General features: G+C 41.5%; 1 protein-coding gene and 1 non-coding gene across 3 annotated transcripts; both read left to right on the top strand.

The window, feature by feature from the left end:
- The first annotated feature begins 7,137 nt into the window (after positions 1 to 7,137).
- Positions 7,138 to 43,826, top strand: VGLL1 (vestigial like family member 1). 2 transcript variants are annotated; one of them, XM_010389104.1, is made up of 6 exons: positions 7,201 to 7,282; positions 10,984 to 11,222; positions 23,869 to 24,288; positions 26,049 to 26,102; positions 41,991 to 42,118; positions 43,720 to 43,826. In XM_010389104.1, exons 2-5 carry the CDS (start codon positions 11,009 to 11,011, stop codon positions 42,110 to 42,112), a joined length of 810 nt encoding a protein of 269 aa, XP_010387406.1. In that variant the 5' UTR covers positions 7,201 to 7,282; positions 10,984 to 11,008; the 3' UTR covers positions 42,113 to 42,118; positions 43,720 to 43,826. The 2 variants fall into 2 exon arrangements, with proteins under 2 accessions (XP_010387407.1, XP_010387406.1); XM_010389105.2 differs by lacking the exons at positions 41,991 to 42,118; positions 43,720 to 43,826 and adding an exon at positions 32,949 to 33,302 and having other exon boundaries at positions 7,138 to 7,282.
- Positions 43,827 to 58,269: 14,443 nt separating this feature from the next.
- Positions 58,270 to 58,375, top strand: LOC115898858. The gene has a single exon (XR_004058517.1). It is a non-coding gene; the product is annotated as a U6 spliceosomal RNA (small nuclear RNA).
- Positions 58,376 to 64,078: the final 5,703 nt, after the last annotated feature.

Below are 64,078 nucleotides of genomic sequence, written 5' to 3'. Positions count from 1 at the left end.
CTACATATTATTTTAGCAGTTTAATAGTTTAATTTTTAATGTTTACATCTTTAACCTTATGGTATTTCCTTTCATGTGAAGTATGAGAAACAAATTTGGGTGCGGAGAATTAACAGCTCAGTTTTAGACATATTAAGTTTGAGATGCCTGGGCCAGGCGCAGTGGCTCACGCCTGTAATCCCAGCATTTTGGGAGGCTGAGGCGGGCGGATCACCTGAGGTTGGGAGTTCGAGACCAGCCTGACCAACATGGAGAAACTCTGTCTCTACTAAAAATACAAAATTAGCTGGGTGTGGTGGTGCATGCCTGTAATCCCAGCTACTCGGGAGGCTGAGGCAGGAGAATCGCTTGAACCTGGGAGGCAGAGGCTATGGTGAGCTGTGATCGTGCCATTGCACTCCAGCCTGGGCAAAAAGAGCGAAACTCCGTCTCAAAGTGAAAAAAAGTTTGAGATGCCTATTAGAGGAGACGTCTGGGCTGGAGATGTAAATTTGTGAGCCATAGTTACATAGAAGACACTTAAAACTTTGGGCTGGGATTGTCAAAAGAGAGATTACAGAATCAGAGGAGAGATCCCAGAACCAAACAACCCCTGAGTTAATCTGAGATTTAGGGTTTGAGCAAAGGAGACTGAGAAGAAAGAGCTAGTGAGGTCAGAGAAAAACAGTACAAGGTGGTGCCATAATGTGAATAAGAGGATGTTTGAAGAAGAAAGGAAAGTGATCAACTCTGTTGAGTGCCTCTAAGAGACTGAGTAGGAAGACAAAGAAGTAGGAATGGATTTAATAACAGTGAGATGATTGGTGACTTTGACAAAAGTAGGTACACTGGAAAATGGAAGTTTAATGGAGTGGGATTAGGCATGAACAGAAGTGAGAAGTAGAGATAGTGACCAACCATGGACAAGTTCAAGAAGTTTTACTGCAAAGGAGATCAGACAAATAAAAATAGAGGTGTGGGAGGGGTGTAAGAAGTGGGAGATACATGGGCATATTTGAATGAAGATGGGAATGATCCAGTACAGATGGAAAAATTAAGGCAGGAGAGAAAGGGGATAATCGAGTTTTAAGATAGGCCTTAAAACTGATGTTTTTCCCCAATGAATAGCCAGCTGTCTCGATATCATCAGTTGATCAATCCATCCGTTCCTTGGTAATTTGAAACCTCTAAAAATATGAAATTCCCATATACATTTGTACTCTATAGTCTGTTCCACTGATCTTCCACGACTTGGTCTTCCAAACTGCTAAGACAGTTTTCAAATTATTTCCATTGCTATTTATCTATTTTTCTGACTTATTTTATTTCAGCAATTATGTTTTCAATTTGTAAGAACTCTTGTCTTATTCTCTGATTACTTCTTTTTCATAGCACACCAATTTTGTCCTATGAATGCAATGTTATCTTTGACATCTCTCAAGATGCTAATTAGAATTTTTCAAACATATTTGCTTCTGTGTTCCACATTCACTTTTCCCTCAGAAGTCCACTGTTTTGCCTTGTCATTTTAGTGTTTCTGTATCATGCTGTAGGTTTTTCTTAAATGTCTGGTGACTGGCCATTGATACAGAGGTCTAGATTGCTATATTTTGGTAACTGGTTTGGGGTCCTCAGCAGTTATGGAGGTTACCATTCACCTGACAGGCCTCCTCTCTGAATGTGACAGAATTGTGCAGGTGAATGGTTGGAGGTGAGCCAACAGCAGGGCTCCTATTTATGAAATGTGGATAGACACATTTGGGTTGCAGTTTGGGTAGCTAGTAGCTTAGAGGTTGGGAAAGCATCTTATTGGATATATACTGCTTTAGAGGACTTAACTGCGAGACCTAGATGGTTTTTGTCTCCATTTCCTTATGATGGCCTCTAAATTACCTGGGCAGTCCCACTTCACTCTCCAACCACAAAGTCCATGCTCGGCTCCCTCTCTATGCAAAAGAAGAGCTTTATTTAGAAAGCTATTCTCACTGGCTATAGTCAGGGGTGAATACTACAGCAAGATACTGTGCACAGAGTTGGAACATGGCCCAGGAGCTTTGGCAGACCTTCGACTCACTTCTCTGCTTTCTGCTTCATGACTCACTCTAGCTTCTAGCCCCTGCTAACTCTGAGCTTTTTCTGGTGCTTCATTTGGAAGATATATGATCATTTCTCCGATGCGCTTCTCCTATTTCTATGTTAGCAGGGCATGGGTTCCACATTATAATTTTTAAACATTTCCTACTGTTTCAGTGAGGTCACATAACATAGCGCAGACCCTAGAGGCCAGACTGCCTGGCTTGGACAAGCTATGTAACTTCTCTGTGGCTCTGTTTACTCAATTTTTAAAAAGGGGATAATAATAGTACCTGCCTTATAGAACGATTAAAATGCTTTAATACATGTCAATTGCGTAGTGTAGTACCTAGCCCACTGTGCTTTTCTGGTCTGCTGGTGATACCTTTTCTGGCTTTCTAGCACTGCTCTAGATTGTTTTCTTCTTATTCTTATATTTATTTTGGCATTTTAGTGAGATTTTGGAACGAAGATGAGACTAAATACAGTGGCTTCATTTATCTCCTTGAACTGGAAGCAAGCACTTGTATCTGAAAAAATAATGAAATGAACATTTTAAGTTAGTTTTCTAATATTTTGGACTTTACTCTCTCTTGATTTACTTAGAGTAGCTCTAAGAAACCTTAGAGATCATCTAACAGAGCACCTTCACTTAAAAAAACGGGCAAAGGAATGAGAAATAACTTCCCCAAGGTTGAAAATCTAGGAAAAGATCCCAGACTAGAGTCAAGATCTCTTGCCTCACTAAAAATTAGTAAATATTTTTATATTTACTTATAAATAAGTAAATACATAAATAAGTAAATAAATAATGATTAACATGTGTACCAAGATTAGAAACTCCATTATATCTGTGTGCATCCTATGTCTTTTCTCCTCTTAGAACAGTGCCTCCTACTATGGAAGGAGGGTAAAGCCAATCCTTCCACCTGAACTTTGATCCCATCCTCTCCACCTGCTTTCTCCAGAATTTTATATTATTAATAACACCTTATTTCGGTGGTATATTCAACCTCTTGCTCTCAACTGGATCCTTTCCATTGGCCTTTAATGATGTCAATACCTATCCCTTTAAGAAAAAGAAACAAAAACCTCATTTAGCACCTCCTAATCCCATCCCCAGATTCTCTTCTGTCTCTCCACTCTTCCACCTCCAAACTCCTGCAAAGTACTCTCCATATTGTCAGTATCAGCTCTTCCTCTCCACTTCTCTCATCCCACTTGAATCTGCCTTTGGCCTCAACACTCCAGCAAAGACTTCTCACTAACATCACTTATGACCTCCATGCTGCTAAATCCAACAGACATTTTTAGTAGACTGTTCTACTTCTCAGCAGCACTTGGTACAGGTGATCAGTTCCTCTATCTTCAAATACATTCTTCTTTGGGCTTTAGGATTCTAGCATCCCTCTGGTTTTCTTCCTACCTCCTTGCCCATTCTTTATCAGTAATGTTTGCTGGCTCATCACTTCCATGTGGCCAGTAATGTTGTCAGCCTACTCACATTCACTGACTCCTTCAATCCTTTCTCTCCACTGCAGCCAGACTGGTGTTTTTCAAAATGCACATCTGATTATGTCATTCCCATTCCCACCGCTTCCCCACACTCCTCAGTACATATATCCTTAAACGCCTTTAATAGCTTCATATTGTTATTAGGAATAAGACAAAATTCTTCAACATGGCCTGCAAAGCCCTGCTTGCTCTGGCTCCTGCCTGCCTTCCCAGCTCTTCTCCCACTGGTTCCCTCTCATTGCCTCCACTCCAATCACATAGCTTCCTCTGCTCCTGTCACTCAGGTTTGCCACGCCCCTCCCATTACACTCCTCCCTCCCCTCTTTGCTTGGCTAACTCCTCGTCTTATCAGATCTGAGTTCAAGCATTACTTCCACAGAGAGGGTACCCTGTCTTCCCTGATGAAGTCAGGGATCCTTATCACAGGCTCTTCTTTTACCAGGCATTGAGTCCTCACCGTTGCAGTTGTACATTTACTTGTGTGAATACTGGAATAATTTTTCTCCCCCTGCCACTTCTCATGTGTCCATTCGACAAATATTTACTGAGTCCTCACTACTTACCAGGCATTATTTTGGAAGGGGTGACAAACTGAAAACAAATAAATGTGCAATATGATACCAAGAGTTGAAAAGTGCTGCGAAGAAACACAAAATGGAGCAACAGGCCAGAGACTTTGAAAGGCTGCTACTTTGGATAGGATAGAGAAGGGGAGCTAAACACTGAGTACACATGGACACAAAGAAAGGGACAACAGGCCGGGTGTGGTGGCTCACGCCTGTAATCCTAGCACTTTGGGACGCCGAGCTGGGCAGATCACGAGGTCAGGAGTTCGAGACCAGCCTAGCCAATATGGTGGAACCTTGTCTCTACTAAAAATACAAAAATTAGCTGGGCGTGGTGGCACATGCCTGTAGTCCCAGCTACTCGGGAGGCTGAGGCAGAGGACTCACTTGAACCCAGGAGGCAGATGTTGCATTGAGCCGAGATCACACCACTGCACTCCAGCCTGGGTGACAGAGCAAACTCTGTCTCAAAAAACAAAACAAAACAAAAAAAAAAAAAAAAAAAGAAGGGGACAGCAGACACCGGGACCTACTTGAGGGTGGAAGGAGGGAGATGATAGAAAAACTACCTATCAGGTACTCTGCTGATTTCCTGAGTGGTGAAATAATCTGTACACCAAACCCCCATGACACACAGTTTACCTATATAACAAACCTGCACATGTACCTAAAGTAAAAGTTTTAAAAGAAAGGATAATTAAAGAAGGAAGACATGACTGAGCAGAGATTTGAATGGAGTGAGAGAACTCATCACAGGGATGCCTGGGGGGCGGGCATTCTGGGAAGAGCAAATAGTGAGGGTAAAGACTAGAGGGTGTTTGGCCTGTTCAAGGAGGAGCCAGGAAGTCAGGGAAGGGGAGTGGAGTGAAGGGGAGAGTGGTAAGAGATAAGAACAGAGATGGAGGCAGGGACGGGTCAGGGAGGGCCTTGTAGGTCATGCTGTGGGAAGAGAAGCCACTAGAAGCTTTTTCTAATTGATACATAATATTTGTATGTATTTATGGTGTATATGTGATATTTTGCTACATGTATAGACTATGTAATGATCAAGTCAGGATATTTGGGATGTCAGTCACCTTGAGTATTTTTGTTTGTTTGGTTTTGGGTGTGTGTGTGTGTGTGTGTGTTTAAGACAGGATCTTGCTCTGTCACTCAGGCTGGAGTGCAGTGGCATGATCTAGGCTCACTGCAGCCTTGACCACCTGAACTCAAAACAATCCTCGCCAGTAGCTGGGACCACAGGCGTGTGCCACCACATCCAGCTAATTTTTTTTGTTATTTGTAGAGACAAGGTTTTGCTGTATTGCCCAGGCTTGTCTCAAACTCCTGGGCTCATGCGATCCTCCCACCTCAGCCTCCCAAAGTGCTGGAATTATAGGTGGGAACCACTGCACCCAGCCTCCACCTTGAGTATTTAGGTGTTGGGAACATTTCAAGTCTTCTCTTCTAGCTATTTTGAAATACATAATACATTGTTGCTAACTATAGACACTCTATTCTGCTATCAAACAGTTGAAGGTTTGTTTGAATACAGAAGAATATCTTCTATTTAACTGTAGTTTAGAGCCTCTGTTCTTCCCCCTGCTCCCACCCACACAAACTTCCCAGCATTTGGTGTCTATTCTCTACCCCCATGAGGTCAACTTTTTTCATTATAATCTTTTAAACAAGGAGTGACTGCATTCCGTGTTCTAAAATGGTCACTATGACTGTCTTGGGATGAATGGTTTAGAAAGGCGTAAAGGTGGAAGTCAGGAGTCCAGTTAGGAGGCTGTGGTGGTGGTGGTCCTGGGGAAAAATGACGAAGGCTTGGACTACAGTGAATGTTGGAGAGGTAGTGAGAAAGGAGAGATTGGAAAGCATCTGGAAGATAGAACTCTCAGGATTTGTGGATGTGTTTCTCCAACCCCTCCAGTGGGTTTCCTTCTCACTTACAGGAAAAGCCAAAAGCTGTAGCGTGGCCAATGAGGTCCCATGTGCCCTGGTCCTCATCTTCTTTTCCCCTCACTCCCTCTCCTCTAGTCACACTGGCCTGCCTTTCTGTGAACAGATTAAGCACGATCTCACCTTTTGAATTTGATGTTCCCTCAGGTATCAGGAAAGCAGGTATCCATGTGGTTTTTTCCCCCCTCAGGGTTCTGCTGAAGTGTCACCTTATCAGAAAATCCTTTTTTTGGCCACCCTCTATAAATTAGCACCTAGCCTACTACTCCCTGTTCTTCTACCCTGCTTAATATCTCTTTATAGTACTTATCACCATCTGGCATTGTACACATAATGTACATATGTGTATATATACACGAACATATAACATGTGTATGTATTTATTCCATGAGGACAGGGATTTGGTGTGTTTTGTTCACTATAAAACACAACCCCCAGAATAGTGCCTGGCACACAGTTGGCATTCAATAAATGTTTGTTGAATTAATATTGATGAAATAGACAAAGAGAGGAGCAAAGAATGGCTCCAGGATTTGGGGCCTAAATAATGGTGCCACTTACTTAGGTAATATTGAGGGGTTTTTTAAATGAGGATTGGGATCCCCTCCTCCAAACCTCCTACCCAGAATTGCTTTGTGTATTGCAGATTGAGAGAAGTCCTTTCTCCCTCTTTGGCCAATGGAAGCCTGTGACAAGTCCAGACTCCTAGGGATCTGAGCTCTTCTTTTCTTCCCATGGAGAGAGAGGGAAAAACTAGAGATAAACCAAACTGACTCTCAGTTCCTGAGACTGATGTGACATCGGTTTGATCTAAACCCCAAAACTGATGTTATATTTGTTGTTGACTCTCTGTATGGTTTTGGACAAACAACTGGCCTCCCAGTTTAAGAGACAATCTCACAAAATGCTTTTTTAGTGCAAAAAGAAAGAAATGAAAAAAAAAAAAAAAAGAGCTACCATTTTCCTCATTCCTGCAGGTGCCCAACCAGGTTGACTTGTTGGAGTACATTTTCTGCATTCTTAATAGATAGCTAGCAGGAAACGCCTTGTACAGTCCCAGCTAGAGGGGCGGAAAGTAACAAGGAGGTGGGGGTACAAATCCTCAGCTCCTGCTTCCGCAAGCACTAAGCTGCTCTGAAGTGAGCCAGGCAACTCTGGCCATCTTTTCCCAGCCATAGAATCAGGTGATGGTCCAGAATTAAGAGGTAAGAAAATCTGGGGATTTTTTTCTGGGGAGGAGGAAAGAAACTTAACTGGGAAGAAATGGGGTAGTCATCAAATACTTTGCTCAATGAGATATAATCCGGTCCCCTTGGGGATTTTGTTCCAAGTTATTGATTTGGCAAACCAACCCCTCTGACTTCCCACCCCACCCCAGAGTGCTAGGTACCATTTTGGAGAAGTGCGGTAAGTCCGTCCATGCAGGCAGATTATGGTAGAGTTCTGGCCAAAATGCTTGATTGGGATTCTGTGCTCAAATATCTTTTTTTTCTTTCTCTTTCTTTCTTTCTTTCTTTCTTTCTTTCTTTCTTTCTTTCTTTCTTTCTTTCTTTCTTTCTTTCTTTCTTTCTTTCTTTCTTTCTTTCTTTCTTTCTTTCTTTCTTTCTTTCGTTCTTTTTTTTTCCAGAAATGTGGGCAATATTTGAGGGAGCACTTTCTGTCTTTGTATCTTGTGAGATGGGAAAGTTGCAAACTGCCTGTTGTTTAGTAATTATGCTGTTCTGGCAGTACCACTGGTAAAACTTGACCTTGGGGTTTTCTCTACTACGAGAGGCTTTTGCTATAAGCCAGGCACTGATATGGGAACATCTTCTCTGGGAGACAGCCACCCTTTCTTTAGCCTCACTGACATCCCCTTCAATCCAGCTTTGCAGCATCTCTTTCTCCTAAGCGAGACACACCCCAGCAATTAATTCATGAATGAAGAGACCTCTTATGGAGGGCTCATTTGAGGATGAAGCTTCTCATGTTTCTCCAGAGGTAGAGTGAGATGCAGTTCTTCATAGGACTATGCCAATGACAGTTCTCAGAATTTTAATATTCCTCAAATACAGTTTCTCTCCACTGTGGTCCAAGCGCAGCCCAGGGAGTTGCTTGTGAGTTGATCCAGAGAAGTAGCCTATGGCTTTCCTTTTGATTGTGTGAGGTATGGTTGGGGAGGAAAAGAAGGACATAGGTAGTACTTATTCAGTGAATACTGAATTTATTATTCAGGATGCCCAATTGCCCACGGACTGAGCTCTCCAAGGCGAAGGGGCTGAAACACCAGCTCTGACTTTCTCCATCTCTAATATTTCCTGACTGTAGCCAGTTGGCCCGGGTCATCTGTGGATTCTACCCAAGGAGATTAAGCACATGCTTCAGGGCCCTAATGTCCTTAGGGTCCTACCAGCTCCTTCCCATGTGGCTTCAAGGGGAGTTAGCAAGGAGAGATTGCAAGCTGTGTCAAGCCTGAACCTTGAGCAGTGGCCACTGGAAATTCTGAGAATGAGAGGGTGAATCCTCCAAAGGTGCTCACTGGCCCCTCTAGCAGCAGGCAGAGGCTTCAAGGAGAAGCCCCGAGGGAACAGACGGAGTTGGGAGTTGCTGCCTGCGTTATCTGAAGGAAACCAGATGACTGGTTTAGGGTTCTGGCATGAGGCCCCCTAGGGATTAGGAGATAGATGGAAAGACTGAGGCCCATAGAGGAGAAGGTATTATTAGACCCAATGGATAGTCAATAAGGGATGGTGAAGGTAGGACAGACGTTAACGCCAGAAAGACCTGGGTTGAAATCCCAGCTCTGCCACTCCCTAGTTGTGTAGCCTAGGCAGTCTATTTCACCTTCTTTAAGCCCCAGATTGCTCATCTGTAAAATGGGGATAACAATACCTAATTTGAGGATTATGAAGATTGGAGAAGATAGATGTGTAGTTTCTGGCACAGAGTAGGTGTTCTCTAAACTGTAGCTTTAAAAAAGTACTGCCTCCATGCTTCTCATTGCTTTATAATTCATAACACTTTGGTTTTTATTTCTATCCCTTCAAGTATCGGAATAGATCATGTACTTTTTTTTAAATAAAGGAATAATTTGCCTACAGTGAAATGCATATGTCTTACGTGTAAAATTTGATGAGTTTTAACAAATTTATCCATTCATGTAGTAACCATCTCCTTCATCGAGATGCAGAACCTTTCCAACACCCCTGAGGGCTCCCTCATGCCCTTTCCTAGTCAATCTCTCAATCTCTACCCCACAGGCAACCACAGTTCTGAATTTCATCACCGCAGATTATTTGTGCTTATTTCATGTATGTGAAATTGTACAATATGTGGCCTTTAGTGTCTGGATTCTTTCACTCAACGTGTTTTTGAGATTCATACATGCTGTTGTGTAGATTGGTAGTTTGTTTGTTCTTTTGCTGAGTAACATTCCATTGTATAAATATGTCACAGTTAGTTTATATATTCTCCTGGTGATAAACATGTGGGTATTTTCCATTTTTGGTTACTATGAAGAAAGCTGCTGTGAACATTCATGTACATGTCTTTGTGTGGACATAGTTTTTATTTCTCTTGGCTATGCGTACCTAGAAGTGAGATTGCTGGGTCACATGATAAGAATATGTTTAACTTTATAAGAATCTACCAGTTTTTCAAAGCGTTTGTTTGCATGTTTTTGGAAAGTAAGGGTGCAATGGATTCGTTTTTGAGCTAGTACCTGGTTATGCTTAGCATGACTGTCAACCAGGGGAAACACTGGTTACTTAACACCTGCATTATGCTAGGTGCTAGGAATAAAGAAATGAATATGAAATTTTGTTCTCAAAGTCTCATAAACTAGAGAGAGAAAGAGACAGTCTATTAAACTCTAGTCATTTTTATTAATTTTACAGGAATGAATAGATCAAATCCATCTTTAGCCAGAGCACATGGCAAGTCAGATTCGGTGGTCAAAGGTAAAGAAGCATCCTGACAGGCTACTTCCCTAGTAAAGGAAGGCCACAGCATGTCTTGAAGGCCCACTGCATGCCAGGACCTGACCTGGATGCAAATAGACAGCCTCTGCCCACAAGGAACTCTCAGGGTAGGATATGATGATACCAATGATGGAACCCAAGTTTAGGACAGTTCAATATACAGCTATTGAGCATCTACTCTATTCCATGCCCTGTGCTAGATACAAAAGATGTGCTGGGGAACAGAGCTGACAACCTTACAACCTTTCAGGAGGTTTCCACCAATGGTGACAACATTGGTGTAAAAATGTTTTTTTTGTACCTCTGCATTTTGTTCAGAATGTATCTGTTGGAGGCCTTATAGATGGTATTGTTTGTAATTGCTAGTTTCTAAGATGGGATGCGGGTAGGTGCAGGACACAGGCTTACATAGATTAAGGCATCAGGGGAGTAGGAGAATTTGATGTGTTTACTTTGTGTGCAAGTGGTCAAGATGGAAAGCAATGCCTACTATTGAAATTGTCAAGCACCCACTGGATTGCCTGGCCAAGCTTTCCATGGGAGCCCATGCCTACAGGCAGTTCTGGGCCAACCTTGGCTCATTCGTTTAGGAGAAAGGCGCTTCCCCAGGAGGCAAGTTACTCTGCTATTTGGCCTCAGTGTCCTCCCACTTCCCCATTTCCTGATGCTCTCTTTAGTCAGGTTGTCTGATCATTCTCATTTGTAAGAGAAGGCTCCTTCTCAGCACTTCATGGAGATTTGTTGTGTTGCCCCTTGAAGACTGATTAGAAAAGGCTTCTCAACAGCATTGTCATTGACCTTTAGAAGCCATGTGGCTCCCTGAGGCCCCAGTGAGCATGTGTACCTGGTGGGAGCAAATCGCTTGCCCCCAAGGATACTGCTCACCCAAACCACAGCCAAGCCACTTGGTAAAATAGTGCCAGTGACATTTTGCCTTTGGTCCACAGCTATCACCTGTGTCACTCACTCACAATGGAAGAAATGAAGAAGACTGACAACCGGATGCCCAAAGGCAAGCAGAAGCCTATAAAGACAGAATGGAATTCCCGGTGTGTCCTTTTCACCTACTTCCAAGGGGACATCAGCAGTGTAGTGGATGAGCACTTCTCCAGAGCTCTGAGCAATATCAAGAGCCCCCAGGAACTGACCCCCTCGAGTCAGAGTGAAGGTGTGATGCTGAAGAACGGTGAGCATGTCGGGAGGGAGGAAGTTGGGATTCCCTATCAAGGCTGCCACGGACACACCAGTTCTTTGATGTACTTGACACACTTGAACACATATATGTTTGCTAAAGGCAAGTTGCTCTGACTAGTGAGAAGCCACACCCCTTCCTAGAAGTTTAACGTCAAAATGGGGCTGCCATCTACTGCTCCAACCTCACCTCCCCAGCACTGTCCTCCAGAAACTGGTTTCCTTCTGTCCTTCATGTTTGCTTTGATTTCTTTCTGGCCTTTGCACAAACTGTTCCTTTTCTGCAAAACTCTTCCTTCCCTTCTCCTAATTAACCCACATTCATCCTAAGATCACTTCTTTAGGGTAGCTTTCCCTGACCACCCACACCCCCAAGCATTCAAATATCCTATTACAGATTCTCCTGCCATTCTTTAAGCACTTGTCACAGTTGCAGTTTTTACACTTGTATAATTATTTGACTATTGCATACTCCTCCATTAAATGAAAGTTCTGTGAGGGCAAGGACCATTGCTGATTTTGCTCAATATCGTGTTTCCAGCATCTAGAAACAGTGACTGTGATATACGGGACAACCAACAAGGATTTGTTGAATGAGTAAATGAACATACAAATATGCAAATTTGTGAGCACTTTATCTAGGTACAAAGAACCTTGAAATTTCCATAAAATACTAAAACATAGATTAGAATCTTGCCGAATAAGCCATTAGAACAGATGTATGTTACGATAGTTTTTAAATGTTGATAATATTTGCATTTTATATAATTTATTTCTATAAATGGAGTGTTCCCAGTTGTAGACAGGTGGTTTTGAAAAGTTTTGAAATCAAAGCTAGCTGGGCGTGATGGTTCACACTTGTAATTCCAGCACTTTGGGAGGCCAAGGCAGGAGGATCACTTGAGGTCAGGAGTTTGAGACCAACCTGGCCAATATAGTGAGACCCTGTCTCTACAAAAAAATTTAAAGAAATTATTCAGATGTGGTGGCTCATACCTGTATCTCCAGCTACTAAGAAGTGTGATGCAGGAGGATCACTTGAGCCTGGGAGGTTGAGGCTGCAGTGGGCCATGATTGCATGACTGTACTCCAGCCTGAGTGACAAAGCAAGACCCTATTTCAAAAGAAAAAAAAAATTAAAGCTACTGGAAAAAAAAAAAACAAAAACCGAAGTTTAATGTAAAAATGAGTGCTGTTTAATCAAATTAGTTCACCTATTTTATTATTTCCTCAGTCATGTTAAATGCTGGGTTTACTGCTCAGCACACAATGAAGCTCCACAGCTATTTACTGTTATCATTATCAGTATTTTTCTTCTTGTTCTGTTTTTTAGAGATAGGTTCTCACTCTGTTGCCCAGGCTGGAATGTGGTGGTGCGATCACAACTCACTGCAGCCATGAATGCCTGGGCTCATGAAATTTTCCCGCCTTAGCCTCGCAAGTAGCTAGAATTACAGGTATGCGCCACCACACCCAGCTAATTTTTAAAATTTTTTTTTGTAGAGACAGGATCTCGCTATGTTGCCCAGGCAGGTCTTAGATTCCTGACCTCGAGCGATCCTCCCACTTCAGCCTTCCAAAGTGCTGGTATTACAGGTGTGAACCACCACACCCAGCTAGTATTATTATCACTATTATTATTACTATGGCCTGATGCAGCAGTAACACCAAAGCATCCATGAAAAGAAAACACATGTCCCATGTAGGTGCTCCCAGCCTCTTCTCAACTAATAGTGGATGGTTTGGTGAGCAAGGGCAGGGGCCAGAGGGAAGCAGATGAATAGTCTTGCCACATTCCTTTCCCACCCTTCACAGGGCCTGGTAATTGTTAAGAAATAAACAGTCGTACATCTCAAAGCAGTTACTTCAAGAGAGCTAAGTCAAAATGTGCACATCAAAATATCCAGTTTTGAAGGAAGCCTTAAACATCACACTAGCAGGGGCTGTAGTATGACTTTCATGGGCCCTGGACACTTCTGTCTTCATGGACCTCCTTCCTCCTCAAAAACATTAAAAGTTACATTTTATGACTGCATTGGTATAAAGATGAATATAATCCAAGCTGGGTTCGTGTTTTAAATATATTCAGTATCATTGTCATATTCATTTTTTCTTCCAATTTTAAAACATTTTTGTGGGCCCCTAAAACTATTAATGGGCCCTAGGCACTGTACCTCCTGTGCCTAATGGAGAAGTCACCCTTGCCAGCTGGATGCGACTCAAAATGGATCCCTTTACCTTTTTGAGAGGTAAGGGGAGCAAATAGATCAGGGTCTGGTGGATTTCAAGATCTCTTTATTGGTGTTGCTGAGTGCACATGTTGAATGACTTGCTCCCAGTGGAAGACATATGTACCTCCAAGTGAGGGCCTTTGTGTAAAGTGGACAAGTGGGGCCTCTGCCTGTAGGCAAAGAGCTCCCCTGTTTCCAGATGCCATCATTCTGGCTTTGCTTTTTGGGACTGGAGAGGGAGTTGATGTGTACCTGGTGTATTCATCTTTGCAGAATTTACTTCTCTCTTAGAAATTACTTTTGCAGTCAATCAATGCGGTTTTCTCACAGAATCTTGTGGGTTAAATAAACATGTGGAAGGGCAGGAGGTAGCAGCAGATACTAAAGGAAATGATGTGGACCTTGCTGTTAAAATGGGCAGGAGGGGGTGGGTGGGGAGTGAGGAGGTGATGTCTAAGAGTGTGCTGAATAATCACAGCAGGAGCAAGAATGACCATAGTCTTGACTCATTTGGGGGATTGACATGTGGTAAGAGCTGAGAAATGTGGTGTGTGTGAATCAGAAGATCTAACTGGCTCCTTGAAAGTATCAAAATCCCAGGCAGTTAATATACAGGCAAGTATACTGACTGGCTATTTGACTCTGATTTATTTCTGAACACATTGGCTTGGATTCATTATAATCATTCCCTTGTAAGCACCACCAAGCCATGGTCTCACTTCCTCTATTCTACTTGCCTGGTAAAACCCAAGCTGGGATAAAACCAGCTCTTGGCCTATTGCACCATTTCTGTGCTTCATTTTCCAGCAAAACTCAAAAGTGGTATTTATGTGTACTCTGTCCTTTCCTCCCATGCTCTCTAGACTCCATTCCCCTCATGCTTTCAACCTCATCACTCCTTGAAATCGCTTTTATCAAGGTTACCCAGTGACCTCCACTTTCCAAATCCAGTGGTCCCTATCTGTCCTCATCTGATTTGACCTATCACAACATTTGCTGCAGAAGATTGCTCTCTCCTCCTGAAAATACCTACTTTGCTTACAGTCAGCCCATAACATTATGCTTTCTTGGTTTTCTTCCTGCCTCCCTGGTTACTATTACTTCTCAGTCTCCTTTGCTATATGTCCTTCTCTCTCCAACTTCTAAACATTTCAGGGCCCCAGTACTCAGGTCCCAGACAACTCCTTTCTCTATCTACACTTACTCTCTTGGTCTTAAATGCCATCGATATGTTGATCAATTCCAAATGCATATCTGCAACCCAGAATGGATTTCAGACCTGCCTCTCTAACTGCCTACTTGATCTTCACTTAACATGTCTAATAGGAAACTCAAACAAAATAGCTCCCAAACTGAATAAACTCTTAATTTCCCCCTCAACCTGCTCTGCCCACAGTCTTCCCATCTCAATAAATGGGAACTCCATCCTTCCAATTCTTTGAAGTCATGCTTAACACCTCTCTGTCTCACACCCCACATCCAATCCTTTTGGAAATTGTGTAAGTTCTATCTTCAAAATATCCAAGATCTGACTGCGCCCCCTCACCTCCGCTATCACCTGGGTCCTAGAAGCTGTCATCGCCCCCCGCTGAATTGCTGCAGTCCCCTCCTAATTGGTCTCATTGCTTCTTCCTTTCCTCTCCTTCAGTCTATTCTTAGGAGGGCAGTCAGAATAGTAGCATTAAAATGAAAGTCACACCCTAGCACTCTTCTGTTCAAAACCCTCTGACAGTTTCCCATGTCACTTGGAATCATATCCAAAGTCTATAACGGGGCCCTGCCTCATCTGGGCCCCCGTTGTCTTTCTGATCTCATGTCTTACCGCTTTCTGCCTCACCCGCTCCAGTTGAGGCTCCTTGGTATTCATAAACTATGCCAACGACAATCCTGCCTCAGGCCTGTCCTTTGCACATGGTCTCTCCTATCCCTGGAATGCTCTTTCCCCAGATACCTGCATGGCTTCACCTTTCTCCATTCAAGTCTCCACCTGGATGTCACCACTTCAAACAATCCTTGTCTGAGCAATCTATTTAAAAAATGAAAGCCCCCACCCTCTCATGTCTGTCTTCTTACCCTGCTTCATTTTTCTTCTTAGCATTTGTCATTTGATCAATTCCAAATGCATATCTGCAACCCAGCATTGTCATTTGACAAATGCTAAGAAGAAATATATATAAATACACATTATATGTTGTATTTCTTTTCTTGACTCCTCTCTCCCCTTACCCTCTGAGCTCCGTGGCAGTAGGGAGTCAATCTGTTAACTGCTGCTTTCTAAGTACCTAGTACAATGCCTGACACATGGAGGTGCTCAATACATACGGCTTGAATGAATGAAATTATGATTTTGATCACAAGGTGTTGATCCTACAGATGGGAGTCACCGTAGAGAGGGGCTATGGTGTGGTATACAGCTTTAGAACCACTTAGCGTGGGCCCAAGCCAGCTCCATCACTTACTAACAGTGTGATCTCCAGACATATCACTATGTGTATGTCAAGTGGCACATAGTAAGTGTAATGTAGTCCAAGGCTTGAGTTGAGTTTTTGAACAACTAAGATAGATATGAGGACCTGTGTTCAAAGCACCAGGTTCACAGAGCAGCAGGCCTCTCCCATAAGCCTCCAGGTTTTCAGGGGGTTCTGTTGCATGGCTGCCGTAGAGTTTCCTGTGCCTTCTGACTTCACCTTGTATCCTTCTGTGAAGCCCCTGCCCGCTAAGGGAAGTTGGGCATGGCCCTGTTTCTTGCCTTAGCCAGCCTTCACAGGCCAGATAGAGAGGTGGCTTGCTTCTCCATCTTCCTTCTTGGTTGTTACATTTTCCCTATAAGAACCCCACAAATCCCTTGACTGTGGAGATGTTGTCTCCCTCACAGAGTGTGGTGCTGGCTAGGCAAATATTTGTCCACTGATTGAGCAAATGAAGGAAAAACTGCCTCCCTCAAAGCCTCTCTTATCACCACCAGGAGTCAAGTTTCTCATAAGCTCTGCTGCCTCAGGGGAGGGCCCCATGAAAGGCTTCCAGTCCCACAGAGGTTCTCACTGGAGGTGTTATATGACATACATATGGCTTTGAAAATGGTGGGAAATCTTTCAAGTGGCCTTTCATTACTGACTGTGAGTATCCTCTCAACCCCTACAGGCCAGCACCAGACTGTCCAGTCCAGCTAGGCCATTCCAAGGAGAACAGGCTCCCATTCATGGGCTCCCATGGCCAACTCGCCCACATTCTAAGGGCTGTCTGTTGAGCCAAATGTGCAAAGCCCAAACACAGAGACCCGTGTGGCTAGGAAATGCCGTCAAATTTCCTGGCTTCTCTTCCCCAATCAATGTTATGTTTTTATTTACTTATGTATAATTTTTACTGGCTGTACTTCAGAAAAGAAAACACAAGTTGAAGGTATCTTTGAATTATCTCCCTATTAAAAGGACATTGGGAATTTTAGAATCAGTAACTAGAGAAGCTTCAGTAATATAGTTTGTAGGGGGCATGGTCCTGGTACGTATGCTACCCTGTGTTCTTCCTGTCCTGGCCCCAGCCCCAGTCCTGAGGCCAGCCTCAGGCCTGGCAACATTGCTCCGGGGCTGCTGAGAGAAGGTGAGAGGGTATATACGTGGGCACTCAGGGGTCTTTTATAGCCAGTCTCAAAGGATCCAGCCTCCTTCTCTCTCCCCTCCCATCTGCTATAATCAGTGAGGGTAGGGAAGAAATGCTGGCTTTAAAAAAAAAGTTTAAATATCTATGTGAGAAATAGTCATGCTAGTTGTTTATGGCCCTTGTGAATATTGACAGTTTCCTGTCTTCCATTCCCGTAAGGAAAAGGAATCTATCTGCACAAACATATATGGAGCTCCCAGCAAATACCAGACACCACACTAAAATTGGGGCATTTTACTTCAGTCCACAAAATCCACTGTGATTTATAAAGTTCAAAGACAAGCAAATTGAACCTATGGTGTTAGAACACAGGATATGGTTACCTTTCGGGGGTGTTGTGACTGAAAGGGGGTACGGTGTGCTTCTGGGGTAGTAGTCAGGTTCTGTTACTCTAGCTGGGTGCTCATTACCCAGTTTATGAAAATTCCCCCAGCTGCACACTTCCATTTGTGCATTTTTCTGCATGCTGGTTGTGCTTCACAAATCCATTTTGCAATGGATATTATTATCCTTATTTTACAGAGCAGGAAACTGCAGCCCAGAGAAGGTAAGTGCCTAGAGATGGGTCACACAGCCAGTGAGTGATAAAGATTGAAACCCAAGTCCATCGATCTCCAGAGCCAGTCTCTTAACTACCCCATTTTCTTGCCTTTGTACACTCTGACAATGCCCCAGCAAGAGGATTTAATACCTATAAGGACTATCGCTAATAATGTGTATAATGGCTAACACTTTTTGAACACTGTCTGTTGCTAGGGTCTGTCACGTGGATTATCTCATTGAATCTTCACACCAACTCTACCGGTTAACTTTATGTCCATTTTCCTGATGAGGAAACTGAGGCTCAGTCAAGTGACTTGCCCAAGATCTCACAGCTAATATGGGGAGTCTATAGTATTTGACGGCAGATGGAATTGATTTCAGATCTTAGCCACTCAACATTTCAAATACTAGCTCATATTCTGTATTTGATCTCTATTTTCAGTTGGGAAAAGGAACCTGGATATTCATCCAAAAACTAGGTACCCCAGGGAGGCAGCTCTGAAAGAGGGGGAGGAACTGAGAGGCCCCCCTGGTGCCCTGGAACAGGACAATCTCCTCGAAGCTGTCCTTCCACCTCCGGTGTTATTTTGACCTCAGTTAATGCAAACAATATGTTTTTTGTACCTGGGGGTGAATGAATGAAGTGCAAGTGCCACCAGCAAAGAGAGCAGAGAGAGAAAGTCAATGTGTACAGATCATGCAGGTCAAAGGTTGGACTTTCATAGTGCGAAATGTGCGTGTGTTCAGAGGACTCTTGGTTTCAACTTCATCATAAAATGAGATTTGTAGCCCACGCGTGGTGGCTCACCCCTGTAATCCCAGCACTTTGGGAGGGCCAGGCATTCAAAACCAGCCTGGGCAACATAGAGAGACCCCGTCTCTACAAAAAGATTTAAAAATTGTGTAGGTGTGGTGGCTCACACCTGTATTTCCAGCTACTCAAGAGGCTGAGGCCGAGGCAGGAGGATCGCTTGAGCCTGGGGAAACTGAGGCTGCACTGAGCTATGATCTTGTCAGTACACTCCAGCCTGGGAGACAGTGAGACCCTGTCAAAAAAAAAAAAAAAAAACCCACAGAATTTGCATTAAAAGATGCAGAAAGAGGGAGAAGAGAAGGAAGGAGAGAAGAAAGGATAGATGGAAGGAAATCAGGCAATCATGGATTAGTCATTCATAGCTGTGACTTGTTTTTTGGGTGCTTCATGGGTCAAGCGGTTTAAGTTTTTGCTTAAAACATAATTTTTACTATTTACAAACATAAAATATACAAAATATACTCCTTTTTGGAAATTTAGAAAACACAGATAAGCATTCAGGAAACAAAAACCACATGTGCATCCATGTACATGTACTAATTTTTACAACATGACATCATTTTGCACATAATGGGTTGTAACCTGCTTTTTAAGAAAATTCAACAATGTCATATCCACTTCTCCATGCCATTAAAAGTTCTACTACAACATCATTTTAATGGTTCAAGAGTATAATTTTATAGATGTACCAAATTTATTAAAATTTTTGAATATTTAGGTTGTTGCTAATCTCTCGCTATATTATACAAATCACTTTGAACATCCTTGTAGGTTCATTTTTACATGCATCATTGACTATATCCTTAAAATAAATTGCTACAAGTGGAATGCTTGGGTCAAAGAGTATACAAAAATTTTAGGGTTTTGATATATACCGACAAATTTCTTCCTAGAAGTGTTATGCCAATCTGCCAGACCTCCAACCCAAGGAACATGTGAAAGCACCCAGCTCATTGCATTCTTTGCAATATTGGGGAGGCATAGTTGGTAGGAGCATGAGGTTTGGAATCAGACACCTCTACCATTTGCTAGCTGTGTGGCCTTAGACAAGTCACTTTAACCATTCTGGGTCTCGATTTTCTCATCTGGGTTGCTGTGGCGATCACATGAGATCATGTATGCAGACTGCTGAGTAAAGTGCCTGGCCCACAGTGAGTACTCAATAAGCAAAAACTATTCTATATTTACAAATTGTTCCTGCCCATCTCTGATGTGTTATTCCCTGGGAATGGCCACAGACTGAGCAAAGACTTCTGAAATCCCTCTTTTATAACCAGTATCTGCTCCGGCCTCCAAATTGGCCCTGCAGTGCTGCTGCTGCCTCTGCTGCTGTTATGGGCCCCTTGGCTCAGTCCTTTCTGCCCCTCCCTTCTCCAGCACTAGGTGACTGTTGGCAGGGAGGATTCTCAGGCCTCACACAATAATGACAGTCTTGCTTTTTCTCATGTTGATTATGCTGAGTGTTGCAAACCAGTAAAGAAATCCAGAGTGGGTTTCTAAACTGAAATGATTAATAATAACAGCAGCAACAGCTACCACTTATTGAGTGCCAAATGTGTACCAGACACTGTGCTAAACCTTTTACATGGATTGTCTCATTCAATCTCATAATAGTCTCAGAAGTGGGAAGGGACTTGCTCAGTGTCACACAGCTAGGAAGTGGCAGATCTGGGATTGGATTCCAAGCCTCTCTGACTTCAAAGTCTGTGCTTTTAACCACTTTCATCCTGCTCTCTTTGATTTAGAAAGGTTCAGTGGGGAAGGGTGTGTGTGGGGTGTGTGTGTGTGTGTGTGTGCGCGCATGTTCGTGTTTAGGAGTGTGTACATGTTTGCAATTGTGCATATATATGTGTGTTTGTGTGTAAACATGCGTGTGCACTCATTAGAATAATACTTTTTCAGGGCCACTATGTGCTAGGCACTGTGCAAGTTCTTGGGGACATAATGGTGAACAAAAGAGAAATGATCTCAGCTCTCGCCAAGCTTACTGAATGATAAAGAAGACCAATAGTGAATGAATGAATGTAAGAATTAAGAAATAAATAAATTACTATATTACTGCCATGAAGGAAATAAATAGGGTGCAGTCACAGAAAGTAACAGGGTCACAAACTTTAGATTGGAGGTTAAGGGAAGGCCTTTCTGAAAGGGTGACATTTAAGTTTGTATGTTGAAAAACTAATCTGGAATAGGAAGCCAGGGCCTCCATGCAAGGATAAAGTGGAGGGAAGGTACTCTGGAATGGAGGCAAACTCATAAATGCCTAAAGATGTTTTCTAGAGTGTTCTGGAGATTCCAAAAGTGTATATGGGTGGAAATGTGTGGTGCCTCTGGGTATGCTTGGAAGGCAGGGGGAATGGCCCGCCAGTTTCACCCAAAAAGGGCAGTGTAGGAAATGGAGACCAGCTCTCTCTGGACAGGCCTTGTCTCAGGATCAACAGCATCAGGAATTCTAGAGGGATGAATGGGACTAAGAGGTAGGGTCTAGATGCCCAGGGTTGAAGTAAGTGGAGTGGAAGCCATTTGTATTCCTGCTGAAAGAAAAATCCTAGCCTGCCCCATGTATCCCTGCGTCAGGGTGTTGCTCGCCTGCTCTCCACTCATTGATGTGGTCAGGGGTTTGAGAAGGCAGCAAATTCTGCCCTGGGGCTCCCTCTCTCACTTCTAGAGGTAACTAATAGGGGTCACTTGGATTAAAAAAATGTCACCAGGGTCACTTCTAGTAGCAGCAGCAGCCTTGAGTCAGTGCAGGTTTGTAGTTTAAGAGGACTTTACCCATCCACAGGGTAGGTGGGAGTGGCTGCTGGAGCAGTTGGCCCAAGAGGCCCGAGAAAGAGAGGCCCACCCAAATCCAGGGTCTCCACTCCATGGGCCACTGACTTCCAAGCCTAATCTGGAATGATGGGTTTCCCCAGGCCACCCAAGGCTCTCTGATGGGTCCCTGTGAACTTGGGGTTAAGACACCTGGTGCGTGCCCACAAGCTCCCATCCAAACTGTGCTCTGGGGCACCCAGTGGCCATATAGGACTTTGGACTGTGGCACACCAACCCACTTCCCTTAACATTTCAGAGAATTCTAGAAAGGAAGCAGTTAAGGGAAATATTCAAAACATTCTGGGTCTCTGCTTTCCACATTTCAAGCATTCAGCCCCTAAGTCATATGTATGAGATCTGTAAGGCCTGTTCAGATGGAAACTACCTAGTTGTCAGGGGCTACGCTTTGTTTCTAATTTGTGCTTAGGACATGCAGTACTCTCATTCAATATGAAACACAGACTGTGATTACACCAAATTAGCTTAATCACACTCTTTGTGCACTGAATTGCTTCTGGCCTGGAGATATCAATTTTCAGAAGTAGCATTCACCCTCACCAAAACAAATCTTAATATATTGTCTTGCCTTTGGTTTCATAAGAAGGGCCAACCATCCCCCATCACTCACTGTGAATGGTGTGAGATGTTGGGGAGAATGTCTGTGCCGTGAGGACTTGGACTTCTGTTCCTATCCTTTGTGTTACACTGAGTGATGGCACTGCAGTAACACTGCGCAGGCCTCTCAGAATTTTTTATCTTGTACACAATCCAGTCAAACCAAACATTCAAGAGAGCTAGGAGAGGTTTGTATGGGAAACCGGACCAGTGTCCCAGACAGCCTCTCCAGCCGGCCAATCTTCCTTTGTCTCCACACCCACCCTCTCTCCATTATCTTGGATAGATGATAGGCTCCAGGGTTTAAGAACTGTCTGGAAGAGCTCTTTCCCTCCTCCCTTCTTGCCTGAGTGGGTGTTGAGAATGGGGAAAACATTCATCCTTGTCCTGAGCTATCCTGGACATTTGAGATCTCAGATTCGGTGGCTATCATAGGCACAATAAGAATAGTGTGTATGGAACCAAAGGAAACTCCATCCCTCTTAACCAATCCACATGAACTTTGCAAGAAGAAACTAAGTCACCTCTTGACCCTCAGAATTCTGCTTTTGCAAAATGGAGTCCAAGGAACTACTTCCCTCCCCATTACTTATCATTCCAGCTCACTTCCCTACTTGGCTAATCTGTTTTTGCTATCTTGGCTCAGTCTCTTAACATCCCGGTGCCTCATATTACTATGGAAAATGTGGTTTTAACTCCTAGAGTTGTGTGAGTGACCAGCACAGTTCTGTGGAGTCCCCCTATTTGGTGTATTTAAAACACCAGCTGTAAAATAAAGCTAGATGATAGCAGCAACCAAACACAAATCAAGCACGTTTGCTTCTAGAAAAGTATCCTTAAGGAGCGAATTGGATCCGGGAGCAAAGTTATCTATACAAAGATGCTCATTGTAATGCTGTTAACATAATAGAAAACAATGGAAATAACCAAGCAGTGCACAAATATGACATTTGTTAGTTATATTACGGCTTTACCATGGACTACTTACTGTACAGCACTTTAAAAAGCTGGTGTTTGGCTCTTCCTTCCTTCCTTCCTTCCATCTTTCCCTCCCTCCCTTCTTTCTCTTTCTTTCTTTCCTTCTTTCTTTCTTTCTTTCTTTCTTTCTTTCTTTCTTTCTTTCTTTCTTTCTCTCTCTCTCTCTCTTTCTTTCTTTCCTTCCTTCCTTCCTTCCTTCCTTCCTTCTCTCTGTCTCTTCCTTTCTTTTCTTTCTTTCCCTTCTTTCCCTTCTTTCCTTCCTTCCTTCCTTCCTTCCTTCCTTCCTTCCTTGCTGGCTTTCTTTCTCTCTCTCTCTCTCTCTCTCTCTCTCTCTCTCTCTCTCTCTCTCTCCCCCTTTCTCTCTCTCTCTCTTTCTTTCTTTCTTTCTTTCTTTTTCTTCTTTCTTTTTCTTTTTTTCTTTCTTACTGAGTCTCACTCTGTTGCCCAGACTGGAGTACAGTGGTGCAATCTCGCCTCACTGCAACATCTGCCTCCTGGGCACAAGCAACTCTCCTGCCTTAGTCTCCCAAGTAGCTGGGACTACAGGTGTGCACTACCACACCCAGCTAAGTTTTGTATTTTTAGTAGAGCTGTGGTTTCACCATATTGGCCAGGCTGGTCTCGAACTCCTGGCTTCAAGTGATCCGCCCACCTCGGCCTCCCAAAGAGCTGAGATTACAGGCATGAGCCACAGTGCCTGGCCTATTCATCTCTATAGGAGGCTTTTCATGATATTTTAATGAAACAAAAATGGCTTGAATAACAATATATGTTGAGAAAACAATGCATACATGAATAGAAACCAGTCCTAGAAACAGTACACTTATGGAGGACAATGGCTGTTTCTGGATATTATCATTAGGATGATTTTATTTTAACTTTTCTTATTTCCTTCAAGTTAAAAATAAATAGAGTATGTATTTAAAAAATCTATATCCATTTTGAAAACAATAAACACCTAACATGTCTTCTAAATCTTTCCTTCTCAGATGATAGCATGTCTCCAAATCAGTGGCGTTACTCTTCTCCATGGACAAAGCCACAGCCAGAAGTACCTGTCACAAACCGTGCCGCCAACTGCAACTTGCATGTGCCTACTCCCATGGCTGTGAATCAGTTCTCACCATCCCTGGCTAGGAGGGCCTCTGTTCGGCCTGGGGAGCTGTGGCATTTCTCCTCCCTGGCTGGCACCAGCTCCTTAGAGCCTGGCTACTCTCATGCCTTCCCTGCTCGGCACCTGGTTCCAGAGCCCCAGCCTGATGGGAAACGTGAGCCTCTCCTAAGTCTCCTCCAGCAAGACAGATGCCTAGCCCGTCCTCAGGAACCTGCCGCCAGGGAGAATGGCAACCCTGGCCAGATAGCTGGAAGCACAGGGTTGCTCTTCAACCTGCCTCCCGGCTCAGTTCACTGTAAGGAAATGCCTACAGATACTTGGAGGGGTGCCCCTGATTGGTTGTGGTTGAGAGTGAGTTGGCATGAGATGAGGTGCCAAGACTAATTGCTGCCACTCTGGACATAGGGCTGCTGAGGGATGGAATGTTCTGCTTAAATGTTCCGTATATCTTCACTAGGCTTCATTGACATTCACAGTTTAATAGCTAAAGGGTTACATAGATAGCTAGCCAGATGGACTTGGCCCAAAGTACTCACCCTAGCCTGTCAACTTGGCCTTACCTTAGAAAAATGATGGGCTGCTGTCTAATATTGTAGGGTCCTATGTTTACCTCGTTGGGAGCAATTAAATAAGCCATTTGCAAAACAGAGCTCTGTGACGTACCTACAGACTCAAACTGTAGCCTCCAAACAGGTTGGCAACTTGCAGTGATGTCAGGCTCCAGGCAAACAACAAGGGCAATCTATACCAACTATCTGCTGCACACATTAAAATTCAAAGTGACTATAGAGGCAGCCTCATTGCTGCTTGGAGACCTAACAGTGCCTGGCTGTCCTCGGCTTGCTCCTGCACTCTGGGATCCTCCTGCTTGGTATCCCTTGAGTTCCTACTCCCTGACCACCACCCCTCCCCTGAACTAAAAACACCCTTAAGGCTCACTCACTTCTTCATTCACTCATTCACCCAGCAAATATTTAATTAGCGCCTACCAGATGCAAAATATCCATCAGAAAACAAGGCTCCCTTCTTTGTAAAAGAACGGGAAGAATTGGCATTAATTATACTTCCACCAAAAAATCAACCTACTCTGTTGCAAGATTTGCCTTTCATATGAAACACTTATAAATATATATATTTTATAGTTTTGTGGAACCAAGTCTGCAACCTCTGTCATTCTGTACTCTGGACAAATTTTGTTTTGCAGCTTCCTTGTCCATACATAGTGTGGCTCTAGTGTTCCATGCCTGAAAGAAATTACTAGAAGCTGTCTTTACACTGAACTAAGCATATAGTAAACAAAGGGCCTGTTCAGCATAGCCTACCTAAGTCAGGCACTGTGTTCTATTCTAATGTGGCAAACAAATTTCCCATTAAAATACCACTCTGTCATTTCCAGAATTTGATTAGGAATGTACTTAAGGAGTAAATCATAGAAGTGTCATGCTTGGGAAACCTGTGAAATTTCCTACCCCTCTACTCTTTTTCAAAAGTCCTTTCCTACTGGATTCACAGGGAAAATTAGGCCAACTGTGCTTGTGTATATGCTGTGCATACACACAGCAGAGCCCTGTTTCAACAGTTGGTTAGAACACAGATGGCTGAAATCATCACCTTCCAAACATAGCAACTCTTTACAGTTCAAATCCAATTCAGCAAATATTTAGTGAGCATCTACTGTAAGTCAGGCACATCATGGTGAAACTATAATGCAGGCGTTGTCCTATTCCTGAAGTCTCAAGACACGTTCACAAACAAATGGTTATCACCAAAGTCTTCATGCTCTACTCATGTTGACATCAGTTGTATTAATTGGTGACTGGCAGTCCAGGATCTGTTGAGGAAGTCAGTGACCCCTAATCAGGAACACTGCCTTGGAAGATGGTGGACCTTAAAAACAGAAGCTTCTCTGTTTTTGTAGCATCTGATAAGAGAGAATATGCCAGATATTCATAAACTTAGGGCCAGGCAATGTGAGGCCCCTGGGATGCTACTGGGCACTTTCTAACCTAGTCCTAGAAATTTCAGTTCCAATAATGTTTTTTTCTTCTTTCCTAGATAAGAAACTGTATGTATCTCGTGGATCTGCCAGTACCAGCCTTCCAAATGAAAGTAGGTATCTGGTCCAGCCTTTGATGGTGTGTGTCTGTATCCTGAGAACGAACTTGAGGAATAAGGCTTCTGTCTACTACTGGAGACACTGATAGTGTAAAACCCAGAGTCTTCAGTAATGGACGGGAGCCTTATTTCTACCACTCAGTGTTTTCATAGATACAATTTGTTTCATTTTAGCCTCAAAAAAGAGTGTATGTGCTTCTTATCTTATAAAATTTTATTTTGCTATAGAAGTAACTGCCCTTAGTTTCTTTTTTCTTTTCTTTCTTTCTTTATTTTTTTTTTAACCTGAGCTGGACTTAACTGAAGTAGCCAAGGTGACTCAGAAAAATTAAGAAATTCATGAGGATGAGGATTTGCTTGCTGTGTCCCAGATGTTCAGTTGTCAGCCTAGTACACAGGGCCATCCCAGGACTCTGCAGTCAGGGAAAATGTCAACTGAGGCGTGAGGCCAGGACTCGGAGCTCTACACTTGATTTGAAAGTGGTGTCAGTAGAAACTTACAAAAGAGGACAATCTGGGTGGAATGACATGAGGATCTTCATGACCCGGGTTCAGGGTTCAAATGTCAGCTTTATTATTTACTTGCTTCAGGAACCTGGTCACATGTCTTAACCGCTTCATGCCTCAGTTGCTTCATTTGTCAAATAAGCATAAAACAGTGCCCACCTCATAGGGTGAAGTGTGAGGAGTAAATGAAATAATGTATACCAATGCTCAGAATAATGGCTGGCACATTATTCTGAGCATTGGCATACATTAAACCATCAAGAAGTCTTTTTTGGAGGGCATCCTATGTGCCCCAAGCTGTGCTCTGTGTGCTGTGTTTAAGAGAGGACTCAAGCCGGATGTGGTGCCTCACACATGTAATCCCAGCACTTTGTGAGGCCAAGGCGGGAGGAACACTTGAGTCCAGGAGTTAGAGACCAGCCTGGGCAACATAGCAAGATCCCCATCTCCATAAAATATAAAAATAGAGAGGATCCAAAGGAAAAGCCACTACCACAACCCCTGATCTCAGGCATTTGACAGTCTGGTGTGAAGTAGGGGTGAGGGCAATCTATAGACCCCACTAGAATGTCAACCCCATGAGGACAGAGACTTTGAGAGGTATACCACTGTATCCCTAGCACCTGGCACAGAAATATACAAATCTGTTGAATAAATGAATGAGTGAATGCTGGAAACAATAAAAGAGCATTTAACAAGGAAACGGTAAGAAAATGTAGTAATGCAGTAAAAATTATTCCAATGTAGTAAAAATTATTCTGTTTGATGCCCTTGTGTGAGAGACAAACAAGCAAAACAAAAACCAACCCTGGTGATTAATTGGCCATGCCTCCATGAAGAGATTCATTTAGAGCTGGTTCAAAAGCCTTAGCATGGCCAAGGCAGACATCACATAAGTCCCTGCCCAAGGAAATGAGCTCTGCTGGCCTCCTAACTTATGAAAGGCACGGATTGTGGTGTTTCTTGAGTACTTGTTAATAGTTTCTACATTTATTTATTGTGAGTCTCAGAATTACTGATAACTTGATGCTTAAAATTGTTCATAGACTAAAACTAACAGCAACAACAACATGTATTGGGTGTTGACTATGAGCCACATACCACATACTCCATCTTGCTCAGTCCCCACCATGACCTTGTGAGGTGTATATGAATATGTCCTAGGTGCTTTACTCAACCACTATTCAGCAAATAGTGATTGAATGAATGAATATCCCCATTTTATAGATGAGGAAACTGGATCTCAAAAAGGTGAAAGGACTTGCCTTAAGTCACAGCAGCAAGTGGCAGATGCAGTATTATCTCTTTGCTCTCACAGTATCATAAAATTATCAAAAACAATTCCAAGTTAAATGAAGTGTACAACAGTGAAAATTAGCCACTGGTGAGATTATTTTACCACAAATGAGTTCACTGTCTATCTGGGGCAAGGGTACTATCCTAAAATAAAGGAAGGGGGATGCAGAAGGCTCAGAAAGCAAGCAAGAGAGCAAAGAAAAATATGCCTTTGGGAAAGGGGGTAGGGGACGATCTTACCTTGCACAGAGTAGTTGAGGAAAAGTGGCTATGCCAACAGGCCCAAGTCCGCCCTTCTACCACTGTGGCCCCGGGCAGAGGGAGGTAGCATGGAGCTGAGAGGAAGAGAAGGGACTTCCTAGGGCTCCAAGTAAAAGGACAACGGAACCCAGCAAAGCCCATGCTCTTAAGCACGACACCAGTCTTCCAATCTTGCCTGATGGTACGAATCACCTGGGGAGCTTGTTCATTGCCCAGATCCTGCTCCCCCACTTCCTGGGGAAGTAGATTTGGCATGAGACTCAGTTGGCTCTTCATGTTTTATTCTTTTTTTTTTTTTTTTTTTTTTGAGACGGAGGTTTGCTCTTATGGCCCAGGCTGGAGTGCAATGGTTCAATTTCGGCTCGCTGCAACCTCTGCCTCCCAGGTTCAAGCAATTCTCCTGCCTCAGTCTCCCAAGTAGCTGGGATTACAGGCTCCTGCCACCATGCTTGGCTAATTTTTTGTATTTTTAGTGGAAACGGAGTTTCACCGTGTTGGTCAGGCTGGTCTTGAACTCCTGAACTCAGGTGATCTGCCCACCTTGGCCTCCCAAAGTGCTGGGATTACAGGCATGAGCCACCTCACCTAGCCTCATGTCTTATTCTTTATATAATTTATATTAACTTCATTTCAAAGTGAACTACATGAACCTTTCAGTGGAGATTTAGGTTGTTCTGAAAGATTTCCTATGTGAGGCTCCAGAAAAATATTTGTCAAGGAAGGGAGGCAGAGTCTCCTCCTGCCCCTCCAACATGGCCCTAGTCCCCTCATGTGGGCTCTCATGCATCTATGAAGCAAGTGCATATGGAGCAGAAGAGTCATCAGAGCCAGAAGGGTAGTCAGAGAGACCTTGGAGAAAGGCATTCTGGAGGCGAGTCTCACAAATGTTGGTCAAAAGTTTTAGTGAATTTGATTTTATCTTTTGGTCAGTAGAAATAGATGCTGGTTATGTATTGCTTCAATGGCTACAAATCATAATAACAGTTGATATTGCTGATTGCCAGACACAGGACTATAATATACATTGGAGATATAACAGTGAATAAAATTGTCTTGGTCCCTGCCCTCATAGAGTTAATAGTTTCATGGGGAAGACATGCCCACCCCCAAAGGGAAAATACAAAATATTTGCAAGTTATGATAAGTGGAGTGAGGAAAACACATGAAGTGTTGAAATAGGGAAAAATGGGGGCCAACTTTAGATAAAGTGTTCAAGGGAGGCCTTTCTGAGGAAGTGACGTATGATCAGGGACCTGAATGAAGTGAGAGAGCCAGCTCTGGGAAGAATTACGGTGGAGATAGAGGGAGGTGGAGGAAACTGTCCCTGCAAAAGCCCGAGATGTGTGTGAAGAATGGAAAAAAAAAAAAAGACTAGGGTGACAGGAGTGGAGTGAGAAAAGAGAGAGTGTGGTATGAGACAAAGCTGGAGAGGTAGGCAGGGGCCAGGTGGTGCAGGGGCCTTATGGGTAACATTGGAAATTGAGATTTCATATTCTAAGTGACTTTGTGAGCCATGGAAGGATTTTACATGTGATCTAATTTGCATCTGATAAGATCACAAAAGCTGTTCTGTAGAGGACACATTGGAGAAAGGGAAGAATGAAAACAAAGAGGCAAGAAGCATGAGAGGATGATAGCCTGGATTAGGTGACAACAGCAGAGATAGGGGTATTTGAGATCTATTTGGGAGGGTTAGCTCTTAGGACTTGGTAATGGATTAAATAGGAATGGCAAAGAAAGGGGAAGAATCCAGGTTATCTCCCAGGATTCCTGTTTGAGCAAATGGATAGGAGAACACAACTGTTTTGACCATGTCAAATCTGAGGTGTCTGTAAGACATCCAAGTGGATATACCTTTTAAACAGTTGTATATGTAAGTGAAGAAAGTCTGGGTAAACATTTGGGATGTATATTAGTCCTGTGCATAAGTGGTATTTAAGGCCATTGGATGTGATCACCTAGGCAGAGGATGTAGACATAGAAGAGAGGAGAGCCACAGAAAGAGGGCTGGAGGGTGCCAATATTTAGAGACTGGGGACAAGAGGAACCAACGGAGGAGACTGAAAAGGTGTAGCCAGTGTGATAAGAGAAGAACCAGGGCAGTGTGGTATATAACAGAAGCTAAAAGGAGAATGTTTCAAAACAGAAGGAGTGATCAACTGTGTTAAAGGCTGTGGAAAGATCAAATAAAAGAAGGTCAAATAAGGAGAAATTCCTATTGGATGTGGCATCAGAGATTTTTGTAGCCTTGTTAAGAGCAGTTTTCATTATGTGATGTGGACAGAAGCCAGATTGAAGTGGGTTGAAGAGTGAACCGGAGATGAGAAAGTGGAAATAGTAAATTCAAGGAGCTTCTTAGAGAAATTTAACATTGAAATGATGAAGAGAGAAAAGGTATTGGCTAAAGAGGCTAATGGGGTTTGAAAAGGTCTTTTTTTAAGAAGGCAAATATTAGAGCCTCTTTGCATGATAATGGGAATGATCCAATATAGGAGGATAAAGATAACTTGAGGGGTGAAGTCATTGAGAAGACAGAAGGGACATGTAGAAGCATTGACCTTTCATAAGAACAAGGGCTGTTCTGTCATTGAAAGTATACAAAAGAAAGCTAATAAGGACACAGATGAAAATTGATTTTCAGGCTTGCTTGTGAGGACACTAAAAAGTACTAATCTAATGATTTCTATTTTCTCAACTGTGGAGCAAGACAGCAAGAGTGTGAGATATTTAAAGAGAGTGAGAAAGTTTGAAAAAGTCTTCTTGGGCATTGGGAAAGCAAGCCTGATAGTAGACAAACATAAGTAGGATTTCTGGGTGGTGATCTGAAATCCAAGCTCATGAATTTGAAGTGCGAACTCTCAGCTAGGTTGTGCAATTTTCATCAGTGATGTTAGGTTAGTGTAATGTGCAGAGAAGGCAAATGAGGACGCTCATCTAGGGGTGAGGTTGTGGCAAGTGAGCATGAAGGATAGAGAATAAGGAAAAGGAGTCGAGGGTGTTTGCAAGTTAGTGATTATAACAACAGAACGTGGTGTCTAAGCTGCACAGAGAAGGAAATGGAGGCAGATGGACATTGACAGGATGTCAATGGAAATGGAGGTTGATGGATTGGTGGTTATGTGAAAACATGGTGATAAGACTACTTAAGCCAGTGACATGGGAGGTGGCTAGAGAGTGGATGTTTGAAATTGAGATCACAAGGGTCCCCTGTGTGAATGATAAGAAAGTCTAGGGTGTGACCATGGGAATGGGTGGTTGAGGTAGAGTGAAGCACAAGGTTATTAGAAATGAAGAGAGTGACAAAAATCATGGCAGCGAAGCAAAATAAGAACCAATAGCTACTGGCAACACAGGTTCTGCTTTTATCCTCATTCACAGATGGGAAAGTTAAGGCCTAAGAGGTTAAGTGACTCGTCCAAAGTCAAAGTGAGTGCCAGAGTCAGTTTTCAGTGACTTCAATTTCCTTGGTCTTACCCACCAAGCTAAGGTGCAATTTGACCATGCAATAATTTGACTCTACCACATATAGACACATTGCCTTTTTAACAAAATAATAGTAAACATTTATTGAGCATTTGTATGCCAGTCACTGTTCTAACCCCTTTATATGTATTTAACTCACTTAATCCTCACTAGAATCTTAAGAGGTAGCTTTTATTAATATCCCCATTCGACATGAGTAAAGTGGAGGATAGATAGGCTAGGTAACTTGCCCAAGGTCACACAGATAGGCAGTGGTAAGCCGGGACTCAAACCTGGGTTCACTGGACCCCAGAGTCAGCTCATGCTTATTCTATTTTTCAGGAAGCCAGTCTCCAGAGATAAGAAAATATCTGTTCTTTTATTGAACTTCAGTTTGAAGAGAATTCTTTTTTCCAACGTGCTTATGATTTTCTACTATGAATCTACAGGGTCTAGAGACATCACTGTCCTTTTCTTGGTTTTCTTTCCTCTTTCTAGGTGTTGAATCAGGAGCAAGTATATGCCCTTCCTAAAATTGTGCACATCTCTTCCTTGGCACCTATGCCCTATGGCAAGGCTTTTCAAACTTAAGTGAATTCTCAGCATATATAAATGATTAAGGGCGCTGTTCTGAGATGGGAGCATAGAGGCCCACCTGCTTGGTCTTCTCACTCCTCACTGCACCCATGACCCTATTACTTAGAAATCAGACTCCTCTCATGCTCCCCCAGCAGGGTCCTTCTAATCAAGACTGATCACATAATATCCTATGGGGTCGTCCCAGTTTTCCAACTGAATGCAGATCACAGGAACAGCCTGAAGCTTTCCAGCCTGAGCCAGAACCAGACTGTGACCAACTTCACTCTTGCCTCTACCAAAAGCAAAATGAAAATAGGGTGGGAAAGACCCAATGAGAATAGGTTGAGGCTGTGGGTTTCCTACATTTTCAGTCTGAAAAGAAGCTGAAAAGTCTCAGTCTGGTCCTGATGAATGACATACTTTCACTTGAAAACTTTGCTTTCTCAGTCCTAACAAAGTGACCCCCAAATGCAATTGTTGAGAAATCTGAGAACTTACTTATTGGGAATTGAGTAAACTGCTCATCACAAGTTGGCCCTGTGGCTGGAACAGAACTTATTCTGCATCCAGAGCATTTTTTGGATGCAGTTCCATGAGTTTCTGCCTTCCCTTCCTCTGAGGTTGAGGACTCTGGTATCTGACATCCCACAGGTGTTCATCTGCACCCTGGAGGCGACTCACAGCCTTCTATAGGGGTCTAACTGGCTTTCATTAACCATGTAACTTCTCCTTTAGCTCTTTCAGAGTTAGAGACACCTGGGAAATACTCACTTACACCACCAAACCACTGGGGCCACCCACATCGATACCTGCAGCATCTTTAGTCAAGTTGGAAGAGAAAGACAACACTTGGTCTAAGACACGGCAGCAGGACATCCCTGCAGATTGTTCCAGATAAAAATGAAAGCTGCTCAAACCCACTTGCCTCCCCAATCTGTTAAACAGCTTCGTGTTTAGTATGAGCTCAGTACTTGCCCTGTGAAAATCCCAGAAGCCCCCGCTGTCAATGTTCCCCATCCACACCCTGCTTGCTCCTGTGTAACAGCTCAGCTGATGAATAATAATAAAACTGTACTTTTTTGGATGGTGCTATTCTGGGTTCTAATTTCTTTCACATCCATCATTTCATTCAAATTTTCCAGCAACCCTAATATTGGCATTATTATCTTCATTTAATATATGTGGACACTGAGGTTTAGAGAAGCTAAATGACCTGCCTAAGATCACATGGCCAGTAGCAGAGCCAACACTGAAATCCAGGCCTCTGAACTCAGTGCTCTTTTCTCACCACTGCAATATTTAATATCAGGATATTAAGTTAATATCAGGATGGCTCTTAGATATTTTCCCCTCCCATCTACTATATAAATAAAGAGAACAAATCTTCCAGTGTATTACATGTGTTTCCTATATTCAGTAAGAGGAAAAAAGGCTTAAGGAGTACATTTTCTTTCAAAGTTATTTACTTTCAAAATCCGTGTTCTTCTTTAGGTGATGGTTGGAAAAATTCAGGGTGGAGGCTGATTCTAGAGCACTTGTAGCACATAATTATAGAAATGTGTGTTTATCTTGGCTGACTCTAGAAAGATTCATCTGTGTTAGAAGATAATACATACCATCAGAAGTGAACTCTTAACATACAGTTTAGGGAAAAGAAAGAATGATTCCAATAGAGTTGGCATATTATGTAGGTTGGGTGATCTGATAACATTTCCCTGCAAACCCCTGGAAGCTCTCTCTTGAATAAAACTGAAAGCAGTAATAATTTTTCTACTTTAATAAAGAGGAAAGAAAAGACTCCCTGTTCCTAAAAGACAAACGCTCGCTTCTCTGATATAAGCAGGTAAATTCCTGCTCACATCAACTGATACTAATCACAGACTCAGATTTCTGGCTTTTCATATGTATCTTGTTTTTCCTTTCCCACCTTACTTACAAAGAGCTAACAGGAAAATTATTTCTTTGTCTCACTTTGGCATTTTACTCTTGCAATTAAAAAAATACTCCCTCCCTTTGCATACAAGGCGTATACCACCCTTTACACACAAAGGTGGGGTAATTGACCTCTATGTGTTTTCTGTGTGGCTTCATCTACATGCTAGTTGATAATCTTGTGAGATGCTAACTTGGGCAGAGAGTAGGGGAGGTGGGATTTTTTTTTTTTCCACCAGGTCAATCAAGGTCTTGAAACTGGAAAGTCAGGGCTCCATAGGGCTAGAGTCCATAAACCTCATTCACATATTTCTCTATCGTTTTGAGAAATTTACAAGTGGCCTAATTGGCTTTGACTTAGCAGCTGCCTCTGACCTCCATAGCCTCCTCCCATCACACCCCCAACACGCACCCATTCCTGACTTTACAATCTGGAAGAATTGAAACTGCTTCAGATGGACTGGACACTCACATACTCAAATGATGCCTGTCTCTGAAAAAGCAAAAAGGAGGCAATTCCCTTTTTCTGTTAGCAGAGATTATCTTTTAAAAATCTCAGCTAAGACTGTTGTTTGCAGATCCAATTGAGACTTGTGTTTAAGAACATTTCCATCCTATAAATCAATGATCACGTACAACACTGAAAATAAAATCACTCCTCCACAAATAAATGCTAACTAGAATATAAGTTATTTTTCTCCTATGTAAACAATAAACATTGACCTTTCCCTAATTATTTCCCTAGTTTAACATAATTAATTGAAAATAATTTTGTAACCCATTTGTGTATACAATGGTTTCTTTCAATTCCTTTAATGTGTAAGATTTTAAAATAGCATGTTACGATGAATTTTTATGGATTAGTGATTATAGAAATGAACTAGGCTACAGCATTCTCATAAGGATTACAGTTTTATCACTATTTTTATTTTTATTTGTTGTGGGCACATAGTGGATGTATATATTTATGGGTTACGTGAGATATTTTGATACAGGCATGCAATGCATAATAATAACATTGGGGTAAATGGGGTATCCATTACCTCAAGCATTTATTCTTTGTGTTACAAACAATCCTATTACACTCTTTTAGCTATGTTAAATTATTTTTGACTATAGTCACCTTGTTGTGCTAGCAAATACTGGGTTTTTCTCATTCTTTCTAACTATTTTGTGTACTCATTAACCATCCCCATTCCCTCCCACCCACCACCAACTCTCCACTATCCTTCCCAGGCTCTGGTAACCATCCTTCTATTCTCTGACTCCATGAGTTCAATTGTTTTGATTTTTAAATTCCACAAATAAGTGAGAACATATGATGTATGTCTTTCTGTGCCTGGCTTATTTCACTTAACATAATAATCTCCAGTTCCACCCATATCGCTGTAAATGACAGGATCTCATTCTTTTTATGGCCGAATAGTACTTCATTGTGTATATATACACATTTTCTTTATCCATTCATCTGTTGATGGACACTTAGGTTGCTTCCAAATATTGACTATTGTGACTAGTGCTGCAATAAAACATGGGAGTGCAGATATCTCATCGATAGACTGATTCCTTTTCTTTGGGGTGTATACCCAGAAGTGGGAATGCTGGATTTTATGGTAGCTCCATTTTTAGTTTATTGAGGAACCACCAAACTGTTATCCATAGCAATTGTACTAATTTACATTCCTGCCAACAGTGTATGAGGGTTCCCTTTTCTCCACATCCTCACCAGCATTTGTTACTACGTGACTTTTTGATAAAAAACATTTTAACTGGAGTGAGATGATATCTCATTGTAGTTTTGATTTGCATTTCTCTGATGATCAATGTTGAGTACCTTTCATATACCTGTTTGCCATTTGTATTTCTTCTTTTGATAAATGTCTATTCAGGTCTTTTGCCCATTTTTAATCAGCTTATTAGATTTTTTCCTATATAGTCGTTTGAACTCCTTGTATATTCTGGTTATTAATCCCTTGTCAGATGGTGGTTTGGAAACATTTTCTCCCATTCTGTGTGTTGCCACTTCACTTTGTTGATTGTTTCCTTTGTTATGCAGATGCTTTTTAATTTAATATGATCATATTTGTCCATTTTTGCTTTGGTTGGCTGTGCTTATGGGGTATTACTTAAGAAATCTTTGCCGGGCGCGGTGGCTCAAGCCTGTAATCCCAGCACTTTGGGAGGCCGAGACGGGCGGATCACGAGGTCAGGAGATCGAGACCATCCTGGCTAACACGGTGAAACCCCGTCTCTACTAAAAAAATACAAAAAACTAGCCGGGCGAGGTGGCGGGTGCCTGTAGTCCCAGCTACTCGGGAGGCTGAGGCAGGAGAATGGCGTAAACCCGGGAGGCGGAGCTTGCAGTGAGCTGAGATCCGGCCACTGCACTCCAGCCTGGGCGACAGAGCGAGACTCCATCTCAAAAAAAAAGAAAAAAAAAAAAGAAATCTTTGCACAGTCCAACGTCCCAGAGAGTTTCCCCAATGTTTTCTTTAGTAGTTCCATAGTTTGAGGTCTTAGATTTAAGTCTTTATTTTGATTTGATTTTTGTATATGGGTTGGGGGGTCTAGTTTCATTCTTTTGCATATGGATATCCAGTTTTCCCAGCACCATTTATTGAAGAGACTGTCCTTTCCCCAGTGTAAGTTCTTGGCACCTTTGTAAAAACTAAGTTCGCTGTAGATGTAGAGATGATCTCTGGGTTCTCTATTCTGTACCGTTGGTCTATGTGTCTGTTTTTATCTCAGTATCGTGCCATTTTTTTTTTGTTACTATAACTCTGTAGTATAATTTAAAGTCAGGTAATGTGATTTTTCCAGTTTTGTTCTTTTTGCTTAAGATAGCTTTGGCTATTCTGAATCTTGTGGTTCCATATAAATTTTAGGATTGTCTTTTCTATTTCTGTGAAGAATGTCCTTAGTATTTTAATAGGGATTGCATTGAATCTGTAGATTGCTTTGGGTAATATGGACATTTTAACAATATTGATTCTTCCAATCCATAAACATGGAATATCTTTCCATTTTTTGTGTGTCTTCTTCAACTTCTTGCATCAGTGTTTTATAGCTTTCATTGGAGAGATCTTTCAATTCTTTGGTTAATTCCTAGGTATTTTATTTTATTTGTACCTATTGTAAATGGGATTACTTTCTTGATTTCTTTTTCATATTGTTTGCTGTTGGCATATAGAAATGCTACTGATTTTTGTGTGTTGATATTATATCCTACAACTTTACTGAATATGCTTATCAGTTTTAATAGTTTTTTGGTGGAGTCTTTAGGTTTTTCCAAATATAAGATCATACCATCTGCAAACAAAGATAGTTTGACTTCTCTCTTTTCAATTTGGATGTTCTTTACTTCTTTCTCTTATTTGATTGCTCTAGCTAGGACTTACAGTACCATGTTGAAGAACACTGGTGAAAGTGGACATTCTTGTCATGTTCCTTCCTAGAGGAAAGGCTTTCAGTTTTTCCCCATTCGGTATTATACTATCTATGGATCTGTCATATATGACGTTATTGTGTCAAGGTATGTTCCTTCTATACCCAACTTTTTAGGTTTTTACCATGAAGGGATGCTAAATTTCATCAAATGCTTTCTCAGCATTTGAAATGATTATATGGTTTTTGTCCTTCATTCTGTTGATATGAGATATTACATTAATCGATTTGAATGTATTGAACCATTCTTGCATCCCTGGGATAAATCCCACTTGCTCATGATGAAAGATTTTCTAACGTGTTGTTGAATTTGGTTCGATAGTATTTTGTTTAGAATTTTTGTATCAGTATTCATCAGTGATATTGGCCTGTACTTTTCTTTTTTGTTGTGTCTTTGTCTGGTTTTGGTATCAGGGTAACACTGATCTCATAGAATAAGTTTGAAAGTATTCTGTCCTCCTCTATTGGAATAGTTTGAGTATAATTGGTATTAGCTCTTTTTTAAATGTTTGGTCAAATTTAGCAGTGAAACCATCAGGTTCCAGGCTTTTCTTTGCTGGGAGACATTTTATTATGGCTTCAGTCTCAGTACTTGCTATTGGTCTGCTAAGGTTTTGGATTTCTTCCTGGTTCAATCTTAGTAGATTGTATGTGTCTAGGAATTTATACATTTCTTCTAGATTTTCCTGTTTAGTAATAGATAGTTGCTTATAGTAGCCACTAATGATCCTTTGAATTTCTGCAGTATCATTTGTAATGTCTCCTTGTTCATGTCTGATTTTATTTATTTAGGTCTTATTTCTTTTTTTCTTAGTCTGGCTAAGGGTTTATCAATTTTGTTTATCTTCTCAAAAAGTTGACTTTTTGTTTCTTTGGTCTTTCGTATTATTTTCTCCATTTCAAATTCCTTTATTTCTGCTCTGATCTTTATTGTTTATTTTCTTCTACTAATTTGGGTTTGGTTTGCTCTTGCTTTTCTAGTTCTTTAAGATGCACCTTTAGGTTATTTGAAGTTTTTCTTCTTTTTTGATATAGGCACTTACACCTATAAGCTTTCTTCTTAGTACTGCTTCTACTGGATCTCATTGGTTTTGTTATTTTGTGTTTCCATTGATATTTGTTTCAAGAATTGTAAAATTTCCTTCTTAAGTTCCTCATTTGCCATTTTGTTATTTATTTTCTGGCTGTTTTGTGGCTTTCTCTCCCTTCTTTCCTTCCTTCCTGTCTTCCTTTCCATGAAAGGTGATTTTCTCTGGTGCTGTGATTTAGTTTCTTGCTTTGATTTTTTGTGTATCTATTGTATGTTTTTTGATTTGAGGTTACCATGAGGCTTGCAAATGGTATCTTATAACCCTTTATTTTAAGCTAATAACAACACTGTTTGCATAAACACACAAACAAGCAAAATGAAAACTAATAAAAACTCTACACCTTAACTTCATCCCCCCTGTTCCCCTGACCTTTAAACATTTTGTTGTTTCTATTTATATCTTATTGTATGGTCTATGTTTTGAAATATTGTTTTAGTTATTATTTTTGTTTGGTTCATTTTTTAGTCTTTCTACTTAAGCTAAGAGTAGTTTGCACACCACAATTACAGTGTTACCATATTCTGTGTTTTTCTGTGTACTATTACCAGTGACTTTTGTACCTTCAGATTTCTTTTGCTCATTAATGTCTTTTACTTTCTGGTTGAAGTACTCCCTTTAGCATTTCTTGTAGGACAGGTCTGGTGTTGATGAAATTCCTCAGGTTTTGTTTGCCTGGGAAAGTATTTCTCCTTCATGTTTGAAGGATATTTTCACTGAATATCCTATTCTAGGGTAAAGGTTTTTTCCTTCAGCACTTTAAATATGCCGTACTACTGTCTCCAGGACTGTGAAATTTCCACTGAAAAGTCTGCTGCCAGACATATTTTGGAGCTCCATTGTATATTATTTTCTTCTTTCCTCTTGCTGCTTTTAGGATCCTCTCTTTATCCTTTACCTTTGGGAGTTTGATTACTATATACCTCGAGGTAGTCTTCTTTGTGTTAAATCTGCTTGGTGTTCTACAATCTTTTTGTATTTGAATATTGTTACCTTTCTTGAGGTTTGGGAAGTTCTCTGTTATTATCCCTTTAAATAAACTTTCTACCTCATCTCCCTTTCTACCTCCTCTTTAAGGCCAATAACTCTTAGATTCGCCCTTTTGGGGCAATTTTCTAGAATTTGTAAGTATACTTTATTGTTTTTTATTCTTTTTTCTATCTGATTGTGTATTTTCAAAAAGCCTGTCTTCAAGTGCATTAATTCTTTCTTCTGATTGATCAGTTCTGCTATTAAAAGATTCTGATACATTCTTCAGTATGCCAATTACAGTTTTCCACTCCAAAATTTCTGCTTGATTCTTTTTAATTACTTTAATCTCTTTGTTAATTTGTCTGATAGAATTCTGAATTCCTTCTCTGTGTTATCTTTAATTTCTTTGAGCTTCCTCAAAACAGCTATTTTGAATTCTCTGTCTGAAAGGTCACATATCTCTGTTTCTGTAGGATTGATCCCTGGCACCTTATTTAGTTCATTTGGTGAGGTCATGTTTTCGTGGATGTCTTGGTACTTGTAGATATTCATCTGTGTCTGGGCATTGAAGAGTTAGGCACTTATTGTAGTCTTCACAGTATGGACTTGTTTATATCCATCCGTCTTTGGAAGGCTTTCCAGGTATTACACCACAATTGGTATTGTGTTATGTATGATCTTGGTGTTGTGATCTAGGCCATATCTGCATTGGGGACAACTCAAGACCAGTAACACTGTGGTTCTTGCAGACTCATAGAGGTATCACCTTGATGATCTTGGAAAAAATCCAGAAGAATTGTCCGGATCACCAGGCAGAGACTCTTGTTCTCTTTCCTTACTTTCTCTCAAACAAATGGAGTCTCTCTGGTTCTGAGCTGGCTGAGGCTGGAGGTGGAATGACACAAGAACCTCTGTGGCCACCGCCAGTGGGACGGCACTAGTTCAGACCTGTAGCCAGTACTGCACTGGGTCTTGCCCAAGGCCTGCTGTAACTACTACCTGGCTACTGCCTATGTTCACTCAAAGCCCTGGGGCTCTACAGTCAGCAGGTAGAGAAGCTAACCAGGCTTGTATCCTTCCCTTCAAGGTAGTAAGTTTCCCTAGGCCCTTGGCAGGTCCAGAGGTGCCATCTGGGAACCAGGAACTTGAATCACAAACCCTAAAAGTCTCCCTGGTGTTCTATTGTACTGTGGCTAAGCTGGTGCTTGCAGTATGAGACGTAGTCCTTCCCACTCTTCCCTCCCCTTTCTACATGCAAAGGAACCACACTCCATGGCTGCCACCAGCACCGGCCCATGGGGAGTACTGCCAGGTTACTACTGATGTCCTCTTAGGGCCCAAGGGCTCGTCAGTCATCTTGTGGTAAATGCTTCCTGGCCTGGGACTCATTCTTCAGGACAATGGGCTCTCCTCTGGCCCAGGGCAGGTCCTGTAATGCTGCCCAAGAGCTAAGCCATAGAATTAGGTACCCCAAGATCTCACTTGGCGCTCTATGCCCTTGTGGCTGAGCTGTTACCTAACGTTCAGGACAAAGTTTCCTATACTTTTCCCTCTGCTTTTCTGAAGCAGAAGGAGTCTTACAACAGAGCCACCACAGCTTGGAATGTGCTGAGTCTCATCTGAGGCCAGCTAGTTTCAGAGTGTCACCCAAGGCCATGGCATCCTACCTGGGAATTGCTGCTGATTATTCAGGGCCCAAGGACATTTTAGTCAGCAGGTGATTGGTCCTGCCAGGACTGGGTCCTTCCCTTCAACGCAGTGGGTTCTCTTCTGGCCCAGAGTGTATCTAGAAATGCTGTCTGGGAGCTAGGGCCTGAAAAGAGAGCCTCATGATGCTGAGTGGTGCTCTAGCCTGCTGTGGCTGAGTTGGTATCCAAAATGCAAGACAAAGCCCTCTTTACTCTTCCCTCTTCTCTCAAGTGGAAGGAACGTGTCTTTTATGAAGCTACGGGCTATGCAGCCTGGGGTTAGGAGAGGAGTAATGCCAGCACTACCTTAACCACACCAGGTGGTGTTTCAGTAGATCATGTGTCCTTCACATCCACTGGCTTTGAGCCCAGTTCAGCACTAGAACTTGCCTAGGAGTTGCAGTCCTTTTGGCCTAGGCTGCCTTTCAAGTTTATTTAGGGTTCCAGAGCCCTTGAGCCTATGGTGGCGAGGTTTGCCAGAACTCAAGTTCCAGTTGCTGGGATAGGTGATTGACCTCCAACTAGGGCTGGTTAAATACACCCTCCATGGGCAGTTGTCAGTTGACTTCAGTCTGGTTTTGCTTTCTGCTGTGACAGGGCAGCACAGAGCTCAATCCAATGTCTCACAATCCCTGTGCTCTTCCTCTCCCAAGTGTACAGATTCTCTCTCCACACCACACAGCTGCTCCATGGGGATGGGGAAGGGGTAGCATCAGCGATTCAAGACTGTCTTCCTTACCGTCTTCCAGTGCCTTTTTCAGTGATACAAAGTTAAAACCAGGTACAGTGACTGCTCACTTCATTTTCAGTTCTTATGAAGATTTGTATGTATGTGTATATAGATAGTTGTTAAATTGGTGTCCTTGCAGGGGGTGGGAACGATTGGTGGAGCCTTGTATTCAGCCATCTTTCTCCTCCCTCTATCACTATTTTTTTCTGTTTTTATTTAGATTCAGTGGGTATATGTCCAGGTTTGTTACATGGGTATATTGCATGATTTTGAGGCTTAGGCCTCTAATGATTCCATTGCTCAAGTAGTGAACATAGCCCCTGATAGGTAGTTTTTCAACCCTTGTCCCTCTTCCTCCTTTCCCTTCCTTGGAATACTCAGTTTTTATTGTTCCTACCTTTGTGTCTGTGTGTAGCCAATATTTAGTTCCCAGTTATAAGTGAGAACATGCCATATTTGGTTTTCTGTTCCTGAGTTAATTTGCTTGGGATAATGGTTTCCAGCTGCATTCATGTTGCTGCATAAGACATGATTTCATTACTTTTTATGACTGTGTAGTATTCCATGGTTTATATGTACCACATTTTCTTTATCCAATCCACTGCTGATGGGTACCTGGATTGATTTCATGTCTTTGGTATTGTGAATAGTGTTTGGATGAACATATGGGTGCATGTGTCTTTTTGGTAGAACAATTTATTTTCCTCTGGGTGTGTATCCAGTACTGGGATTGCTGGGTCGAATGGTAGTTCAACCCTTGGTTCTTTGAGAAATCTCCAAACTGCTCTCCACAGTGGCTGACCTAATTTACATTCCCACAAACAGTAAAGACATACACAAACAGTGTATGTCTTTATATATTTATAAATTAAGTCTTAAAGATCTACTCAGGTATGTTTAGTTACATTATTCATCATTTTAATGATTCTGTATTCTTAGAAGTAAGTCAATGAGCCTATTTATTATATTTACAGCAGTTATATTTACCTTTTAGTTGAAAGCTGTGACCTTCCACTAATCTTTAAAGATGAGAAGCCTTTTCCTAATGCTACTGCAAACCTGGACTGAGAGTTAGGACAGGTGGGTTCTGGCTCTGGCTCTTCCACTAGCTAGCTGTGTCATCTTGAATCAGTCACAGCCCCTCTTCCCTGCTTCTCTAAGTCTCAGTTTCTGTATGTGTAAAATAAGTTGATCCCTAAGGTCATTTTCAACTATGTGAGCCTGTATTTTGAAATAAATGTTGTAGCTATGACAAAACCTATCAACAGTTGCCATATTGTGTCTCAAAGAAGAAGATGGGGTCTGGATAACTGAAGAGCAGATGAGAGAACTGTGGCAGCCATGGAGAGTGCTGCCAGGAACTCCCTTCAAGAAAGAATTTGCCATTCAGTCGCAAGAATTGTGGTTAGTTGAGTACTTCCACCTATTAGCACCTTAGGATCTGTTTCAGCTATGCTCTTTGTGGGCGTTCCCAGCCAATGGTTGAGCATTATACGGGTACTAGGGCCTGGCCATTTCTGCCCCAATGTAGGACTCCTCTAAGGGGAAATATTTGTTCCAGAGCCCCTACTAAGTTGGCTGAACTTTTGTCAGATCTGCATCTTGGTGTGAGTCTCTCCCTGCTCAATTCTTCTTCCTTTTCTCTTTGGCAGGTGTTACTTACCAGGCCCCATAAATCCCTCACACCTTTAACTCCTCAGCTCCTGCTTTCTGGAGGACCTACTGATACAAGGATATAGCAGCATTTTAAGTGAAAATACAAAGAGAGAATTCCCAAGACTTATTGAATAGATGGTGATTAGATTAGTCTGGTTTAAGCAGAGTATTTGGGTTGATGAACAGTTGAAAATTAAGCTGGCAAGATAGATTAAGGTCAGATTGATGGGTTGAATGACAGTGTCACTTAGGAGGTAGAGTTAAGACTGGTGCCAGATTGGAGCCCTGGGCCAGCCCCAGACACATCTTTAATCACCTACCAAGATCATCTTCCAGGCCAGCAAGTGACTGTCTCCATATCAAGAGATGGTTACTTTTGCAGACCTATGTGGTCTACATCAGTGGTTCCCCAAATCCCCACTAGACACATCAGTATCACCTGGGGAGCTTGTTGAAAATAAATGCCCCCTGGTTCTTCCCTAGACTACTGAATCAACATCTCTGTGACCACCCCCTACTCCTGCCATTAGTCACATGTGCAACCAGGTATGTCAGTTTTCTAACCTGCTGTAACAAATTACCACAACCTTGGTGGCTTAAAGCAACGCATATTTATTATCTTACAATTCTGGAGATCAGAAATCCTTCTACATGAATCTCACTGAGCTAAAATCAAGGTGACCTCAAGGCTGCATTTCTTCTGGAGCCTCTAGGGAGGATTTGTTTCATTACTTTTTCCAGCTTCTAGAGGCTGCCCACATTCCTTGTCTCATGGCCTCCGGCCTCCATCTTCAAAGCCAGAAATGTGCATCTCTTTGATCATTCTTCCATAATCATACCTTCCTAGGACTCACTTATTTTGCCTTCCTTGTCCATTTTTTAAAAATCCTTGTAATTACATTGGGCCCCAGGTGATCCTTCTGTTTTAAAGTCAGCAACCTTAATTCCATTTGCACTCTTGGTTCCTCTTGCTATGTAACATAAACATATCCACAGGTTTTGGGGGGATTAGGATATAGAAATCATTTGGGCTATTCTGTCTACCATATCAGGTTTGGAAACCAGCAAGCTATCATATCTGAAGACCTTTGTTCAGCCAGTCTGCATAAATGTATTGACAACGTTTTCCTTTAAATGAAGTGACTACTCTTAAAAGTACACATGCCCTTTGAGCTGACAACTTCACCTCTACGGATGTATCTAAAGAAAATAAATTTGACAAATGCGCAAAGATTTAAATACACAGATGTTCAACACTGCAGTGTTTATAATAGTGAAAAATCAAGAACAACGTGAATGTCTAACTGCAGGGCATTCATTAAACAAACTACGTTTCATCCCTCCGATATAATATACAGCCATTAAAAATGATGCTATAGATCTTTATTTATTCATTAAAATGCAGATTAAGTATAAAAAGTTATATACACATATACTGCACACACACATGCACTTTAAGCTCATTGTAAAATATACATATATAATTTGAATAGGTATAATTATTTATTACAGCATTGTTAGTAGTAGCAAAACACACTGTAAATGACCCCAATTTTTATCAAAAACAAATTGTCTAAATAAATTATGATACATCTATACAACTGAACACTATGGAGCAGGTAAAAAAAAAATCAGGTAGATTTGTATACACTGATACGGAAAAACATCTAAGATATATCATTAATTGAGAAAAGCAAGTTACGAAAGTGTATTTAGTATTACTGCATTTGTGTTTTTTTTTAAAGGGAGATGTTAATGTGTGTGTGTTTGTGTGTGTGTGGAGTTGCTGTTTTGTGCAATGCTGCACAATTCCAAGGGAGACCATTCACATTCTATCACATGATAGTCTGTGTGATAAAGACTTTATGAAACACAGGGTGTATGTATGCATATGCATGCATGTACATATGTTTATGTGTGTATACATACACACCATATGTATATACAGTATATGTGTATAGGAAACTCATAGCTAATTCCAAAAAGTCTGTTCACAGTGGTTTCCTTTGGGGAATGTGACTGGGGAGACTGTGTGTGTGTATGTATGTGTGTGTTTGTGTGGTGGTATTGGTCAGGAAAATTTTACTTTCACATTATATCCTTCCGTGCTGTTTAAATTTTTTTACAAGCCTGTGTCACTTTTATGAAAAAATTTAAAATATATATATATATAATATATATATATATATATAATATATATATATATATAATATATATATATATTATATATATATATATATTATATATATATATATTATATATATATATATATATATATATATATATTTTGAGACAGAGTCTTGCTCTGTCACCCAGGCTGGAGTGAAGTGGCACGATCTCAGCTTACTGCAACCTCTGTCTCCTGGGTTCAAGAGATTCTCATCTCAGCCTCTGCAGTAGTTGGGATTACAGGCGCCCACCACCACGCCCAGCTAATTTTGTGTAGTTTTAGTAGAGACGGGATTTCGTCATGTTGCTCAGGCTGGTCTCAAACTCCTGAGCTCAGGCAATCCACCCACCTCAGCCTCCCAAAGCGTTAGGATTAACAGGTGGGAGCCACTGCTCCCAGAAGAGAAAATCATTTAAATATATATCTTATTCAGAAAATTTTTAGAAACATGAGCAGTGGCTATCTCTAAGTAGTTATAATAATTGTGAGGCAGTAAAATATGCTCTGCTCTCTCCAAGTTTCTCTGATAACCCAGACCACTTCACTTGTCCTGTCCTGTTCCTTTTGTAAGACTAGAAGAGAATCATACACTCCTGGGGGCAGCTACACCCTCAAGAGATTACCTAGGCCAAGCTTGCTTCCTTCCTACAAATAAATTATTTAAATGATCCAGGAAAAATCATTGCCTATCAGGAAAATGTCAATAACTTTCTTTGGGAAATACTAATCAAATACTAATTACCTGTATTCAGTGATTATTTTCTTTCTTGACTAGTTATAACTTTTGTAGAAATAAACTTGAATTTAAAAAATTTATTGAGTGTCCATTATGAAGTTATTTTCACATACATTGTCACAATTTAAACCTCACAGTGACCCTGTGCAATTGGCTGATGAGGAAACTGAGGGCCAGGCCTCAAGGAGATGTGTATATTCTGAAAACTGGGGAGAGAAGATGGAACCAACATTTATTTAGCACCTACTATATACTAGTTAAAGTATAAAACTTCATTTTCTCTTAACAGTATATAGAAGTTATTGCTCCCATCTTGCTGATGAGGAAACCGAAGTTGTGAGAGGCTCAGTAATTTCCCCCAAGGTCACTCAGCTTGAAACTTGGCAGAGCCAGAATTCCAAGCCAGCTCTTTCCTACACTTCCTACCCAGTTTTTTTGTTTGTTTGTTTGTTTGTTTGTTTGTTTAAAGACAGGTTCTTGCTCTGTCACCCCAGGTTGGAGTGCAGTGGTGCAATCACGGCTCACTGCAGCCTCAATCTCCTGGGCTCAAGCGATCCTCCTGCCTCAGCCTCCAAGTAGCTGGTTCTAATAGGTGCAAGCTACTATGCCCGGCTATTTAAAAAAAAAAAAATTCTGTAGAGACAAGGTCTCACTATATTGCACAGGCTTGTCTAGAACTCCTGGACTCAAGCAATCCTCCCACCTCTGCCTCCTAAAATGTTGGCGTTACAGACATGAGCCACTGTGCCTGGCCCAGCTTTTCCTTTTCTGAGAAAAGTGTTCTCCCCACTAGCTTGCTGGGATATCTCTGCAACTTTCCCCTGGTGGGCCTTGAATCCCCTTGATATAATCCTGCAATCTTAAAAAAAATCAGTTTTTAAATTTCACAGATTACAGAATCCTGCATTTGAGGATCTCAAAACTTCTGCTCCTAAGCCTTGTGAGCAATGATGGTTACAAAAATAAACTCAGCTCTGAGATTTAGTTAACAAAAGATAAGAGCATTACTATTTCAAAATCATTTTTTGTCCCTGAGGTGGCGGGCAGGGAAAAGGAAAAGGCTGTTTATTTTTGAGGTAATTACTGCTTTGGGTAAAAATACTGACCCGTATAGGAATGCTTGTGAGTGATCCCTTGATATAACCATCAGAGTAGGGAAAGGAAAATGAGGAGCTGCTGTTTAGTAAATACAGAGTTTCGATTTTGCAAGATGAAAACGTTCTGGAGATCTATTGCATAATAATGTGAATATCCTTAACACTACTCAACTTGACACTTAAAAATAGTTAAGATTGTAAAATGTATTTTTTTATTTTTTTTTATTTTTTTAGAAACAGGGTCTTCTCTGTCACCCAGGCTAGAGTGCAGTGATGTGATCATGGCTTACTACAGCCTTGAACTCCTGGGCTCAAGTCATCCTCCTGCCTCAGCCTCCTGAATTGCTGAGACTACAGGCACGCGTTACCACATCTGGCTAATTTATTATTTTTCTGTGAAGATGGGGTCTCACTATGTTGCCCAGACTGGTCTCAGATTCCTGGACTCCAGTGAACCTCCACCTTGGTTTCCCATAGTGATGGAATTACAGGCATGATTTTTTTTTTAAAGACTAGTCAAGTGCAGTAGTGAGAAGGGGCGGGAGGAAGTAGAACAAGTTCGATCTGTAACTGTGAACAATCAATTGAGATAACCCACTACCTTCGGACGAGCCAAAATGGTAAATTTTATGTTACGTGCTTGTTACCTCAATTTAAAATTAAAAGCAAAATCTATTAGAGATCTCTGGGAACTTTTAAACAATGTCCAAGAAAGAGAAAAATGAGAAAGAGAGGTGATAAGCATGTTATTTTCTTCACTTTAACAGTCTAAGTGTATTGCTTGCCCTTACCCTTGTAATAAATGAAGATCTAGAATCTTCAAATTTCAGACCTGAATCTGTGTCAAGGTGAGGAATCAAGACACAGAGCTCATAGTTATAGCGAAGAGTAAGGGAGCTGACCATTTCTTTGCACTTATAATCTATATGTGAAACAATCCACAATGACCTGAGCCCTCAAGGATTCTCTTAAAGAATTATTAACTTAAAAAATATTTACATGTCAGCTATATTTTGCCGTACCACTAGATGGTACAAAAACCTAGTTTTCTGGTGATGATTTGCTCATGTTGTGAAGGCAATGGCAGAGTATTTAATTTGAAATATGTTCTTTGTGATATTGGAAAGTAAAACACGTTGGAGTAACACCTGGAAAAAATAGCATTACACTCTCATTTTCTGTTAGTTTGCTTCCAGCTTGCTAATGACAGAAAAGGCACATTCAGGAAGATAGTTTGTTTATACATGTCTTTTAAATTTCCCAACCCTTTGACTGGGATTTTGTGTCTCTGATCTAGTTTTGATGATGATACATCTACTCTGTCTGACTTAATCTCAGTAACTTCTAGAATCGTTAAAATTATCATAGAAACATCTCCAATTTTAGGTCAGAAGTGCTTCATACTAGGCTTAGCATAGTATCTTTCACAGAGCAGTCACTCAATAAATGTGGAATTGCCTTTAATGGCTATGTATATTTCACCATTGAACCTGACATTATTGGAATGTGAGGCCATACATAATGAGAGTAATAGTAAAGGTTTAAACACATTCAGCACTTTATAATTCAGAGCTCTGAATCCCTGATTTTCATGTAAGTGGAACAGGTTGCCTGTATCCGTTAATTACGTGGATCAGATGTACATGTGGAGGTCTCCTGACCTGGAAATGGTGGCTATTCTGATAATAACGACAAAGTAGGGTAACAACGTACTTATACTCATCTAGGTTGACCACCCATCCTGGTTTGCATGGGACTACCCTGTTTTTAGCATTAAAAGTCCCATGTCCCAGGAAATTCCTCATTCCCAGGCAAACCGGGACAGTTGGTCACATTGTATCACTTTACGTTCATGATCTCATTAGCCTTCACAATAACCTTATCAGGGAGGGACTATTATTATTTTTATTTTACTGATGAGAGACTGGAGGGTCAGAGGAGTGAAGTCACCTGTGTAAGGTCATGCAGCTAGAAAGTAGTGGAGTCTCGACTTTAGCCCTTGTTGGACTGAATCCAAAGTCAACATTCTTTCCACTCTCCTGCAGCTGCAGAGAGCCAAAACAGGCGACCTCAGTCAGTGGGGACTGAATTACTGAAGTTCTCCTATTGGAAAGGACATTCTTCAACTTGTCCAAAGAATGACAGAGAGAATTCAAGACCAGTTGAGAGAAGTTCAAATTGGGAGAGCTCCCTTGGCCCAGAGCCGAAAGCTGTGGTTTAGTGCAGTCATTCTGGACAACGGGTTGATTAAAACCTTCAAATATGAACAAATTTTGCAGAGTTCTCCCTAGGTAGAGACGCAAATCCCAATGACCTATTAAGTTCATTAGCAAAGAGCTAAATTCCCCGAGGACTTGGAGCAGCTCCTCCGAGTACAGTTTCTAGATAACTTACCAAGCAGGGTGGTCAGCTTCACCTAGAGTGGAAATTCAGAATCACAGTTATGGTTTGAGCTAATTGATGTTGATTTTTCCCAAATGACCCACAAAGACTGCTTTCTGATCTTTCAAGTTCATTAAGTCCAGGATCCTATTATAGATCCAAAGATTCAGGAGGAAATGCAGGGTTGGAAGCTCCAGGATGGAACTTTCAGGAAGCACCTGAACAGAAATAGCGAAAGATGAACATGATAACAAATAAACAGAGGGCACAGAAGCAGCAATGCCTTCCCAAACCAGTGAAAGAGCATAGAAAATTACATTCAAGAGGTGCCCTGGTGGGATATTCTAAAGTGTGCAATAAGCACATCATTTGAACCTCATTAGTTTCCCAGAAGCACAGCTGGGAATGTCTCAACTCTCCATTAATGCAATTTAGCATGTCCTACCTAAGTGCTCTGCCCCCTGGCAGGTAGAGTAGACTTCAGTATTAACATGCCTGTTCATATCACTGACATTAAGTTTCATTTCATCCTCAAAAGCCAAAGGACGATCTGTCTTCAAGATTCCGTTAGCTAATCCCATAACATATAGTCATGCAGAAGGTTTCAGAAATTCAGGTGTGCTTTCCTGCTTATAAGCCAACACACTTTGTGACACAAATAATAACAAATAATCAACAGATATTTTAACCAGGCAGAAATCCATCCAGTGGATTATTCAGCCTTGGTTATTATTATCTGTTACCTGAAGCTGATGGAGTTGGTAATTCTGAATAAACTGAAGAGCATCATTGTCAGCCACTTCCTAAAGGAAAGTACCAGCTTTCAGAAGGACAATGCCCATGTCCGAGCCATCTCTATATTTTATCATGCTTAGCACAGCAACCTAGTTCAGTAAATTTTTTCCCCAAAAATAAATGAATGAAAATAACATTGTGTCACTGACCAGTTGATATTACTCTTGGCCAACAAATAAAACAAATGAACTTTACAGATTCTTTTTGGACCTTCTCAAGACTAGAATCGCTAACCTCCTCTGATCTCCCATGGCTCCCTGGGCTTCCCTTATCTCCTTGACACCAAGTCACAGCACGGGTCATACTGTGTTTATCCCAGGTGACTGTTTCTTTGTCTGTCTTCCTTGCTAGACAGTGAGCTAGGTCTGCCGTGAGCATCACTGCATCCCCAATGCTATGTTTGTGAATGACTGGTTGTGTGAAATACTAATTCTACTCTATGTTCCAGAAGCACTAGCTTGAGGCTAAGGAATAATCAATTTACCACTCTTTCTCCAGGTGCCCTTGCTCATCCAACTGTGTGACCTTGGGTAAACAGCTCAGCTTCCTGGGAGCCAGCCTCAGTTAGAGTAGTGGGCTCAGGGATGGACCTTCAAGGGGGTGCAGGACATTCTCTGATACTGGGGCTCTGAGGGGGGACCTAAGGCTGGAGGCAAGAGTAGATTGCTCCTCTTGAGCAAAGTTGACAGAGAGAGGCTTGTTTTTCTGGTGATAAGGTATAGAGCCTTTGGCTTCAGATAGACGAAGTCTTAAGGTATATCTCCAGCACTTGTGACTAACTTTGGACAATTTCTCCATCCCTCTGAGCTTCATTTCTTTATCATAGCTCATTTTGGCATCTTATCCTTACCATTGTGTATCCTCAAGGTGAATTCATAATTTTGTGTGGATGCATATTTGGAATTTTAAAATAGTGTTTGAATAATAAAAGCTACCATTTACTGAGCACTCAATGTGTGGTGGGCTCTGAGCTAAGTGCCTTAGATGCATCATCTCATTATATCAGCAAAATAACCCTTGGAGGCAAGAATTAGTGTGCTATTTGACAGATAAAGAAATTAATTTTTGGAGTGGTTTAGTAAGTGGCCTAGCCCATGCAGCTGGGTAAGTCAAAGAGCAGGGATGCAAGCCTGGTTTTGTCTGACTCCAAAAGCTCATCCTCTTAACCGGTACACTAACTGCTGTAATTAAAAGATATTAAAACGGAAACATGTAAAAGCCAAAGTACAAAGTAAATAAATAGAAAAGCTTTTGCTTTCTGTTGAAAGGCCATTAGTTCCAGGCCCATTCTGATGTCAAATGGAAAAAATAATAAGGTTGGTCCATCAGTTAGCAGAAGCAAACAGACCACTTTTCCAGTATGCTGGTCCTTTCTCCCCATTACTAGCTAAAATGATTACCATCCACTCAACCACTTTAATGACTCCTGACTCAGAGCTTTCATTTGGCTCTCTTTTTACCTGTAAGACATCAAAATATTATGTAGCTAAAAAGTTCTCTCTGAAAGAACTTTGCAAACATTTTTTTTTCTTTTTTTTAAAAAAAGCAGAAGTCATCAGTTATCAGTCTTCTAAAGCCAGGAATTCTTTCAAAGTTCTATAAGATCTTTTGTCAAATGCATTTAGCTCTGTATGAAGGAAATACTAAGCACCCTTTACACTGTCCTTCCCCAGAGAGTTTCAGACCTCATGGACTCTGTGTAACATTGGGAATGACTTTGGTGACTAAAACTGGTCCTGTTGCCCTAGTTTCAGGACAAAATTTGCAAACTGCTTAGGTGTCAGGGGAAGCACATTTTAGTCAAACCAAGCGCAATTTCCATCCTGTTAGAGACAAGCCAATTACTGTGCCAGGTTAGAGAAGAAAGGAGACAGGCCACAGCACAGGGGCTTACATTGTCTGTGCATAGATCTATGCTTTGGGGGGCTCTGCTGCTCTCTGCTGGCCACAGGCTGTTGCTGTAGTCGCCGAGCAAGTGATTCATTCAAAGTGCTGCGGTGGGGGTTTCTCCTACTATTGCCACTATCACTAAGTAGTACCATTTATTGAGTGCCCTATCGGTGCCAGGTTCTGAGTTAGGTGACACGGAGACAGAGATGACAAGTCTTGGTCCTCATCCTTGGCAAGCTCAGTCTAGTGGGGAAGATAGATTCTCAGAGAATTATAATAAAATGCAGCAAGTGTCGAGAGTGTGAGAAAAGATCCTTGCGTTCCCTCAATCAGCAGTACTGAGTTCCTACTCTGTGTCAACTGCTTAGTGAGCTGCTGGGAAAATAAGCACAGAGCTTTATAGTTGCAGCTGTCCACTCAGTACATGTGTCATCTCATTTCATCATCACAACAAATCCATGAGGTTTACAGGGCAGAGAGTAATAGCCCTATTATATAGATTAGAAAGCTGAGACTCAAAGAGGTTGCATGAGTTGCCAAATGTAACACAGCTAGCTGCTAGGTTATAGAGGCTTGGACTCGATGGACTTCAAATTCACTCTCTTTACTGCTGCACCACACTGCTTGGTGCTGCTTACTGAGAGGTTGGTAGGATAATGGTTAAGACTAAGTGCTCCTAGAGTCAAGCTGCCTGGGTCCACCCTGACTCTACCATTCTCTTGCATCAGGCAAATTACTTAGCTTCTCTGTGCCTCATTTTCTCCATTTTTTAAATGAGAAGAATAACAGTACTTAACTTATGAGATTATTTTGAGGACCAAATAAGTAAATGCTTATGTCGGTTATATAATAAGCAATAAATGTCAGCTCCTTTATTATTATTATTATAAAGATGGGAGTCTCACTATGCTACCCAGGCTGGCCTTGAACTACTGGGCTCAAACCACCCTCCTGCCTCAGCCTCCCAAAGTGCTGGGATTACAGGCATTAGCCACTGCACCCAGCAGTCAGCTCTTAATATTACTGTCAACATGTGAGGCAGAACAACTTGGGGGAAGTGGGAAGAAGAGATGTAGATTCAAGGAAGGTGCTAAGTGCTGCTAAAGTTACATCTGATTGGTTACTCTTGCTTGATTAACAGGAAAAACCCGTCCAGCTCTCTATAGAGTCCACTCTGATAGCTCATTTTTTCAGTCCTCCAGAGACAGCCCCTCTTCTCCTTGTCTCCAAGAGTACCCGCACAAGTAATGGGGCTACAGAAAGTGGAAGAACTAATTCTGCCCTGGATAGGTGACCTCTGCCTTTGTAGGGTTGGGGGCAGAATAAAACTGTCAGAAGGACCAGGATTTGTAAAAGCGTCTATTGTAGAGGATTTATAATTGAACAAGTCATCTTATCCATATCTTTAAAACAGGGCCAGTATGGGTTAGTACTAGAAATACGAGCAGAGACTTAATTATATAATGACATTTAAATTGGATCCTCCTTCTATCTCAATACTCTGGGATGCCATGACAATCCCCTTCTCCCACTTGGCTGCTTTTCCTCAAATCGCTCTGACAGCTCCTCTTTTGACTCCTCCATGAGCTCTTCTACCACCCCTTAAATGCTAGTGTTCCCCAGGGATCTTCGCTTGGCCTCCAGTCCTCACACACTACATATTTTTTCTAAGTAACTGCATCATTTCCCACAACATCAATGACCATCTATTTCCAAATTGATAACTCCAATATTTCTGTCTCCTGCCAAGACATCTGCCCAAGCTCCAACCTCAGCATCTACCTGTCTGCTAGATATCAGCACCTAGAGGCCCCACAGGCACCAGTCCCTGCCAAATGTGTTTCTTCACTTGTGTTCTCTACATTATTTTCTGACATCAGCATTAACCTAGCCAGTCAAGGTAGGCACTTGGAAGTCATTCTTTTTTATTGAGATATCACATACCATAATATTTGCTTTTTTAAAGTGTACAGTTCAGTGCTTTTTAGTAAATTCACAAAGTTTCTCAACCAGTCCCCACAATCTAGTTTTAGGACATTTCATTACACCTGAAAAAGTTCCACTTGTCCATTAACAGTCACTCCCCATCCTCCCCTCTCCCAGTCTCTGGAAACAATGAATCTGTGTTCTGTCTCCTTGGATTTGCCTATTCTGTATATTTCATATGAATGCTATTGTACAATATATGCTATTTTGTGATGGCTTCTTTCACTTAGCATAATGTTTTCATGGTTCGTCTACGTTGTAGCATGCATCAGTCCTTCATTCCTTCATATGGCTGAAAAATATTCCTTTGCATAGATTTATCACATTTTCTTTCTTTATCAGGCAACTGACATTTGGGTTGTTTCCACTTTTGGGCTACTATGAATAATGCTGCTATGAACATCCACATACAGGTTTTTGCGTGGACATATGTTTTACTTAGTTTTAGAGTTGCTGAGTATATACCCAAGATTAGAATTGCTGGATCATTTGATAACTGTATGTTTAAGCTTTTGAGGAACCACCAAACTATTTTTCAAAGTGAGCACACCATTTTACAACCCTACCAGCAATGTATGATGCTTCAAATTTCTGTAGGAGTCATTCTTGATTCCTCCCCCTCTCTTAGTTCGCACAGATAGTCAATTACCCAAGTCTTGCCAATTTAAAAACCTAAACCTCTCTCAGTACTGCAACTGTTGCTCTTGGTCAGTTCTACATCATCTTTCACCTGGACTATTGTAATAGCATTCAAGCTGGTTCTTGCCTCTGGCTACTTGTCCACCTGTACCAGCATGAGCTTTCTAAAAACAGGCCCCAAAGAATGTCAGTTCCTTGTTTGAAACCCTTTAATGCAGTGACTCTCAACCCTGCCTGCACAGTAGAATCATCTGGACAGATGTCAAATATCCTGATGCCTGGGCTGCACCCCAGGCTGATTAAATCAGAATATCCAGATTTGGCATCCAGTCATCAGTATTGTTAAAGCTCCCAAAGAGATTCCAATATTTAGCCAAAAACTGAAACATTGCTTTAGTGACTGCCTATTGCCCATAAGATGAAGTTCAAGCTCCCTAGCACAGCCCCACGGGTCCTTCATCATCTGACTCCTGCATCTGCATCTTGTACCCTTCCCTGCATCACACGTAATAGCCCATCTGTACTGATCTGCACATGGCCTCCAGCAGAAACATATTTTTCTTCCCTGTCTTCTCTGCCTGGAATGTCCTTCTCAGCTCTCTTTGCCTCGGGAGCGCCCTCCTACTCATTCCTTAGGAATCAACACCTCTAGAAACTCTTCCTTTTTCACATCCTTTTTGTCCTGTGTACTCCTTCAGCACTATTGGAATTGTTTGTCTTCCCCAGAAGACTGGGACTTGCCCCTTCCCCCACCCACAGTTAAGCACCTGAAATTTATCATGCCCTCTAAGTAAGAGCTTTTGGGTAAGTGAATGAATTAATCAATGTCCTTGAAAGAGTTGCAACACAACATTTTGTTGTGTACCATCTTAACAATCAGACCCTGAAGGCATCTGGGCCACAGTAGACAAGGACCTCAATCATGAAGAAATGGCCTGGTATACCCAACCCCACCACACCAGCACACAGCTTCCCTAGCCAGGGGAATCTCAGGTGCCATAGAAATTTGACCTCAACCAGAGAAGTTGGCTCTTGACTAGAAAACACTGAAGATGAAATAAATTAGGACCTAACATGAAGTGGATAGCTTAGCAGACCCTTCCTGTAAAATTCGAAAACTCCTGCCCAAGGGAAGAGAGACCACTGCCTGCACTTGAATAAAGGACTCTAGTATAGGCAAATTGAAGCACCTTCCTTCCCTGAGCCCATTCCAGTGCTGCATCTGATCTCTGGGGCTTTCATGTTGTACACCTCTCCACCCTATCTTAACCTTGAATCCCAGGTACACTCTGCCTTTTCTGACAACCCTCTACCTACCTGCCTGCCTACCTGACTCTCATACCTTAGCTCCACTTTGATCACCTGGTAGCAACGGATTTTCCAATTACACCAAGTGTCAAGCCTACAAGCTCTCAGGAACCCATCTCTGAGAAAGGTATCAGCTTTGCCAGCCAACTGCCTGCCCAATGTCCGGCCCCAGACTTGGCCCCTTGATTAGGTATTCTCCTTACATATATCTCAGTACTAAAATGACTTCCCAACACTGCTATAGACTAAATGTTTGTGTCTCTCCAAATTCACATGTTAAAACGTAATCCCCAATGTGATGGTATTTAGGATGTGAGGCATTTGGGAGGTGAATAGGTCATGAAGGTGAAGGCCTCATAAACGGAATTAGTGCTCTTATAAAGGAGGCCCCAGAGAGCTCATTTGACTCTTCTGTCATGTGAGAACACAGAGAGAACACCACCATGTATGAACTAGAAAGTGGGCCCTCACTAGACACTGAATCTGCCAGCATATTGATCTTGAACTTCCTAGGCTTCAAAACTGGAAGAAATAAATTTCTGTTGTTTATAAGCCACCCAGTCTATAGAATTCTGTTATAGCAGTCCAAATGGACTAAGATGAACACTAATACTAATTGCCCATATTGCATGCCAGCTATAAAAGAAAGCACCATTTGAGGAAACATAAAACTAAACACACATTACAGTCCTTTATAAAACTCTGCTTTGCTACTGTTTAATTCATGGTTCTCAACCTTGACTGCACATTGAAATCACCCAGGGAGTTTCAAAAATACTGACAGCTATAAGTAAGTAAATCAGTCAATCGAATTACCTAATTTTAAAAATAAATAAATAAAAATACCAATTCCTGGGTCTCACACCCAAATATTCTGATTTAATTAGTTCAAAGGGCAGCCCGGACAGCAAGAGTTTTGTAAGCTCTCCAGGTGATTCTAATATGCAGGCAGGATTGAGACCCACTTGCCCAAAAGCTACAGTCACATGCCCCATAACGATGTTTTGCTCAATCACAGGACCACGTGTATGATTGTGGTCCTATAAAATTACAATGGAATTAAAAATTTCCTATTGCCTAGTGGCATTGTGGTCATAGTAATGTTGCAGCCCTAACACTGTAATGCAATGCAATGCATTACTCGTGTTTGTGATACTAGTATTAACAAACTATTGCTCTGCCAGTCATATGAAAGACTAGCAATACGATTATGTATAGAACATATACTTGATAATGACAATAAACAACTATGTTACTGGTTTAGGTATTTACTATACCATACCTTTTATCATTATTTTCAAGCGGACTCCTTCTACTTATTAAAAAAACAGTCATGAAGGCAGGTCCTTCAGGAGGTATTCCAGAAGAAAAAATTGTTAGCGTAGGAGATGACAGCTTCGTGAATGTTACTGCCCCTGAAGACCTTCCAGAGGGGGACGAGATGTGGAGATGGAAGACCATGATACTGATGATCCTGACCCTGTGTAGGCCTAGGCTAATGTGTGTGTTTGGTCTTAGAATTTAACAAAAAAGTTTCAAAACTGTGCTTGCTTTGGCAGCCCACATACTAAAATTGGAATGATACAGAGAGTAGTAACATGGCTCCTGTGCAAGAATGACACACAAATTTTGATGTGTTCCATTAGAAAAACTAAAAATAAGTAAAAATAATAAAAATTAAAATTGTGAAAGTAGATAAGCTTAGAGAATAAGGATATACATGATGAAAATATTTTTGTACAGCTGTACAATGTGTGTTTAAGTGTTATTACAAAAGAGTGAAACAGGTAAAAAAATTAAAAATTTATAAAGTGAAAAAGTTATAGTAAGATAAGGTTAATTAGTTATTGAAGAAAGAAAAAATATGTATTTTTTGAGACAGAGTCTTGCTCAGTCACCCAAGCTGGAGTGCAATGATACAATCATGGCTCACTGCAGCCTTGAACTCCTGGGCTCAAGTGGTCCTCCCACCTCAGCCTGTCAAGTAGCTGGGACTACAGGTGTGTGCCTCCAGCTAATTTTTAAATTTTTTGTAGCGATGGTGTATTGCCCAGGCTGGTCTGAAACTCCAGAACTCAAGCGACCCATCCACCTCAGCCTCCCAAAGTGTTGGGATTATAGGCGTGAGCCACCATGTCCAGCCAAGAAAAAATATTTTTTATAAATGTAGTATAGCCTAAGTGTACAGTGTTGTAAAGTCTACAGTAGCATGGAGTGATGTCCTAGACCTTCACATTCACTCACCACCCACTCACTGACTCAACCAGAGCAACTTCTAGTCTTACAAGCTCCATTCATGGTAAGCGCCTTATACAGGTATATCATTTTTTAAAATCTTTTATACTGTATTTTTACTGTGCCTTTTCTATATTTAGATATGTTCGATACATAAATACTTACCATTATGTTCCCATTGCTTACAGTATTCAGTATAGCAACATGCTGTTCAGGTTTGTAGCCTAGGAGCAATAGGCCACACCATATAGCCTGGGTGTGTAGTAGGCTATCCCATCTATGTTTGTGTAAGTGCACTCTGTGATGTTCACACAGCAAAATCACCTAACGGCACATTTTTCAGAATGTACCCTCATCATTATGCAACACATGACTGTGCTTCCTAGACTCCAAACATACTTCCCCTGACTTGGTTGTAGGGAGTCAGCATTGTCAATGTTATAACTTGGTCTTAGAATGGTTTAGTGCTCCCCCCACCTTCCTTTTATACTCAGGATCATAAAGGCTTCTTCAAGAGCATTTTTTGGGGGGCATGGAGCTAACCACCTCCATGTGTTTCCTTCCCCTCAGGCCTTACAGAACTTATTCTCATTATTCCACCTCTATTTGCAGCTTGCTCTTTAAAAACCTATCCTTATTTGCAGCTTGGTCTTTAAAAATCATCCCTTCTGGCTTTAAGTTTTGCCCTGTTCTTTCTGTGTCCAAACTGAAAGTCCAAAGTGAGAAGAACTCATGCTACAGAGTGACTCGCTGGGGTTTGGTGCCAAATCTTAAAACGCCCACTTTCCAATCAAGGGTGACTAAATTATGAAGTAGCACCGCCCCCACCCCCTCCTTTTAAGCTCTTCACAATGCTTGCTATCACCTATTTTATAATTAGCAGTAGATTAGCATGAAAAAGATCTTCTGAACTAGGCACTGCAAATATATTTTCTAACTTTTGACCTAAATTGCAGTCTGATTTAAAGTTTTGTTTGTTTACTTGTTTTCTAGAGAAATAAGAAAAAATAAATAAAGTTTTGTTTGTTTGATGGCTTGCTTGCTTTTTTTATTCACTCAACAAATCCTTAGCACATTTTGAACAAAGCAGCTTGAAAGCAGAGTTAGGCTATTTCTGTGCACAAATAGAAGAGCAACTAAGCTTGTGTTTTCACCAGTGGTCTTTTGCAGGAGAAGGTAAGGGTCAATAGCTATGAGGGACCCAGGCTCAAGTTTCACTTAAGGGAAACTGGATTCACTTCTCCAAGTGACACTGAAAGCTTGTATTCCAGGGTTAAGATTTACCAAATCAGGACTCTCTTGTTTTCAGGGATAGTGTGAATTCTACATATCGGGTTCTTAGGGTGCACATGATGAATAGTTTGGAAACGTTTCTGCACCAGTTTATCTCTGGCAAGACAGAGATACCACTTGCAGTCCTCTTCCTGAGAAGGTTCCTCCCACAAAGCATCCCACTTCCTTTTCAATTTTTACTTATTTTGCTCATCAGCAATAAAATGAAAATGTGTCTTTCGCTCTCTATAATCATCTCCCCAACTCAGCAACTTAAGGTGCCTCTGTCACTTTGATTTATTCAAATGATTTGAAATGTCAACTTATTGAAGATCTGTAGAGGACTATGGGTAATGTCACCCACTGCCCTGAAAAGCCAACGAATTTTAACTCCCTGAACGGATGTCAGACAAGGGCAAAGCTGAGCCCACGGAATCGCTTTTTGCCATGCTTCTCAATGGAGCGATTCAAGGTGACTTTGACATGCTCATTGAGGAGCTCACATCTCCTGCCAGTTTGTATGGCATCATATTGGCAAAAAGGAAAAGTAGTCACTGAAGGGAGACTTTCCCCCACAACTATGATTCCTTAGAGAACCATGGCATTATTTTGGTGCTTAATGAAGTGCTTATCCCAGCTACAGTGTGGTCTTACTGGATTGGCAACAGGCCCAGCAAACTGACAATTTAAATGAGGGTGCTGCTGCTTGAGGACTTTATGTGAGGCCTCATTAAGTAGTCTATGAGGATGGTCTAACACAGTGCTTGGCACACAGGTAGATAGCACTCATGGCATGTTAACCACTGCTATGATTATGAAAAGTTCATTTCTAGAGAGTTCCACGAGTAGTTAAGAGGTAGGCTTAGGGATTTGACCTCTAACACACTGACTATTCCTGTCATTCTATCCTGCTGGTGGCTGGCCTGGTGCTCTAGGGTAGTCAAAACCATTATAAGAAACCACAGAGAAATGTCTAAATTTTCCTGTTGGGCTGGAATTCAGTGAACGCCAATGGATCTTGAAATAATTGGGTTACTGACTAAGGCTTAGAAAGGCAAGAATTCTCTTTTGCCATATGGGATTTGGTGTGAATTTGGCATTAAGATCAGACCTGTGCAATCTTGGCTTGCTTCTTTAGGAAGAAAGCTGGTGCTAACCCCTCAAGGAAAGGATAAAACACTTAGCAGAGCCTTGTTTGTTTCTCAATAGGGAGTGGCACATTAGCTTAACATGTAGGAAGTTGGCGATAAAGTACTATATATGACAGTGATCTGACCTTGTTCTTAGCTGAGGTTGGTATGGCTTCCTCTAGAGCATTTGCCATGTGGCCTTTGTGGTTAAATAGCACACTGAACTTTCTCTTAACTCCTTTTAAAGTAAGGACAAAGGATGGATATGCCTGGCTGCCTCCAGTGAACATTACTCAGTGCCTCCTCTGTGTTAGGTGTTGGAGGTGCCATGAGCAGCACAGTCCCAGTCCCAGTTCTCAAGTTCACAGTCTAGTCAGAAAGACAAACAGTAATGCGCTGGAGCCCATTGCTACTGACTCATGAGAGATGATAGATGTTTAGAAATGTTTGCCAGTCAGTCGTTAAACACACACTTATTAAAAATAAAATTCTATAAGCCTGCAATTAAAATATATTTCAAACAAAGGTAAGAAACACTCAAAATGTATCACTTCCTAATTATTTTACTGCCATTGCTTATTATATAGGCTCTTGAGGTGATCTATAGCTATTGTAGCAGTCTGATGGAAATGCTGTATAATGTCGTACTACTGGGCATTTCCACCCAAATCAATGCATGACCTCACGTTGGTAGCTTGAAATTGGTCATGGTGGGAATATTTACACAGTGGAAATTGGCAATCACTATAAACTTGGAATGTTTTCTTTTTTCCTTTCATAAAATCAGTTATTAAACATTTATTAGCACACTACTGGAGACACTCTAGCAAATAGATTATAGTAAATCCGGTGGGCCCCATGGCTGTGGGATTATAGCCCATGGTAGGGGAACATGGGAAAGTGTTGTGAAAGGCTTCACACATGAGGCAGGTGCTTGAAGCAAAGCTCTGAAGGATAATTAGGAGTGAAGGCCCAGAGGCAAGATAGGGCAGAATTGATTGAATGAAAAGGATGTGGGTTTTACTCTCAGGGGCTCTCAGTTAGAGGGAAACAGGAAAAAGGGAGTGAAGCGTCAAGTGTTCTGTGGGGCCTGCTGAGGCTGCAGTAGGAGCACAGAGGAGGGCACAGGACTGGTGGGGGTAAGAGTAAGGCTTCCTGGAGGAGGCGATGTGGCATCTTACCACTAAGATCAAAAGAGAACTAGGAGTAGCCACCATTCCTGGAATGGAGGTAGAAAAGTAATGTCTTCTTGTATATTAAAATATATTGCCAATATAATCAGCATAGAAGAGTAATCAATGTTTTAAAAAAGTGTTCTCAGGAAATGCTTCGCTCTTGAGATTGTGCAATCCTTGAAATATTGCCTTGTGAGTGGGGATCTTAGTTTCTAGTGCAGCCTCCCACCTATCACAGGGCTTTGCTTTATAATAGCCCTGGCTAAGGGCTTTGAAGTTCTGCCTGAATACTATAGGTGTTGGGTGAGAAGGGAATTGAATGCATTTGTTAAACTCTGAACTAAATGGGAACAAAGACCTCACTTGGGGGAGATAATTATTAAATCCTATGTTCAGAAGTCTGGTGTTTGCTAAGCCCTTCAGTTTCATGGACAGAGCATAAGAAATATTCCCTTTTCAACACCACAAATTAACTTTCCCAAGAAAAATTGGCCGTGAGATAAGGATAAATTACATTCTGGTATGTGTATGAGGAATGGGAACTTTGAACTGCTCTCAGGTCCCTAACTACAGAAAATCTAAGAAATGATGTTGTCTCACTTTGGTAAAATAACATCTGGGGAAAATAGCTACTTTCTCTTTGCATTTAGTGCCTCATTTGAAAAGAAAAGAAAAAAAAAAACTAAAGGTCAGATTGGCAACCTAAAAATGAAACTAGAATGGAGGTGAGGAAAGAAGGAGTAGTGCAACATTTTACCCTGAGGCTGAGAAGAGGGAGCAGATCTAGTTGTGCAAGCACTCAGAGTCTGAAATGTAGGCCCTTAGTGTTACAAACACGATGAATGCCTTGGCAAATAAACTCTTGAAAAGAAACCTGTGCTAAGCTTTCCCAGAGACTTTGAGTTTTCTTTAATCCTTTACATCCTTCTTTTTGCTAAAACAATAAATTTATTTTGAGATACGTTCCATCAATACCGAATTTATTGAGAGTTTTAGCATGAAGGGCTGTTGAATTTTGTCAAAGGCCATTTCTGCATCTATTGAGATAATCATGTGGTTTTTGTCTTTGGTTCTGTTTATATGCTGGATTACTTTTATTGATTTCCATATGTTGAACCAGCCTTGCATCCCAGGAATGAAGCCCACTTGATCATGGTGGATAAGTTTTTTGATGTACTGCTGGATTCGGTTTGCCAGTATTTTATAGAGGATTTTTGCATGTATGTTCATCAGGGATATTGGTCTAAAATTCTCTTTTTTTGTTGTGTCTCTGCCGGGCTTTGGTATCAGCATGATGTTGGCTTCATAAAATGAGTCAGGGAGGATTCCCTCTTTTTCTATTGATTGGAATAGTTTCAGAAGGAATGGTACCAGCTCCTCCTTGTACCTCTGGTAGAATTCGGCTGTGAATCCATCTGCTCCTGGACTTTTTTTGGTGGGTAGGCTATTAATTATTGCCTCAATTTCAGAGCCTGCTATTGGTCTATTCACAGATTCAATTTCTTCCTGGTTTAGTCTTGGGAGAGTGTAAGTGTACAGG

Source organism: Rhinopithecus roxellana, chromosome 7, assembly GCF_007565055.1.
Source record: "Rhinopithecus roxellana isolate Shanxi Qingling chromosome 7, ASM756505v1, whole genome shotgun sequence".
Lineage (NCBI taxonomy): Eukaryota > Metazoa > Chordata > Mammalia > Primates > Cercopithecidae > Rhinopithecus > Rhinopithecus roxellana.
Note: the sequence above shows the minus strand (reverse complement) of the source record. Positions and strands in the feature narration are given on the sequence as shown.

Bases quoted from the DNA above. Each gene is read 5' to 3' on its own strand.
- VGLL1 (XM_010389104.1), top strand. From the start codon at position 11,009: ATGGAAGAAATGAAGAAGACTGACAACCGGATGCCCAAAGGCAAGCAG. The intron at 11,223-23,868 runs GTGAGCATGTCG...TTTCCTTCTCAG, and splicing joins AGGTGTGATGCTGAAGAACG to ATGATAGCATGTCTCCAAAT. The intron at 24,289-26,048 runs GTAAGGAAATGC...CTTCTTTCCTAG, and splicing joins GCCTCCCGGCTCAGTTCACT to ATAAGAAACTGTATGTATCT.